Source organism: Echiichthys vipera, assembly GCF_963691815.1.
Source record: "Echiichthys vipera genome assembly, chromosome: 11".
Lineage (NCBI taxonomy): Eukaryota > Metazoa > Chordata > Actinopteri > Perciformes > Trachinidae > Echiichthys > Echiichthys vipera.
Genome location: NC_139836.1, coordinates 22,616,965 through 22,680,366, shown reverse-complemented (window position 1 = coordinate 22,680,366; position 63,402 = coordinate 22,616,965). Strand labels below are relative to the sequence as shown.

General features: G+C 41.1%; 1 protein-coding gene across 1 annotated transcript; it reads left to right on the top strand.

Annotated features, from left to right (window-relative positions):
* Positions 1 to 32,935: 32,935 nt before the first annotated feature.
* Positions 32,936 to 63,146, top strand: oprm1 (opioid receptor, mu 1; the record flags this gene model as incomplete). Its single annotated transcript, XM_083922463.1, has 5 exons — positions 32,936 to 33,222; positions 59,403 to 59,752; positions 61,611 to 61,786; positions 62,464 to 62,642; positions 62,948 to 63,146. The coding sequence occupies 5 exons, from the start codon at positions 32,936 to 32,938 to the stop codon at positions 63,144 to 63,146; spliced, it is 1,191 nt and encodes a 396-aa protein (XP_083778589.1).
* Between the last annotated feature and the right edge of the window lie 256 nt (positions 63,147 to 63,402).

The window sequence follows — 63,402 nt, the reverse complement described above, 5'->3', positions numbered from 1 at the left end:
TTCCAAACATCTTCATCATCATCTTCAGCCTCTTATCCGGGGCCCCAAACTTCCCTTTCCCGGGCCATTAACCAGCTCTAACTGGGGGATCCCGAGGCGTTCCCAGGCCAGTGTGGAGATTTAATCTCTCTTCCTGGTCCTGGGTCTTCCCCGAGGCCTCCTCCCAGCTGGACGTGCCTGGAAAACCTCCCTAGGAAGGCGCCCAGGGGGCATCCTTACTAGATGCCCGAACCACCTCAACTGGCTCCTTTCAACGCTAAGGAGCAGCGGCTCTACTCCGAGTTCCTCACGGATGGCTGAACTTCTCACCCTATCACTAAGGGAGACTCCAGCCACCCTCCTGAGAAAACCCATTTCGGCCGCTTGTACCCGCTCGTTCTTTGGGTCCTGACCCAGCTTTCATGACCATAGGTGAGGGTAGGAACGAAGATTGACCGGTAGATCGAGAGCTTTGCCTTCCGGCTCAGCTCTCTTTTCATCACAACGGTGCGGTAGAACGACTGCAACACCGCCCCCACTGCTCCGCTGCTCCGATTCTCCGGCCAAACTCACGCTCCATCGTCCCCTCACTCGTGAACATGATCCCGAGGTACTTGAACTCCTTCACTTGGGGTAAGGACTCATTCCCTACCAAACAATTGCATCTAATGATATTTTTCAAAGCTCAAACTCTCCTAACAAAACTGTTAGTTTTTTTCTTAAAAGTTGACATTTTGAAGATGGGAGATTTTTCATTTGACGTCAGTGATACAGTTCAGCTACACTGCAGAGCTGAAGGATTCAAACCCTACTGCAGAGCACACACACACACCCTTATTTATGTACTCTGTTTGTCCCTTTGCTCCGTCAAACTGCATTAAATAATTCATCTTCATCTCATCTTTTCTTCATCTTGCTGTGATGCTGTGCTTAAAATTCATCCTCTGTTGAGTCCGCCAAGACACACTCTCAGATATTCACCCTGCCGTTTTCCAAGTCAGTCAGGATTTCCATCTGCCCATGGCTGAATACCAAATTTGGAGCTAATGTTTGTAATAAATGTCACAGTTTTCTTCATTTAACTTTCCAGAGATAAAATGTCAGATATGGTCATTTCTGTCAAGTTTTACAGATGGAAACTTATTTTACTCCCAAGTAAAAACATGCAAATGTAAACATAGACACGACAGGATGGTCTGTCTGGCTTTCATTTTTTCCAACACTTGGGCAGAAATATCTCATTCAGTATCCTCAGAGATAAATAAAACATACTTTTCATACACATGTCTCTGCATGACATGCTTGGTATCCCTGGAAACTAAGCAATAGTTCGGCATCTTGTGAAATACACTTGTTTTTTGCCAAGAGTTAGATAAGAGGATTGGTACCACTCTCATATCTCTCCATTAAATACTGTATGAAGCTGAAGCACGGCTTAGCATGAAGACTGGAAACAGGGAGACAGCTAGCGGCGCAGAATATTTGACAAAATGTGAAACTATTCCTTTGAGAAAAGTTTCTCAGCCATGTTTGACAGCACAACATATTGTAAGTATGAAAAATGGACGCATCAAAGGTTTGTGGGATGGAAGAAGTTATGTCGGTAGCTCCAGAACCGTTCTTCTCTCCTATCCACTCTCCAAATACTCTTACTTGTACTTATGTCATGTTTTTCCATTTTACAGTTGATTTAGAGCTATATAGATAAAACGTATGTAACTCGACTAATTACCTTTGTAATCCGAGAAAGTTGCAATCCCTCGACTCCTGAAACACACTAGAAACTGCAAACACTTCCGCTGTTACAGTCATTTTTTTATTTTTAACTTATTGCATGGATTGGGCCATTTATCTTTTGCCTGAATTAATCATACTATATACAATATTCAGGGGGAAATTCTCCTGATATGCAGAGGAGAACATGACAGTGGATATGTTGCTCTTGTGAAAATGTGTCATAATTGAGTATCTACAACTAATTTCCTGCACATACACATAGACTTTGGAGATGTCATTTACAGTTTACTTGAAAAAGGAATTCAGAAACAAAAAGGTTTGTGAGAAAATTAGGAAGTGTAGACTGGTTGTACATTATTAATAGAAACAAAGCGTATAATTCAAATATATTAAAACGCCCTCGATGTGTCTGTGCATGCGTTGTTGTGAATCCAGGGTGCTTTAAACTGCAATTTCCATTAAGTTTCTTAAATCTCTGCTATATTACATTAAATGTCACACAATCTAATGCCGTTGTGTGACACATACTGTGCCAAGAACCAATCATATTAAACCTGGGGAAGGCAGTGTATCTTTGGCAATGTTGGGGTGGGGGTTGGGTTTTCAGGCTTTAAATAATCTAGCCTGTGACGTGAGCCTCTGGTCAATCACAGGTCATTTCAGAGAGAGAGAGAGAGAGAGAGAGAGAGAGAGAGAGAGAGAGAGAGAGAGAGAGATGGAGAGATGGAGAGAGATTGAGAGGGAGGACTGCAGGAAGCGGTTTCACTGCTTCAAATTCAGGCTTTATTTTGCTTTTAACAGCCTTCCATCTTCAACTGCTTGTCCCCATGGGGGGGGGGGGGCAAACAGAGACAGACAACCATTCACACTCACATTCACACCTACGGGCGATTTAGAGTCATCAATTAACCACTGCAGTTTTAATGACATGTAGTGGGCAGGTCACTGTGGCCGTAAGTTTTTTTAAACATCGGACACTGTGCAGAGCTTGTGGTGCTTCTGATGATCTATGACTCATTTTTTATCAATTCCTGTGAGAATGTGCACGAACGCATTAGTCCAGACCTCACAGTCTGGGTTTTGATCTAAATTGAAAGATGTTTGTCACATGTGTCTTACTTCCTGTTGCCAGTAGGTGGTGCTATGACTAGTTAATAAACTGAGTTAATATTGGTATGTAGATGCTTTAAGAACTCTTATCTAGCATGAAAAAAAATTGGATTTACAACAACTTCCTGTTTCACGGTGAAACATCAAAATTCGCTTTGCCGCCACAGCAAAACTCACAATATTCCCAATAAAGCATCATCAATGTCTTCAGGTTTTAGAGTACATCGAGTTATAAAACATGACATGTTGCATAACCTGCTGCCAGTAACTATGACTATGAACTGGACAATACACACTAATGTTACAACAACTCCTTGTTTTATAGTAAAACACGATTAATAACTTTTCATCGTGAACGTCTTAAGATGGAACTGACTGATGTTGAAGTCGACCGGGTTTCATCTCGAGAAGGAACTCATTGATGTTCAAGCCTGAAAATGTCGTAAAAGGCTCATTCAGTTTAAAATGGCCAGCCTTCTGTTGGTCTTAGGATATAGCTCTATGAGGCTTTTTTTTAAATAAATATATAAATCTGGAGATGTTACAAATGTCTGCCAATTTGATGTAGACGTCAAAGTTTCAGGAGGGGGCTTTACATTAGGGGGTGCTAGTTTCACCTATCCTGAGAAGAGTGCCATGTTTGGCGAGTTTTGAAACACGGCCAAAGATACTTTTTTGGATTTGTGGTATAATGTTGCATAAAAAATTCTGTCTATTCAACCGAACAGAGTTAGCGGGGCTTTGAAACATGTCATCAATTCAAAATCACGTTTATATGCGATTCTCATGAAATGAAGAAAAGAAGAGACTTGATCGTAATTGGCTTTCGTCACTAAAATTGATGAGAAAATTGACTCGGAAGGGTTCAGGTTGAATTTCTATTATTTTCTCTCCATTTGAAACTAATTAAGAATGTCTTCTTCTCTCTAATTCACTCAATTGATCGTCAAATAAGACAAAACGACTGCAGACTTAATTGGAGCCACATTTTGGAATATTTGTTAAGAGCTCTGAACATTTGGGAAATAAATCCTTTGCTGGTGATTCTAACTACAATAATTTCCCCCTGACTTGTTTTATGGTCCCTGAGAAAATAATTTGAGCCTCATTCATTCTCTCCCCACCCTAATGTTGCTACCAATGACTCATACACTTGTTGGTTTCCATGGTTATGTTCCTGTCTATCTCAACCGCTGGAGGGTACAAAACATCGATAAACTCACTTGCTCCATTTTCTCCATGCCATCTTTCAGCCCATTACCTTTTCACTTCCTCCCATACTCTGGTGTTGAACTCTTTCTCCCTTTCCTCTCCTCCGGTCATGTAGTCCCCATCTGAAAACTCTGACACTATAATGACTTGTTCTGGAAATGAATGTCAGCAGGTTGATGTGAACGAAAGGTCAAATAAATATTTTTTAAAAGCTGGTGATGCTGCATGAATTTGAATTTGTAACCTGCAGTCTTGCTGTAGTGTGAAACCATATTTCCTGTTACCACCAGTGACCACCAGTGTCTCACTACCAGGCCTGAAATCTTAACAATCACAACTTAAAAGATCCCCTCCACACGTTTTAACATGCTTTAACATGTATATCTTGTTTAAAAATGGCATTTCCCCTCAATGAACAAGAATCTATGAATATGCAAACATTGCACATTTCAGGCTGTTCTCATTCACTGTTTGCAGAGGCGCTGCCAACAGGCAAGCCCCCCTCCCCAACCCAACCACCCCCAAGTACAAAATTGAATAACAGTAGGAAGATTGACCTCTTTACAAGCACCTACACATGATATGCGGTAAAAACTCTTTGCGCTGAGTGAGGCGGTAGCGCCCAAAGATGAAGGAAAAACATGTTATTTGTGTGTCCGAGTTTCCTGGATTAGTGTCGTATCACGATCTCGGAAGAAAACGTAATGCTTAGAGGTTTATAAGCAGTCACACCCAATGAGCCCAATGAAAAAAGATTATCACGTGAAGCCTCCTTAAGTGGGCTGCACCTGACTCCAGCCACTCAAGTTGCAAGTTTGTCTTTTACTCCCATTGCTAGTGACGTGCATGATTCAGTTTAAACACACCTATAATGGTGATGAATACTGGTTCGAGGGGCCCCCTGTGAATCTTTGCCTAGGGCCCCAACAGACTCTAGAATCGCCTCTGTTTGCACATGTCCCTATGAAAAGTGATTGACTGCCGTACAAGTTATGTCCGGAGCAAAGAAAGAAATAAGGTGGTGTAGTAGAACACGGCTAAACTATGGAAGGAGGCAGGTCGGGCGGTGGATGGGTCCCAAAACACAGCACTTTCACTTGGAGGACTTGAAGTTTGTGTCCCAGAAATACGAAGCCAAACAACTACATTTTTTCTAATCCTAACCAAGTCATTGTGATGCCTAAACTTCACAGTCACAGTCAACTTAACAGTCACAGTTCATATTGTGAAATAGAGCATATTTCACAAGATATCAGTCAAACCTTTCGATGAGAATATGTCCCACATTTAAATAATTTGACTGCTTGCACAATACGCCTTGTTGTGGAAATGGATTTCCTCAATAAAGATCATCAAACAGGATCAGCTTTTTCTCCGTGGTTTATTTTGATAAAGTATTTTCCTCTGCAGACAAAAATACGTTCACCCCTGCCTCCTCACTCTGCCCAGAGTATAGCAGGAATGACCCCGATCCACCGCTCGGTGCTCGGTCTTTTAGAGGAAGAGCCAGAACGCGCTAAGCCTTGGTTGGGTGACAGTTCTGAATAATCTGAACTTCTCTCATCATAAGGTCTCTAACACAGAGTGTAGAGGCACAAATGTGCCATTATACCATCATGAGGCAGTTATTTGCGTTATCCATTAAGAGATTAAGAAGGTTAGACAGAGGAGACACTGAACTGTGTCTGACCTGACAAAACTATGATTATGAATTACAAATATCCAAAATTCCCACAACAGCATCTTACTTCAATGAAAAGTCTATTCACAGTGTATGTGACTGAAAGTTTCTTGCTTGTACGCGTAGATGAATGTGAAAACAGTCGTCTGTTATTCTCTCTGTTTTATTCTCTTGACAGCTGCTCCTGCTGTTTCTGAATCCAGAGTTTCTGTCAGTGTCAACGTTCTCTCTCAGGAATATGGTTTCCTCTTTAATTCCCATGTGCGCCAGTGGTGGAGAGAATAAAAGCACGGTATACAAAGCATTGATGGTATTCACATTTTTCAGTGACATTGTGTTTTAGTTGGTTTCTTCATCTTCCACCTCCTACTCATCTCCTTGCCCCTCCTGCCTTTGCCTTCACCACATACTCTACATTAGCTCCATGTTATCAACACCAATCCTGAGACCTGAAACACCCACTCTTCACCCTCCTATCCATTATACAACGTCCAACTCCGACATCATTTATCCTCCATTTCATCTGACAAACCATCATCTGCCTAAAACATTTCCTTTGACACCCACAGTATTTTACATCTCAGCCTGTTTTCAATGTTTCTACCTCACTACAAATGTATGTCGCTCTAACACACAGTATGATGCATCAAAAAGGTTGTTGAATTGTGAAAACCATGCAGGGAGCCGGAACATAAATACACAATTTCACTGTCTGACATACATGACAGGCAATTTTAAATCATGGCACACAATTACCTCAGACACCTGTGAGCAGCATACTTAACATTAAGCCCCAACTTTATAATTATTGATGATTTTATATTTCCATTTTAAACTTCTAAAACAGTTATAATTATCCTACCACATCGACCATTACATTCACGTATGGTTATGTTAAACCTGGGGGAAAATGCCGGTGGTTGCCGATCTGAATTTCACATCTGCAGAGACCAAATTACTCCATTACAGCTCCAACGTTGTAATTAGAACAAACTGAATGTCCAGGTATGAGTCATGCATAATTGAAGACCCTTGAGATTGCCAGTGTCGGATAAGGGAGGGTTAATATTTTAGTGATTGTGCTCAGGGGCTTTACTTGAATTTTCACTCTGAAACAGAAAAAGAAAGAAACAGAATAACCTTTTTCTTTTCTCTTATATCTAACTGACTAACTAACCTAACTTTCCCTAGACTGCCGTCGATGAGAGTTTCTACCTTTTCAAAAACACCCAGAGAAAATTCATTTTTTTGCAATTCAGCAGTGACACACAAGTTACAGACCCTTTGCTACCGCCTCTGCTCAACTGTTACCTCAGAGCAAGTCTCCATGAAAAGCTTCTCCGTTCCGTAATTAAAAAGCCTAATTAAAACCGAAGAGATGATCTTCCTCTGAGTCCCATCTGCCCACTCGAGGCAGACAGAGGGAGGGTGGATGCAGCCGTGAGAAATCTCTAACGGCGAAGCTGTCAGCGGCGTAACAGACTGAAGTTCCACCGGGACTCTGAGCCGAGGAGGGGCCGAGTCAATAGATGACTGCCTCTGCATTCACTGAAGCAACCGCTGTAAATGCTAACAAGCTAATTACCTACTTCATGTGGGAAACATCTCCTGCAAAGTAATGAGTAAATCATGCTTGGAAGCCGACTGCAGCACCCTGTCACAGTAACCCCTAAAGGTCCAATCAGTTAAAACCACGTTCCCCCATCAGACCCTTCACACTCCGCTCTCACCCTTCACACTCCGTTCTCACCCTTCACAATCTGCTACTTTCAAGAAGTAGTCATCCGTGTAAGGCACAACACATAAGGACGGAGTTATTACCTTACCAGAAGCAGGTGGATTTTGTTTTCTGGATTCTGACAGACAGAGCAGTTTGAGGAGAAGCACCAACACAACAGAGGCAGATTGATGCGTATATTGTTGATGTGTGTTTTTGATGGGAAGGGACAGATGGGCACAAATACTGATTTGGCAATATATCGTATAGCTTCCTCTTGCAATACTAAAGCACTATCATATGAGAGGGATTGATATCGTACTGAACATCAACACCTGCTGAAGATCATCACAGCACTGAGGATATTGTTGATTGCTCTCCAGGCTGTATTCAGCTTGGTCTTCTTAACAGACCGAATGTCGATGTTCAGCTTATATTTACGACTTCACCAAGTCTCAAGTCGCGGTTCAAAGCTCAAGTCGTTTTCCTTACAGTGTTAGCGTAAGCTTCTAATTTGTCTAGGTCGGCTGGTGTTGGCTGAAGTATCCAGGCTTCTTTCCTTCCCATCACCCTCTTCTGATGACCATTCATAATTTAACTCAAATAGTATCTGTGGAAATGTATCGTCCCAGTGAGAGTGATCTGTATATCAGCACTCATAGAATGTCTCTTGTCGAATCGATTAGTCCACACCATAGATATTAAAACAATAGCTGCAACGTCCCGTCATAACTCACGGGATAACTGCCTGTCATCTTACCTGGGCTTTGTTTTGTCACCTGGGCAGCAGCTAATGCTTCACCGAGAGGACCAAAGAGACCAAAGAAGCTGGCACACTCACATCACTATATAGTATAAAGCAACTGAATTATAAGCTGCAACTTTTCTTGCTAATGGGAACCATTTATCCATGTGCATACATTAGTGCAATGTCTGTGCTGGTTGCTCGGCAACCTGGCTGTGACGAGAAGTCTTTTGATCACTGCGCTCAGCCATGAAATAGCCTAGTTACTCAACCTGAGGTTCTCATCTGCATGTTGGAAAGGAAATGCCCGAGCATGGGTTAGGTTTGTCAAATGATGAATGTGTCCTTTGACCTTTACAATTATGGACATGTTAGATTTTTAAAATAACAGTTTATTAATGATTTATTAGCTTCTTTAATTAGCTACAGATTACTTATTTGCTTATTACGTACAGTAGGCTATTATAAGGGAAAAAGTTGGGACCCTTTATCACTTACTTTAGTAACTGCATCACTGATGTTGTTTTTCACCAACTTTTGATTATTATTATTCTAATTATTATATATTATATTGACAGTTTCAATTCTCAGCACTCCTCCCTGTCAGTTCCACAGAAGATGATGAGGACTGTGGAGCATCCTCATTCACAGAGGAAGAGAATTTACTGAACATCTTCTGTAAAATATTCATGCTGCTGGTGTTACAGTAAAACTGGTGAACCCAAGAGCAGCACACAGACAGGATCGGGAGAGAGGGAGAGAGAGAGAGAGAGAGAGAGAGAGAGAGAGAGAGAGAGAGAGAGAGAGAGAGAGAGAGAGAGAGAGAGAGAGAGAGAGGGGCTATGTGGAAGTGGGGGTTGTGATCTCTCTGTCTCTATGTATTTCTCCAGTAATTCAAAAAAAATCACCATTCATTGTTTCACTTGATGTTTTATGTGCTTCTAAAAGATAAATTGTTTTGTTGACACTGATTCTCTGATAATGCTGTCTGAAGCATAGGCTATTGTTTTATTGTTTGTTTTGTAGAAGAACTGTTATGAAAGGCATTTGTTGTATTTCCCCCTCTGTCAACTAAACCGCAATAAATCAGAGAAATAGTTTCAGAAACCCTAGACCGCAACTGAAAATCTCATCTTGTTGGTTTATTATTATTTTCCCAGTAGCTTAAGTGATCGAGCTCGATCAACATCCAATGCATACATTATTGGGAATGAAAACCAGCAGAAAAAGAGATGACATAACATAATAATTATTGCCGGATTATATAATTAGGTTACAAGAAAAGCAAACACAGGGGAGCATTCGGTGGCAAACAGTGAATAATGTGTTTACCTCTTCATTGTCACTGCATTCATGCAGTTCTTTTGTATTGTGAGCAACCACACACAGCGCTTTGCAACAACATTCACCTGCACATTCATACATTAGTCATCAGAGGTGTGGGCTTGAAGTGACTCAGGTCACTGTTTTGATGACTTGCAACTTGACTTGACAGAAAATAAAAGACTCGAGACTCGTTTTGGAAGTTAAAGACTCACGACTTGTATTCACATGACGACTCGAATAACTTGTTTGTGTTCATTTTATGTTTTCAGTTGAAAAACAAAATGCTGGTGGCTGACTTTAGCTCACATTAGCCAGATCCTTCGAGGTTGATAATGATTGATATCACCAATCAATAAAAGAATAAAATGTTGGCATTTTGATTGAGAAGAAATTAATAAATAAATAAGATTCGTGTTATATTATGCTGATGTCAGTGTTTCACTGTTAAAAGTTAGATAAATAATAATATTTTAATTACTAGACAGGTGCTAATACCGTCTCTTTTCTCCGTAAGAAGACCGGATACTGCAGGTTAGAGAGACTAGTCTGTGATTGACCGAGAAAAAATGTTCAGGTCTTACTTGGAACTTGGACCAAATGACTTGAGTCACATGTCCTCTAGTCATGCAAGGTGCCTCCTGCTCAGATACTCTGGTCGACTGCGGGAGTCAGGGGAGGAAGCCCTGCCCTTCATGTTGGTGGATGACTCTACCTCCTGAGGCACAGCCTTCCCTCCTGAGCAATGTGTGTAATGTTGGTGGCCTTTTTAGATCAGCCTTTTCTTGTGCTTCATAATCTTTTTTATTATGATTGTATTCTTGTATCTGTATGCACATCTTGTATCATTTGAAGTCATACTTTTTTACTATCATGTTTCTTTTCACTGCTATCTTTTGTTATGCACTGCCTGTCTTATCAGCTTTTGGAAATTGCCCTTGGATGACTTGCTCATAAATTAAATATTTAATTATCTCATCTCATCTTCATCCGCTTATCCGGGGTCGGGTCGCGGGGGCAGCAGCTTTAGCAGGGGACCCCAAACTTCCCTTTCCTGGGCCACATTAACCAGCTCTAACAGGGGGATCCCGCGGCGTTCCCAGGCCAGTGTGGAGATATAATCTCTCCACCTGGTCCTGGGTCTTCCCCGAGGCCTCCTCCCAGCTGGACGTGCCTGGAACCCCTCCCTAGATGCTCGAACCACCTCAACTGACTCCTTTCAACGCAAAGGAGCAGCGGCTCCACTCCGAGTGCCTCACGGATGGCTGAACTCCCCCTATCAGTAAGAGAGACTCAAGCCACCCTCCTGAGGAAACCCATTTCGGCCGCTTGTACCTGCGGCCTCGTTCTTTCGGCCATGAAAAATATATAATTATTATTATTATTATGTTTATATCTGGACATGACAACATGCTCATGTAGCTTCAGTACAGTCGACAACAGAGGTCAACACACAAATTAACTCAGACGAAACACAGGAAATAACATCACCTCTTTGACAAGTAGTCATCAGGAAAAACTGCTGCCAATAAACAAAACAAAAACAAAGAAACATTCACCAGTTTCACAACACATACAAGGCAGAGGCCGACAATAAGCAGAACAAAATGCAACTGTTAGAAGTCACGACATAAAAAATGTGTCCAGAGTACACTAAAGAGTGGTGGGTTTTGTTTTTTATACATATATACTATATATATATATATATGTGTGATGTATATATATCACAGATTTAGGAGCAGATTTATGCTTATTGTTGTGATGAGACCAATCCACAATTAACTAATGATCATATTCATGAAGGTGTGAAGTGTGGCATTAACTGCACGTTCATGCTGTGAAAAAATATTTTCTCTTCACGTAATCTTCATTTTATAAAGAAGAGTTGACAAGCTGGAATAAAGGATAATTCAACGGTCCAGTTGTCAGATGGGATTAGATTCAGACGAATGTGTTCTGCATCCTCAATGTGGACACAGACAGACTCTCGCTTCTTTACCCCGCTCCCTGAAATTACACAGTGCAACAGAGAGAGAAGTGGTTTGAATTCCCATAAATGAATCAAAAGTTTTATCTCAGATGACAGAAAACATCAGGGGAATGTCTCTCAGCAAAGACTGTGGAAGTGATCAAACTGTCTCAGTGGTACGTATCTTAATCCCCCATGATTCTAACGCGTGCTCAAAATCCCCCTCTGTCATAACGGATTCCTTGTGCACTGATGGGGAGACACTACGAGGGAATACTCATTAAAAGTTTTCTGAAATGTACTGTTTAAACATGCAAATGAGGCACTATATTATGAAATATGTGTTCATTTTTATGTATTTCCAGAACAGAAATGTGCACATTGGATAAAGGAAGGGTCAAAATTCTTGGTCCATTGTGTCTCTATAAATCAGAAAATACAACAGCCTTAAAAAAAGAAATATTCACTGATTTTCTAGGAATAAAAAAACACTATGAACGGTGTATGAACAAAGCCCTCTATCAGATAGGAAGGCATACAACTGGAAGGTTTGGTGTGTGAAGAAAGAACATTGTCACACATCATTTTGGGGAAACATCCTTTTGAGATATGTAATTCCATGCATTTTGCAAGACATAGTGAAAAGGTTAAAACATGTTAACTAATAGATCTTCCCCAGTTGATTACTTACATTAAGACAATTGTTTTTTATTACAGGTTTTCTGAAATCTTCTGTTCAAATATGTAAATTAGGCTTTATGTAATGCTACCTTTTACTCAATTTAAGCGAAATCTACAGACATAAATGAACAAAGTGTAGTAAAATAAACACCTAAATGTGTATTTTGGGTGTTTTCTGTCCACTGACATGTTAGAGAGCAGAATAGCCCAAAATCTGAAAACTGACCAGTGCATGAAAAAATAATGTTTTTGCCTGAAGCTTCTGACGCTTTCACTTCCTCCAACTCATCATTTTTGTATTTACCTCTGAAAATATGACTCCTGCTGCAAAGACCCAACTGATTCTCCATTACCAACAATATTCCTTTTCTGATCACCACCTGACTTTCATGAATGTACCATGAAAGTAAGGTAAAGTGAAAAGTTTGGTCTGAATAAGATATGATATATACCTCATATCTTTCCTGGCACAAAGCAGGTTATTTCCAGGATGGTACTGCTACCGTTAGTTTCAGAAATGACGGAGCTGTGTCGTGTTATTTTTTGTATTTACAAATAATTCTACAGGGACATTTAATGGAAATATCCTGTGTTCAACTGCTTCGGTTCGGTGAGCAGGCAGAAACATTTTGATTAAAGATCAGCAGTCACAGATGCAAGGACAGAAGCTGTCATTATTATTTGTTCGTGTGCATATGCACTCATCAAAAAATGAGTCAGCATCATTTGAAGGTTGTTACCGTTCTCTCAACAGCTTGGCTGCATAGGTGATTAGGAGAGACTCCCTGAAGCTACTTTCTGGAACACATTCTGTGTGTGTGTGTGTGTGTGTGTGCGTGTGTGCGTGTGTGCGTGTGTGCGTGTGTGCGTGTGTGCGTGTGTGTGTGTGTGTGTGTGTGTGTGTGTGTGTGTGTGTGGGTCTACGGACATGTATCCATCAAGTGTTGTTGTTCGTCCACATAGGGACGGCATTTATGCACATACCAGAAAAACACTATTAGAGCCCAGTGAAAAATCTCTGTCGTGGTATTCTCTGAGTGCTCTCTCCTTTTTTGGATTGGTCCTCTCTGCTCTAGTGTTTACACCGTATAATGTTTGTTTTGTGCCAAATGACTGCACACCTGACAACTGTAGATGGAGGCTTCAACCTGTAATGTGACTCAAAAACCAGAGAGATGAAAAGGCACTCTCCCTCTCAGCACAAACTTTGCAGCTGCACAGCCAACAAATTTTATAACTGAAGGAAAAAGACGACCCCGACTGTCTCTTTATGTTTTATTTATTTTTTAATATCATTTGTTTGTATAGGGCCGGCACAGCGGTGTGGTGGTCAGCCCATGTCTGCGTCGGTTTTCTCCGGGTTCTCCGGCTTCCTCCCACAGTCCAAATACATGCAGGTGTTAGGTTCATTGATGATTGATTTGCCCGAAGGTGTGAATGTGTCTCTGTTTGTCTCTATGTGATCTGTGATGGACTGGCGTCCTCTCCAGAGTGTACCCTCACGCCTGATGTCAGCTGGGATCGGCTCCAGCCCTCAGCGACCCCGTCGGGGACAAGCGGTTGCAGATAATGGGTGGATGGATGGTTGTTTATTAGTATGTCGATCTGTGTTAAATATTCACTCTTTTTAGCTTTGTTTTGCTCTCTACCAACTCCTGAGGGAAATATCTGTCTCTTCAGCTGCTAAGTGCTCCACTATATTCACCAGCTTGTTTCTGACTGTGTTTGTTTGCCGGCTGGTGCTGAGCAGGTAGCGTGCAGTGGGCTTATCAGAGCTTTATAATTTGATGAGTGCAGCGAAAGCGAATAAACCACTCTGTAGAGCTGAGGGGAGCTGTGGAGTCAGGTGATAATCATATGTGGGTTTGTTACTATGAGTGAGTCATGTTACCACTTCCCCAAACTGGCGGCGTGCTAACCTTCAACTTCTGTTCGTTATAAAGTGACTGTGGGTAAGCAGCTCATACAACAAAGTAAATTTTCCGAAAAATTACAACATCTTTGAATAAGAGTGTAGCAAGTGCAGGATGATGATGATGCATGAACACTTTAATGTAATGGCACAAAAAGGATAATCTTGTAAAGAGTCATATTGCCTGTGACAGTGACAGTGAGAGTGAGAACTGTTGCCGTGTTTTGGGGCTTATTTTGAGACATGTATGACATATTGTATTGTTTTCAGTGAGGTTAACTGTTTGGCCAAGATGCATGCTGGTAATGCGGACTGTATGAAGAATTTTGAAAAAGTGGCTTCAGAACTGACCGATGCCTGTAATCAAAAATAAATAAATAAATAAACTGTGGCAAAAAAAAGATCAATTTAGCTCATAAGGTTCTGGTGGAACCGGTGGCAAAGTAATAACAGTATATGGAAATAGACGAAATATAACCATGCTCTCTTTCTCTCCTCTTTGTCAGCTCCATTCAGCCACAGGACCGACTGACATGTCGATACATCTGTCAAAATGAGATGAGGGGATGGCGGGCTTCATTTCAGCTTTCTGGGATTGTGTGTAGGGACGTGCTGCTACTGCTGCTGCTGCTGCTGCTGCTGCGTGTGTGTTTGTGTGTGTGTATGTACGTGTGTGTGTGTGTGTGTGTGTGTGTGTGTGTGTGTGTGTGTGTGTGTGTGTGTGCACATGTACGTGTGCATGTGTGGAGTTTGTTAAAGAAATTGACGTCATATGAGTAAAAGACGAAAAGACCTTGGGAGATTGCGGCATGTTGTTTCCATGGATACACAAACAAAAGATTCAGAGGGATGTCGATACAGATGAGATGACCCAGGTTGACATGTCTCATTATCTGGAGGGTTTAAGTTCTCAGAGCAGTAAACAGGATTATCATTAGGGCCTGTGTCCACACAGGGGTTTTTTCTGGCAGAAAGGAGCCTGCCGGGCGCTTCAAAGCGTGGCCCGTGTATTTTGCTTTAATGGCAACGACATAAATGTTAACTAGGTAGATAACTTAATGGTATGTTAACAGAGGGTTAACTGCACAGCCAACAGAAAACACATACAGTGATAAAAGCACAACATTCACCATCAACATTCAGTGTCAAGGCTATCTGCTACTACAAATGGGCGCATTGAAAAAAGACAGGCGGCTGCATTTCTCCTAATTGGAAACAAAATGAATAAAACTGTATACAGGGACCCTTTGACTGACACTTAAGATCCCCTGAAAGCCTTAACAACAACATTTTTGGGGGGTCTCTGGAAGAATCCTTTAAAAAATTATTTGTTATTTGGAATTGTCACGAAAAAAGGTCTCTATGTCCAGCGGTATGAATTATTCAGACTATAATAAAATATCGTTGTGTGTCGTGTGAGCGGCCTTGCTGTTAACTTTATTATTCTTGTTGATGAGTGTGCAAAGGGTATAAAGCCTAGTTGATTGCCTTGGCTTGCATCCATGAAATGTTATATTTTGCCTATTAAGTAAAACTCTTTCATGAACAGCTGCAGACACCATGGAGCGTAATAGTTTTGTTTATACGATCAGCTCAGAGGACGTGCTCAGCACATGGGCAGCTGTGCGAAGTGCCCAAAGATCTATTTACTAGTTTGAAGTAAAAGTAGCAACACCATCATGTGCACAAACTCCTTTATGACCTTACTCCTTAATGTCCTACATTTACTTTAGTGCAAGTGATGAATTACATTCGGCAAAAAGTATCGAAGCACTAACACTAACAATCAAAGCAAATAAACAGAGAAACTGGGATTACAACACACACAGAGGCAGAGTGACTGCATTATCTGCACAGGATGCCATTTCTCCACTATATCTTTACAAAGCAAATATGTGATTGCCGCTATATTGATGTTGTTAATATTGAGTAAAGCTCCTTTAAACGTCGCCCTGAGAAAGATAAATTATTCTTTTCAGAGAGAGAAAGGAGCTTTTCTGAAATGAATGTGAAAATAAATACTGTTAGATTTATTATAGAATGAGGTGTTTTCCAGTGAACTGAACTAAGACAGCCGAGATTAAGTATTGCACAGTCCAGTCTCTCTTATCCATTTGCTACTGTTGCAGAATAATTTTGTTTCTTTCCTGAAGTGTTAAACACCAACTTGTCGCCTGAATCGTGTCTCTATTGCTCTCTATATCTGTTCACATTCTGTTCACATCACAAACGAACATTATGCTGGGAGCTTACAGGAAGCAATTACCTGACATTTGTCTTTGCCTTTGGAGTCAGAATGATTCATATGCACAACGTGCACAGCAGCACTGTGTACATTTGTTACTGTGGCCTGCAACATAACAGAAATTAAATTCACACAGGGGTCATCTCTGTCAGGGTTATTCCAGCATAATTGGTCACAATACATGGCTGTGAAGTGAAGGCAAAAGCAGATGCCTCATTGCAGTCTCTCGAGAGGACTGCAAATTAAATTTGAAGGCCAACCAGTCCGCGTTAACTAAAAGAAAACCTTGTCATACTGGTGAATTCATTAATTTATCTGTACCTTAATGTAAAGGCAAGAGCTGTGCCAAGACCATCTTGACCCCGGCATGCATGAGAGAACACAGTGATTTGGTACGTTATACCAACACAGGCGCCGGCACTGTTTTAATGCAGGGCTCTTTTCAGTCTGAATCGACGCTAACAGAAGGCATAACACTTCCAAATTCAAACAGCATCCATCCAGACAATGGTAAGTTAAAATTAGTCAATGTTGACCTTTGAATTGAACATCTGTCTTCCACAGAAAACCTGTTGACCTCCACGCTACGCAGACTTTGAGACTCGGCTGTGTTGAACCAGGGAATTTGTGTGTCCTCCACGACAGAGGATCCTAATGGACTTTTCATTGGCATTGTTTCTGTGGTGCCACGCGATGCGGTGTCATACAGTCGCGGTCATTTCACGTATTTCTGTGATATCAGGCGGTAATAAATGTTGTCTAGTTACTTATGATACCAATATCCTCACAATATACTGTATCACCCCATAGAAACACCCTTTGGGTTCAGCCGTCCCTGCTCTGCATCTGATTGGCCGTACCCTTCAAGGCGTCTGCTAATTGCTAACAGAGCTATGATTCTAACAGGCGTGTGGTTTAGGTAACAAAAATGTCTGTGTCTACCCTCAACAATAGGTTTCAACACTCCTAAAGTTCACTACTTAACATGTTAAATCTTTAACTCCTCTCTAACAAGTGAATACGCTATTTTTCCAAGCTTTTTAGTTGCCAACATTAGATTTATTTTTATTTTTATGTCTGCCATGTACAGATAATGCAGAAACCACAAATACTAAAAATGTTGGTATTGGCTGTTAATAAACAGTGATAAAAACATGGCATTGTTTGTTCAGTCCGTCTGCTGGTTGTGAAGGCCTTTTCATTAGGAAGGCTTCTTTAAAAATCACCACCAGACATCTGATCGGTGTTGTGGATAACCATCTGATTACCCTGTGCACACGGAAATGGCTGCCGAGCTGCTTGCCTGCCACTCAGTCCCATTATCTTATTGGCCCAGATGGATTTGCCAGTTAGCCAATGATAAATTGCCTCGGCCACATTTGAGTTTTTTTGTTCTTCTTTTGCCCGTGTCTTTCTCCTTTGTGCCACCTTGAGCTGCTGATTTCTGTTTTGGGAGTTTTTGAGTATACTGAGATGTCTTGAGTTATATATTATGTGGAATTTGAAAAGCAAGAGAGGCAGAAAATTGGGAGGACTTTGGGAATGATGTTGTGTACCAGAATATAAATGAAGGGATCCAAATCAGACCTTTGCTCATCTGGGATTTAAGTTTTCTAAAACCATTCTGAAAAGCATTTGTCAAATAAAAGCCTGTTCTGCCCAGGCGGAAGTCCCTCTGGAGTCTGTGTGGTCACTGTCCACCAATGCCTGATGACAACCTCAACATTAAACTGAATTATTTAATGAACACTAATGAACTGTTGAGTTCATATTAAGTTGATATTAATTAACAGTGTCCTTCCTGCTCTGTGGACAGCAGGTGTCACGTCTGGGAAGGAGGACACAAAATCTCTTAAAGGGTATTAATTAAAACTCATTAGGTTGCATTAAACTGTAAACACCGATGAGATACAGGATGTCTGCTGAGCCCAGTGTGTGTGTGTGTTTGTGTGTGAGTGTGTGTGTGTGTGTGTGTGTGTAAAGAGCCAAGGACAAGTGGATACTGAATACTAAGTGCTGTCTCTTGAAGTTATAAGTGTGACAAAATGGATGGATGCCAGATGTGTCAGTAACTCTGACGCTAAACAGAGATGTTCCATTTTAAAGAATAAAATAACGTATATAACGGATCATAATAACAATGTTGGGCCAAAAATAGCACGCCTGTACGTAAACTAATGAGATACAGACACCGGATGATGGTCTAGATGCATGCGTGCAAAGCCTCTACATCCTTGTTTACACTCGGTTTTAAAATGTGTTTCGGTGATCCAAACACAAACACAGCCGAGACATATCGCCGTTCACACCTGTGTCCATCATGCTGCTCCACTTACAGATTTCGTCACTGCTCCCTTCTCTTAGAAGGCCAAAGGGCCCTGTACACAATTATTACACAGTCAAACCAGTCACATTAGCGGTTATGTCTGCACAGTGGAGATCAATCAATCAATATCCTTTATTTAACCAGGTTAAAAAAATGGAGATTAAAAACCTCTTTTCAAAGAGTGGCCGAGGCGGCAGCACAAAAGCATGGTTACACACAAAACACAAATAAATTAAGATTACAAAACAAGATTACAAAGTGCAACGACAAGATCCGATTGAGTTTAATTCTCTGTTTTTAGAATTTTCTTAAAATTCCCCAGAGTTACGAGATGTGTCAATTTCAAGTCCCTCTGCACATCGCTCCAGTCAGACGGGGAAGAAGATTTAGAAGCCTTCTTGCCCCGTTCAGTTCTGACTCTCGGGACCTGCATCTGTATGATTTCCTGAGGACGCAGGCCATACCGGCTGAGGTTTCTACACATGTGTAAACACAAATATGTGGGCAGAATTCCTAGAATAAATTTAAAACTAAAAGTCAGCCAGTGAGAGAGTCTACGGACATACAAAGATGGACAATGTGTGACGGCATATAAGGAACAGTGATGCACACGATATCTGCAACCAGTAATAAAACGCAAAGCACAGTGGTATACAGCATCCAGTTTCTTTAAAAACTGATCAAGAGTGTGCATAAAAAGTCCAACAAGGGTAAAAAAGTTGTGGTGATCAAATGTTTTCTGATTTGCAATGAAAAACATGATATCGCTGTCAGCAGAATCCAACACATATCCTTCCCCCCGGGTTATTATTATTTTAATATGATTTTATTTTGTGTTCGTCCCTGTTCCCCTAGACACTAATTGGTACGTACCACAGGGCAAAATGATGGATGGACACGAAACACTTTGTACAACTCGTAAAACTTGATGGTCGTTTAAACAGATTTAGGCTTACACTATTTAGAGATGTCTACTCATGATCTAATTGCTTAAGACGCATTATAAAGCTGTGTTCATAGCAGATGTGAATGACACAAATACAATTGCTTCAGACGCTTGTATCGCGACTATTCATGTCTTTCGTGTATTTCTCAGCAAGTGCTAGCCTACTAGTCTAGTTGTGATCTAGATCTTTCTAAGGCTGCGTTCACAGCAGATGTGAATGACGCAAATACAATTGCTTCAGACGCTTTTATCGCGCCGCTTGATAATTTTTATATTACTATTCATGTCTTTTGTGTATTTCTCAGCAAGTGCTAGCTGATGCTAACATTTCATAGAGAAACACGGCCCCACCTCCTCACTGACCTTCACCCATGCCTTCTCCTCTTTTTTTAGATTTTGTTCCAGTAGAAGATGGCAGTGGTGTCGTAGAGCACCGGGTGCCCACACACAGCTACAATTAGCTTCTCATCCATGTTGGTCTGAATGTAAACAACAGTAAGTGAGGGAAGTGACGTCGTCGGCTTGAACTTGTCGCTGATCGGATGTTGCGGCGCTTGAAAGTTCAATATATTTTCAACTTTATTCGCGCCGCTTCAGCTGCGTCTCGTAACGCCACATGCTCGATCTGCGACCCCTCCGCCTGGATCTCGTGTCACTGCGCTATTTAAATTAATTTTCCATGCAGAGTTGTCTCTCAATCCCCGTCTGTTGTGAACCCAGCTTAACACCATTTGTAAAGTGATTAATTCATTAAATCCACGCCATGCTTTGTCATCTGTTGAGATTAGGGAAGATCAAGTTATTCAAAGTCCAAAGAAAGCCACAAGTCATTGGCGTGAGGCTCAAGGCTTTTTCACTGTTCCTTCCCTATGCATTTAGTCTTTGTGCTCCCCTGTCCCTGTTCATTTTAGTACTTCTGTGTCTAGTGTTTAAGCCATATTTCCTAGTGTTTAGTTCTTCCCTAAGGCCTTTAGGATTGACTTACTACCTGCCACCTGTCTGCTTTTGGTCTCTCAACCTCTAAACCATTTTTGAAATCAACCATTGAACTCTTCTTTCTGCCTCATCATCTGTTCATCTGTGTTTGGGTCCTTCCCCTGCACTCCTAACCCTGACAGATCCATTCAATACAATTAACAGTAATATCCAAACTTGTGTGTATTATTTACGATTTCAAGCGTGGGCTTAAATACATTGAGGAAAAGTTGAACTGATATTTGGAGAGCGGTGTATTCTGTTCCAGTCCGTGGCAAGCTCAATGTCAAGACTTTGGTTGTTTTAGTAATCTTTGCAGGTCCCATTAAAGGTCAGTTAGAGGGTTTATTAGAGTGTCTTTCTACTTCTGCTGAGTTCCATTGATGATTGATGTTCTCTAACAGGGAACAGTGACTCAAGTCGCCTCATAATTGCCTTTTTGCTTCTTTTACCTATAAATGGAGACATTACACATCCTCCTTATTTCTCTCCTCTTGGCTCCACAGAAGTGTCTGGACATAAAACGACGACACAGAGCTGAAGTGAGGTGACAGAGAGAATACTAAAGCACAAAAGTACTGCCTCGATGTTATGGCATGAATATGGAGGATGCAAGAGTGATGTAAAAGAGGTATGATGTTTGTGATATGGAGATAGCAGAGTGGATAATGGAGGTACAGATGGATTGTGTAAGACGGTGCAACAGTGTCTTGCTTCTTTCCGTCTAATTGGCAGTCCTTCAGCACTATTGCCTTCCTCTGCACTATTTGATATATTGATCTTGACCTTGATATATTCAGTTTGGACACAAGCGGTGGATCAATCAACCTGAAAATCTCCTTACTGAGAACAAACACACCAGTGTTAAGTCCATCAAAATGAACACACAACTCTTCTCCAGAACACGACCTTTCTCATCCATTGATCAGACATTATCACCATAGATACCAAAATAGCCTATACAAAACAACCTTATCATCATCCTTCAAAAAACAACAACAAACTAATAACATACTTACTCCTGGTCGATACACCTCTTTTCGATTGAATATAAATGACCATGAACACAATAATTACAAATATCTTTTCAGAATATTCTCTATTAAATACAACATTTATTTTTAACCCATCAATGTGTGAAAAGACAATACAAAGAACTTATTCTGTATTCTTTTCACCCAGCACACTCAAATATTCCCCATTTCTGAAAGCAGTTACAAAGAGCTTTCATTTTGTGTACATTTGGCGGCCCCTGAGGACGAAAGTGGTAGTGCTTCCATGAGCAGCACTGCACAAGCTATGGTGCTTCGTCTGCTCTGCTTGCCAAGACTTCACTCTGCTCTGAATGTGTCTGTCTCCATCTTAGGCGGCAGCTAATATGACCATGGAGTCAGGAGCCGTTCAGCTCAAACTTGTGGAGTACGCCTGGTAGTGGGGTCGGGTCTCACCACAAAATAAGCGTAACAAACACCTGCCCAGGCAAACCACACTAAGGGGGGGGGGGGGGGGGGGGGGGGCGCACCAGGGTTCAACTCAACAAGACCAAACAAAGCAGGTGTGGAAACATGGTTGTGTCTTAATTACTTTATGTCTTTGCACACCGAAAACGTGTTCAGAAAACATTCAGAAGTATACTGTCAATCCTGACAGTCTTAAAACACAAACTGCATACCAAACCAAGACAGCCGGCAGTGTAGTGGGATGTTTTATATCCTTCTTATCTGTGGACACAGGGGAGCATATGCTGTTAGAAAGGAGCTGAACCAAGAATTGATTGCTTGGTTGTTACACAGAGGAGGATGATTTGGACAGACTGACAGATGTTGGCTGTCAGCCAACAGTAGTGCTGGCGATGCTCGTCCAGTGCTTAAAACTCAATCGTTAATAACGTTAAAGCTGGCTACATTGAGAGCTCAAATCGTTAAATTGAACAATCCCCTGTAGCCATTGTCAAAATCATCACTTGTTATTTAAGAACAGACTACCTTTGTCTTATGTGGGGCTTTAAAACCAGACCGATAATTCTTGAGAAAAAGTTAAATATTGCTGTAAAAGAGACATAAGGTCACAAGATTTCTGCGCTCACAACGCCAAAGGGGCTCACAAGATGAGTCATTCTATCCTCCTGTCTTCACGCTGTCTACCTTAAGGCCACTGTACAGCAGACATGCTGGTGAAACAAAGAGATCTGGACATTATCTCTTGCAACAAAGGACACATTTGTGGAATAACACTGTGTGTGCAGAAGATTGGTGATCCAATGTTTCACACTTCACACTGTTTCAGCTTCCGTCGTGTGCCTGAATCTCTGAACGGTGGTCTTAAGTGATCCTCAGTGCTTGGTTTTTGGTCTCGACCCGGTTACCACTTGTTCCAGTTTTCTGTTGTCATGGCTACTTCCCTTTTTATGTAAATGGTGAATGTATTTATATAGTGCTTTTGTAGTCTTTCAACTTGTCAAGGATGCTTTTTACACTACTTGTCACATTCGCCCATTCACACAGACGTTCATACTAATGGCAAAGGTTAATCTTCCTGTCATCTAATCTAATCACTCAAACCAAATTCACACACACACACACACAGCAATTTGGGGTTCAGTGTTTTGCCCAAGGACACTTTAACATGCCAGGGATCAAACTGCCGATCTTTCAAATGGTGTACGACCCGCTCTTTCTCTGCGCCACAGCCACCTACTGGCTTGAAGTGTGAACAAACAAACTTATCATATCAAGGCTCTTCTTATTTAGCGTTTGTGCCGCCTTGTCTCCGTTAAAGGATGAACAAACTGTGAAAGGAAAAGAGCGGGCGTCTCCCTCTCTCTAAATTCAGTGCGGTTCAAATGGCTTTATTGGCACAACGTCACAATGTACAAAGAAGAAAAGAAAAACCATGAAAAGGCTGATTTTACCGCTACACGTTGGTTGTTATCTAGCTCTATTTTCAATGTATTAATATTTCAATATGAAATAGCCATCTCCATAAAGACTTTTTAACTTTATTCCTTTTTGTACGTATTGCAAAAGCAGATTTAAATGTTGGAAAGTTAACATTACAGTAAATCATATGCCTTAACATCATTAAAATTCACTAAGAGGCAGATGTCCACCCACCGGAGCCAGATTTTGTTGGCTGTTTCTTTCTGTAAAGGAAAGTTTCCCCTTGCCACCATCGCCAATGTGCTTGCTCACAAGGGACTGTCGGGTCTCTCTAGACAAACATTATATGAAAAGTGTCATGAAAGACCTTATGTTGTGATTTGGCACAAATTAAAAAGGACTTGTCTTGACTTTAGAGTTTTATTACGATAAACGCAAAAGACATTTTGACAAGCAACCAAAACAGAGTTCTTCTTTAATATTTACTAGTCTGGGGGTTATTCAGAGCTACAAAAGCAGTGAGATATGGACAAACAGACAGATGCTGTTCTTACGTCTTTTACCACTTGGTTTTTCTCACTTCTGGGATTTTCAAATAAAAAATTGATGGCTGTTGCAGATTCACAGAATAAAATTTAGTACATTGATCAAGGAAACAGGCTTCATCAAGGGATGTGCAGTCTAATGAGAAAGTGAACCGTAAGTCACAACGAGTGACTCCAAGGTGACCACTTGTCCCAGGGGTGTTTTTCCTAGTGAGTGATTTAGAGAAGAAGCTCTAAATCACAGTCTTGTGTCAAAACATATGTTTTGCATTTCACAACCTCTGTGTTACCGTCATGCTTCTTCATTTGTTTTGAGATGGGAACGATCCAGTGGGCTCTGACCTTGAGGTAGATTGAAAGGGAAGATGCAAAATATGTAAAACATGAAGGGTGAATAGCATCATAGAAATACATTACATTCATCTGGGAGAGGATTTTGTCCCAAGTCACTAAGGTAATGAATCCATCCAAACTATAACGGAACAAGAGTGAGAGCTATGGTGAAAGTATTTTTTTCACATGTGTTTTCATGTGTTTGCCTGTAGAGCACAAGCTAAGACAAATTGGGGACTCGCTCTTTAAAACAGTGTTAAAAAAACTACTGTGCGTCGTTCCGTTGTCTTTCCCATCCCCGCAGACGCCGGCTCGGAGCTGTTGCCGCTCTGTGACTTCCTTCGCTGCTCAGAGGTGCAACAGATCAGTCTCGAAATATCTTACAGAAGAAGTTGGGTGTAATACAGGTGCAAAAGCCCCGAAATGAACAGGCAGTGTTAACCTGTTCTTCCCTGTCTGTAGTATGTCTCTGTAATTACTAGCTTTATGTGCATTATCTTGGTATTTAAATAAAGGTAACACTTCCATCACAAGTGTAAGCAGCACTATTAATGCAACTGTGTCAGAGTAAATGCAGATGGAACACAGCATAAATGGAAAAATTTCTTCCTTGCCTAAAAGAAAATGTCATTTTACAAAAATATCCCTTAAAAAAAAACCTCAATAAAGCCATGGAACAACATCTGGACATCACCTGTGAGAAGTTTGATGCTGCTGAAATAAAGCAGAGATTTTGACCTTGACACATTGAGATTTCTTAGGTACCAAGTTGTAAAATTCATTTAATTTCATTTAAATGTCATTTTGGGTCTAAGAGAACACAATTGTTGTGGAAAAAAACCCCTCCACACACACACACACACACACACACACACACACACACACACACACACACACACACACACACACACACACACACACACACACACACACACACACACACACACACACACACACACACACACACACACACACACACTCAGAAACCCTGTGTCCCTGCCGGGAGGGAGGTTCAGGGAGGAACAGGTTAAAGGGGCTTTTGTCTGTCTTAAATTGTAAACTAAGTTTAAGTAAGCCTGTGAATGTTCTCATTTGTCCAGGTCAGCGTTATCCCCAAAGCAATTTCAGTCAAAAGCAACTTCCAGTTTATTTGTCTAGGAAGACGTTTCACCTCTCATCCAAGAGGCTTCATCAGTTCATGTACGCACCTGACCAGGCTGGGACTGGTCCAACTAACTGGTCTGCAGATCCAGGTACTTAACCTCTCACAAGGCCGATGATGTCACTGACACCCTTTGTGCTCAAAGTGCCAACGACCGATGTTAGAGTGGCAGTCGTTGGTGGGAAGTAGGTTTCGACTTTGTTAGTGCTCTATAGCGCATTAAACCGTAATAAACTGAAATTACAAAGTTTACAGTCTAACTGAACTGAGGGAAACTGTGTTGAATGCAGCTGAATGGGAATGAACAAGAGAGAAGGGAAGAATTCTCTCTCTTATTTTACTGGAAAGACTACACTGATGTAAAAGAGGAAAGGTAACATGTGGCCCCTGAGTTGCTCCTCTGGTAATCCTCGCTTTGTTTGACAATATTTATACTACAGAAAGACAAAGACTGTATACAGGCTGGCAGCTTCCTCTGGGAAACAAATAAGTACCTGCAAGTCACTTGTTTACACTTACTGCACTGGAAGCATTGCAGAGGCAGTATTCCCACATATGACATGAACATAATCCATGACCACAGGAAATTGAGGAGCATTACTTTTGTATGTGGTGCAAACTGTCTATGAGGCTGTTGAGAGTACTGATATAAACACTGGAGGTGTATAGAGTGAAAAGTAACACATGACAATGACTTCATAGCAATGTTAGCAGCATAGCTTTAGGGATGGTGAAGCCAATCCGTTGGTCAGTGGGTCCACTTCGGTCCAACCTAAAACATCTCTGCAACTGTCAGATGGATTGCCATGAAATGTTTGACTTCAGTGACACTAACAGTAAGAACATAATGTCTCTCTAAACAGTTGTCATTTAATCCCCCAGATGTTATTATCCAGAGGAGAGAAGCGAGGGACTATTAACAAAGCAAATGATCCGGATTGCCTTCTCTTTTTTAAGTTTATGGGCGGCAGAAAGCACTTTCTGACTTTTGTTTTGTTGCATATAAGTTGAATCTGTGGACACTACTCAGGCAGGCTGTCCTCATTCAACATGTGTAAATACAAACTATGAAAAGTAATGCTCTGTAATCCATACTTCGTAATTGTTACTGTTGGAATAACGTTGGAAGCATAGAAAGAAATCAGGTGATGCATATACGACGGCTAAACTCCATGTAGGGAGGTGGTTGGGTGGATGTCCTCCATTCGAGAGATTGGCAGTTCAATCCCCACCTCCCCCAGTCCACATGTCGAAGTGTCCTTGAGCAAGACACTGAACCCCGAATTGCTCCCTGTGCTGCACATGGGTGTGTAAATGTAGTGTGAATGATTACGTTAGAGTAGATGGTATGTAGGTGTCCACTGCCATCTGTGTGAATGTCTGTGTGAATGGGTGAATGTGACAAACACTGTGAAAGCGCCTTGAGTAGTCAGAAGACTTATTTTTATAAACGTAACCATCATGGTCAACTTCCGGTCACTGTTTTACTGCATAGAAAGTCATACAAAGTAATTTCATAAGACGTCACACAAATTTCGTGCAGAACTTTTCACAAGATAACATACGAACAACACTCCTGCCATATGATCTGACAGTCTAGTTAACCATATTGCTTTTGCTGAAAACATGATTTCCCTAACCATGCACAGAAATTGCAGAAATTGAGAATTGTAAAATAGTTACCAACTGAATCTAAATGGGGGTTTTGCAGAAACATCCAATATTGAAATTCTGGTGATTGTGTTGCATCTGCGTGTTTTCAGTGTGAAATATTTCTTATTTCTCTTCATGTCCAGTTCAATTTAAATCCAATATTTTCCTTAAATGATGCAAGAATGAACTGCTGAGTGAAAGATAAGGCAAAAAAACAAAAACCAGTGCTCTTCATAGTAGAGAAAAAAGGTGACATCAATTGTCAGAGCATCATATGTATCAGGTGGCATTAATAATCCAGCAGTGAACACAGCATCCCTCATCATTTAGTGAAACTACAGTACCATTAATAACCAATGCCAACATGATGTGTTAATGTTGTGTTAATTGCTTCACAGAAATGAACATCACAAACACAAATACACATTCTCACAGAGTCGGCTTTTGTTGCCTTCTACAAAAGCTGCTTATTGCCATTTAAAGTTCAGTGTTTTTGTGATTTCTTTTCTTTGTCTTCTGCATCTAAAAGGCAGATTTCCTCTCTTGTCAACCCTGTTCGTGACATGAAAGGAACATCTTCTACTGTCTAAACATAAATAGCAAAGCTTTGTTCTCGCTCGGAACAAACACACATCGATTTGAGTCTTTGTTCTGAATACAAAATACAAGTCACTTGAGATAACATTACAATAACCATGCAGGGTGCCTCATGCCTCAGACACTTGCATAAACTTCCCCAGATGAAACGTATTTAATCAAATACAATTTGACGAATAGGTAAAGCCAGCTAGATTAAATAAATATTTGTAATAGATATGAATCTGAGTACTGTGAGAAGACCTCTGATGAAACACTGTGAGGCTGGTGGAAGAATATTTCTGGCAACGTGGTGATGCATGTGTCTGTTTCTGTATTTGGTAACAGACCGCAGTCAGAATCGCAGGCTATGCATCGCTGAAGACTTTCCAATGCTGTTGCCAGTTTTAGTCGCTTGATTCTTCGAGTAAAACTTCACATTTTATACTTTACAACGCAAGAGCATATACAAAAATGTCACTGCTACAGTATTTGATTTTCTACAAAGAAAAGGATGATTAGACTTCTCAGAGAAACAAGAATGGTGGAAGAGTTTCCCAACAATTCCTGAGTCACAGTAGGCCCGGGAAGGTTGAGCTAAACAGTACGCGTATATCCAAAGAACTGGATAAACACAGGCCCAATGTCCACACTCACTGCTTTGAGGTGCATTCTCGATAAGTGCGTGAAGGCTTAGGGCTGCCCCACTGTCAAATCACCAAGTGCACGAGGGCTCTCTCAAAGACATTTTGAGCCCTTTATGAACACTTTCCATAAATCCGCATTTCTGCAGACTTTGCCTTAGAGAATAACCAACAATTCATGGCGGTGTGATGCTAAAACACACAGGGAAGCGTTTAAAAAGAACAGTAAACAGGGAGGACTGGTTGATGGGTATTCAGCTGGTATATTGGGTTTACACAGAAACACAGTTAACATTTAAGGATTTAAGACGGTTAAAAAAAAAGCTTTTTTTCTTAATGATATTGTTTGAACAAAAATGAGCAAATTGGTTATTTGACAATAAATCCACTCTGCGGCAGGAGCCTGGAACATGTTCGCATCAGCCAGTGTATTAGTCGTGAAGACAAAGGGTTAAGTAAAAAGTCTCAAAGCCACAATTGTATGTAACACAATTTGGCGTTGTCAAGGTAACGTGATAGGTGTCTGCAGTGCAGTGACATTATTCACCGTTTCGAGCCCTTGTAGCCTCTCGCACTTGAGCACTTTCCAGGTGACGTGAGATAATTCTGTAACTTTCTATAAAAAATGTTGTTTTTTTCATATTCGGAGAAAATGTCATGACATCTTGGCAGCATGAGACTGACATTCGTGAAAAACTCATATCGCTCTACCTCTACCTGCTGCTCCATGCCTGCTCCTAATGATTACTGTGTCATATTATTATACATATTGTGACTTGCTGCTACTCATGTAGGAATTGTTGGTTCTCTGTAAATCATAAATAAGTCATAGAGTGTGGTCTACTCTATATGTAAAGTGTCTCGAGATAACTTTTGCTATGATCTGGCAATAGAAATATAATCAAATCGAATTGAATTGTATTGCATCTTTCTCATTTTACAGGAAGTGGTACACTAAAATATGTTTCTGAAAACACTTTTTGTGAGGAATATGCCCAGCAATAACAGAGCAGATGGAGCAGAAGGTGGATGTCTCATTGCGCTGTCCGACAGTTTCAGCAAATATGAAAAAGACTTTGACAGAAAGTTCCCAACTTCAGCTTTAACTGACATGACCTGGAAAGTGCTTGAGTGCGAGAGGTTACAAGGGCTTGAAATGGCGGTGGTAATGGTTATGTGCTTTTTTATGGGCCATTTTAAATCGTTTAATGTTAATGTAGTGTTTCTGTGTAAATCCTATATGCCAGGCTGAATACCCACGTACCAGTGCTCCCTTTTTACTGTTCTTTTTTAATGCTTCTGTGAGGGTTTAGGGTGGGGATTAAGATTAGGCCGGTGGACATGTTCGCTAAATGCTTTATATTCATAGCTTTTGAAGTCAAGACATGGTGTTGGATTGGGTCCAATTATCCATATTTTTAAAATGCAGGTTCTGCATTAATGCAGGTTCTGGGGTGGTAGTAGCTCAGTCCATAGGTGACTGGGCTGGGAACCGGAGGGTTGCTGGTTCGAGTCCCTGTGTGGACCGTGAATGGAGTGTGGACTGGTGGCTGGGCACTGCCGAGGTGCTGTTGAGCAAGGCACCGAACCCCCAACTGGTCGGGGCGCTGGTCACTGGCAGACCCCTCGCTCTAACATCTCTCCATTGGTTGCATGTATTTAGGTCCTGTCTGAGCATGTGTGTGTATTTCGGGCCTGTGTGTGTAACATGAAAAAAATTATAGAGTGAAAATTGAATTTACCCATTCGCGGGACTAATAAAGGAATTCTTCTTCTTCTAGCCGTTATTCAGATTGCAGGCCCCTTTAGTTCACACTTAAAGTATTTGTTTACACAAGCAGCAAATGCACTGACAGCACAGATTTTCGCTCTAGAAAGCGGAAAACATGAGAGCCACAACAGAGAACATCCCCAAAGCAATTTCAGTTAAAAAGCAACTGGACTTAGTTATTTGTCTAGAAAGACTGAGAACATACTCAATATGCCTTGACTGCAGGCTTCACAACTACTCTTTAACAGATACTCACACTGCTCACCGTTCACAGCTTGTGCAGGTGTTGAAAAGCGTGGAACTTGGTGTTAATCCTCGCCATGGTAACGTGGCCCAAGCCCCTACACCTTCAACATGGTGGCTGCGCTTCAGAGGAATAACAATGACATGAGTGCTAATTTCCAGCATCGCAGCATCAATTCCTCTCTTTTCAAATTGCTTAGTCAAGTATCTCTGTGGGAATGACTGTATAGATGTATTGTAAGGTACTTATTTTTAGAAAAGACTCTCACATTCCCATATGTATATTGAACAAGTTATTGTTGCTGTAATCATTTCTCCAAAATAAAAAATATGTTCACACTGTTAGCCAGTTTGAACTGGAGGATGTTAACCCCCTCCCAGGTTGCTAAAACCTTTCAACTGCCCAGAATTATTACAGAAGACATGACCTCATGTTTCCACTAAGATAACGGCAGCCCTGCTATTAAGTTATCCCTTCCTAAGTGACTCTAATAAGCGAAGGCGGACAAAATCCACATTCCCAAAACATGAGCTACAGCTGATATGAGCCCTCAGAAGTCAGACATATTAATCAGATATATCTTCTTGGTATGACATTCCCTCTTGTGTTAAGATAGACTTGAAAAATGTAAGCCTTTCCATGAAATATAATGACCATCTGTGTCCGGCTTGTGTTAATAGGGATTGTAGCACCTCTTCTCACACCCTCGAATCACATACCTACTAGCACGCAGCACGGCTGGAAGTCGACCTTATACAAAAGAGTGCTCAGGCATGAGCTGCAGAATTAATCTACTTGATAAAATAGCAAGCTCAGAACTGAAAGACGCTACTTATTTATGCGAAAACGAACCACAGGGGCTGCAAGTTATCTCACACCCCCAACTAAATGAAACCCTGTTCTGTATTTAAAAACATGTCAGTGCGTTTAAAGCGATAAGATTTTCTCTCCTTATCAGCAGCAGGAGAGCTCCCTCCGGCCCTGCTGCTCCTCGGGTTTTATCACCAAACTCCCAATACAATTAGCTAACAAGGTTGTTTTTTTTTTATTGTGTGGATTTTTGTTGATTAAAGTGACTGTAAAAACAAACTTACAATAATGACTTTGAGTATGTATGCTCATGTTGAACACTTTACTCTCAACAGGCCCCCAACACATTTAGTAAATGATCTTTGCCCATTTCGTGCCTCTATGCGACTGTAATGAGACCAGCAAGGACATTATCCTGATTAAAATCAATCCCTATTGGATTACACCGTGCCACATTCCCTCGCTCGGCTTTGCTGATTAGAATACAGCGCAGAAAACTGAAATCAGGGAGGTAGGGCGCTCATCCAAGCGTTACACGTGCATGCAATGATAACCTATCAGATCCTCCTCTCCATCAATAATGTCCTTATTCAGAGTGCTTACGGTTGTCATGGTGTTTCATTATCCAACATGATTTGACATCCTCTTGTACTATTACTGTATTTGTTAGTTGTTTTACTTAAAAAGAAAACATAGGTAAAGTACGCTTCTAGCGCATTGCCACTTAATGGAGAAGCTGATGCTACAATTTAAAAAAAAACTTCAAATGTTTTCATCCAAACTTTCATTTTCTTAGGGTAAAGATGATGTATCTATAAGAGTGTGTGTGCGTGTGCTGCAGGGGTTGACAGGTCTGTAACTGTCCTCCAAATAACAAACAAAAAGCCTAATCATAGGAAGGATGGGAGGGGATGGAAAGGGGAAGGAAAAAAGGAAGGAAAAAGGATCATGGGATGAACAACATCGAGCGAAGTGGCTGATGGAAGTATAGAAAAGACAGGGAGACAGTAGATAAAAGGGAATAGAACAATAGGAAGAAGGGAAAGAGGGAACAAGTGAACAAAGTTAAGTGAAGTGAGGGTGGAGGTATAGGAAAGGAGGGAGAAATGAAGGGAGGAGGTATAAGAGAAAAGTAAGGAAATAATAAAGGGATGATTATAGTTTAGCAAAAGGGGGGAGAATAAGAAGGAAGGAAGGAATGAAAGACAGGAAGGAACAAGTAAGGAGAAATGACTGATGGAAGGCAGGATGGGAGCAAGGAAGGAGAAGAGAAAGGGCAAGAGTGAAGGAGGGAATGAACAAATATGAGCAAAAGTGTTAAAAGGAGCGAGGAAGGAAGAAAAGAAGCAAGAGAAAGAAGAGAAAAATGAAGTGATAAAACAAATTTGAGGGAAAGGAAGGACATGAAGTGTAGGGAAGAGGGGGGGATGAAAGAAGAGGGGAAGGAACCGAGGGAGGAAAAGAAGAAAGGGAGCGAACTAACTCATTTTCACGTCATCTCTTCTGTTCGGTGCAGGCTCGCTGTGCCGCGCGACGATCTTTAGTAGTGAGTCTCGCGCAGGCTGCATGCTGTCAACCCTCATCATCACACGCGGCCACGTTCTTCAACACGGCGAGGTCTTAACGTCACCGGCAGGTCCGTCCCGCTTCTCCGAGCGAACAACGCACAAGCACCCGGCGGGACATCACAGGGGCAGAGTCCGCAGACGGACACCCGAGGGGAGGCGAAAGACGCGCGCCGCACCTACACCGCGAGGACCATGGAGAGCGCAAGCAACGGCTCGGCGGCGAATTATCTGAGCCAGCTCCCCGTGTTTTACAACAACAACAATAACAACAACAACAACAGCTTCTGTGGGAACTTCACCGGAGACAACAACACCACGAGCTTCGCAGAGGCGCGATGCAACGGGGATCGAGGACTGGCCGGCAGCCTGGAAGACGACACCAACCCGGTTATCATAGCGATTGTTATCACCGCTCTCTACTCCATAGTGAGCGTGGTGGGGCTGGTTGGAAACGTGCTGGTCATGTACATCATCGTCAGGTAAGACAGCGAACGGAACACTGATGAGTGTGCGTGTGTTGCGCATATTTGGACTTTTTTAAGAGACCTTTAACATGACCGCGATGAAGAAAAGTGTGGCAACCTGTTGGCGTATTAACTATGTTGTACATAAAGGTGTGTCTGTGAGTGTGTTAATGAGGCCGAGTGAGACCATGCGAATGCGGTGTGTTGACAATGCTGCCTGCTCAGCCGCCGTTCATGCGTAAAATGCATCCAACCGTTGCAGCACCAGCGCGCACAGAGCGAGCTGAGCGAGGTGATGGAGAGCCCTTATCCATAACAACAGAGCTATAATATGCGACTCTCTCTCTCTCTCTCTCTCTATCTCTCTCTCTCTCTGTCTCTCTCTCTCTCGCTCTTTGCCTGTGCTTATTCTAAGTTGCATGTACATTAGATGAGGCCTAAATAGTCTAGGAAACGCTCTTTAAAAAAAAGTTTCCATACAACTGATGTGCTGAAAATGAATAACTACTTATTTTACAGAAAGATGAGTACACTGGTGTATATGACTTTGTTTCTCAAACACATCAGAACAACTTAAAAGACTTATATAGGACGTGTTCCAAGATGTCTCCCACGACTCCCCTTTCTTAAATCTAGGCCACTTTCCTGCCAAATCTGTTCACTCAGCCAATAAGCGGACATCTCATTAATTGATATTTAAAGGTATCAAACAAATGTCATACTTTTTCAAGATCTCACCACTGAAAGGGGACTTTTATTCTCTTTAATGACCTGTCACAAGGAGTATTACATAATATGTGATGGTAAAAGAAAAAATTAACCGGCCCCTTGCTCTTTTATTTTTTCTAATTTGCGGTCATTTCCCATGCTAAATTAACTTTAAAGACTCTTGCAGGGATAATGACTCAGTATTAGGAAGGTCTATTAGTTTAAAAGTCTTACACAAGCTTGATATTTCCCATTACATGCACTGATATTAATAAATCAAAAATCAGAACTCACTTATGTGCTAAAAACTGGATTTCACAGGTAGTGCCTTTAATTACACCTTAAAATCTGACATTTAGTTTCGTGAAATGCTCCCTGATGCTCATTCCAGATGAGCCTCTTTCAGGTAGATGAATAAAAGTCTCAAGATGGATGAAGCAGTTAGAGGAGAAGAATGAGGACGAAACAGGTGACACATGAACATGGAACAAAGATGGACACGTGTGGAGGTTGGAGGAGAGACGGTGAGCAATGAGAAAGCTGAGGGCGATGGAGATAAAAGTGAGTGGACCACCTTTACTTTCCCACCTGGTGATTACTCACTTTGTAAATCTGATAGATGACTGAAGAGTAGCCGAGTTGAGGATTTGCTGTGCTGAACTTGCCACACAGTAAATGGCTTTGAAATTTAAAGAAGTTGCTGGAAGACGAGAAGACTCATCTATGTTGATTTACTTCTCTATTACTGTCCTCAAAGCAATTTCAGTCAAAAACAACTGGACTGGTTGTTTGTCTAGGAAGACGTTTCACCTCTCATCCAAGAGGCTTCATCAGTTCATGTACGCATCTGACCAGGCTGGGACTGGTCCAACTAACTGGTGTGGAGATCCAGGTATTTAACCTCTCAAAAGGCCGATGATGTCACTGAAACCCTTTGTGCTCCAAATGCCAACAGTCAACAATCTAACCTCAAAGGACAACTGTTCACACATGGCCCGGGTGACCCCAACGACTGTCGTTCAGACTCAATAGAGCACTAACGACGTCGAAACCAACTGCCCACCACCGACTGTCACTCTAACGACGGGCGTGGGCACTTGGAGCACAAAGGGTTTCAGTGACATCATCGGCCTTTTGAGAGGTTAAATACCTGGATCTCCACACCAGTTAGTTGGACCAGTCCCAGCCTGGTCAGATGCGTACATGAACTGATGAAGCCTCTTGGATGAGAGGTGAAACGTCTTCCTAGACAAACAACCAGTCCAGTTGTTTTTGACTGAAATTGCTTTGAGGATAACGATGACCTGGACGAATGAGAACATTCACAGGCTTCTCTATTACTGCTATTTTACTCACTTCTCGACTGTTTCCAGGCTGACGCAGCATCAAGCGAATGCTCATTTGCCAGACTGCACACATCATCCCCTTCAGTCCGAGTGCTTCCCTAAATAGTTGTTTTGCTCAAGAACGTGCACATCTGTGACGGATGTTTTCTACCCCAAATTACTCACGCCAGGCATGCCCATTGGGCCCTAGATGGAAAGAGCACTACTCGACTATTTATCTCAAGTGAACATAAAATATAAAAAGAAGTTTGAAGCGTACTCAGATGTAAACACCATTACATTTTTAAAGGGAGGGTATGATGCTGTTATATGATATAACTATTCAATTAAAGAAGCTTTTTGGGCTACAAAACAACGTGCACTGAATTTGAACAGCACCAAAGAGCTAAAGCTAAAGAGTTAAAGGAGCACTTTTGTTTAATCAACTAATCTGATTGGCAGTTTCATGTATCAGCGTTTTATTCTGCAGAGGCACACCGCTGTGAGTCTGTGATTAGTTCAAATATCTGTAAGAACAGTAGGCAATTCTTTCTCATCAACAGGTGCGTATGATATCTTACAAAATATGGACCCATCCACCACCCTGACAAGCCTCTCTATGGAGAGGTTAGCGGTCTTACACCACCTCTTCTGGTTTCCTTCTTTGCTCCGGATGTAATAAATGCCTGGATTACATATGAATTACAGTGCATTACTTCTTGTTATATATACAAAACAGTGACTGGGAACAGCCTGCAGTGGGATTAACAGTTGAGTGTCTATAATGTAAATCGCTATAGTCAGTTGAACAGGAGAAGCGGATATAAAGTTGTCAGTACTCTACCGGTTACAAACAGAATCGGTAGTGGACATCCCATTAACGTGGTGATAGATTTGGTGTTTCGGTGTTTTGGGTGTGCTATGCCAGAGAATATTTGGTTAAAACAGATCGCTGATGCCCCAATTGTTCTCTGGGAAGTTTGCTGGAAGTGATGCAATGTAGCCCTGGTGTGTTTAATGTGGAGTGAGAGACGGAGCGCCAGAATTCGTTTAAAGGTCTCGTAGTCTTTTAAAGGTCTTGTAGTCTTTTAAACGTTTTACATGAAGCGTTTTTTTTATTGCCAATGGGCATACGGGTTGTTAAGTAACTAAAAAATTGAGACCTTCAAGGCCTTTCCCAGTTGCCAACTGTAGACGGACTTTTATCTGAAGGATTCGGGATGGATTTGCTGGGAAACTCTAAAGGATGTGAGAAGTTTGGATGTGACTGGAAACAGCAAGCTACAGCACTCTGCCAAATCTATCTATCTATCTATCTATGTATCTATCTATCTATCTATCTATCTATCTATCTATCTATCTATCTATCTATCTATCTATCTATCTATCTATCTATCTATCTATCTATCTATCTATCTATCTATCTATCTCTCTATCTATCTATCTATCTATCTATCTATCTATCTATCTATCTATCTATCTATATATCCTTCTATCCTTCTATCCATCTATCTATCTATCTACCTATCTATCTATCTATCTATCTATCTATCTATCTATCTATCTATCTATCTATCTATCTATCTATCTATCTAACTATCTATCTATCTATCTATCTATCTATCTATCTATCCATCTATCTATCTATCTATCTATCTATCTATCTATCTATCTAACTATCTATCTATCTATCTATCTATCTATCTATCTATCAATCTATCTATCTATCTATCTATCTATCTATCTATCTATCTTTCTTTCTATCTATTTATCTATCTAGGATGATCCAGAATATTGGACATTACTTTATTAACTATAAATAACAGAAAATTGACCCACAATTAATAAAAAAGAATGATGGACACTATGGCAGATGTAACCAGCATTATTAAGCTACATAAATGAAATAACCTGAAACCTTAACAGCAGAATAAAGCATCAAGCCTAAAGTGTAAACAACATAAAATCTACCGACTGCAAACACTGAGGGAAAAAGAGAACCTGCACAGGTTTTGCACATTGCCAGGCAACACACATTCTCATCTGTACAGTGACTAACAACAATCAGTGAGTTTGTTGTTGTGCTCTGTTGTCTGATGTTGTGCCTGTTCTCTCTGCTCCTTCATTCTCAAAGCACAAAATAACCAGTCCACTCGGCCTCTCTGTCCCATTATAACCAGTCCACTCAGCCTCTGTCCTTTCATAATTAGCCAGGCTGTTCTAATGCATTCTTCGTACGTGGAACGGAAAGTAATATGCAGTTATTTCTGCACTTTCCAAGTATTTATTTCGTGTGTGCATTTCCAGGTATTAAAAGGAGATGATGTAGAATAGGAGAGTGAATGGTAGTATTGGTGCCTAAACCTAACATACATCAAAAGCAACCCCCACGGGTCCCTTCCAGTCTGTCACTGTCATGTGGTTCACTTCGGTTGTTAAACAGTTTTGTAAGATAACATCACTTTTGTCTGAACTTTTCCTGTGATAACCTAAAAACCTGTTGATGAGAATGTGTTGAACCAGTCCACTCAGCCTTTCTGTCCCAGTATAACCAGCCCCCTCAGCCTCTCTGTCCCAGTATAACCAGTCCACTCAGCCTCTCTGTCCCAGTATAACCAGTCCACTCAGCCTCTCTTTCCCAGTATAACCAGTTCACTCAGCCTCTCTGTCCCAGTATAACCAGTCCATTCAGCCTCTCTGTCCCAGTATAACCAGTTCACTCAGCCTCTCTGTCCCAGTATAACCAGTCCACTCAGCCTCTCTGTCCCAGTATAACCAGTCCACTCAGCCTCTCTGTCCCAGTATAACCAGTCCACTCAGCCTCTCTTTCCCAGTATAACCAGTCCACTCAGCCTCTATATCCCAGTATAACAAGTCCACTCAGCCTCCATATCCCAGTATAACCAGCCCACTCAGCCTCTCTGTCCCAGTATAACCAGCCCACTCAGCCTCTCTGTCCCAGTATAACCAGTCCACTCAGCCTCTCTGTCCCAGTATAACCAGTCCACTCAGCCTCTCTGTCCCAGTATAACCAGTCCACTCAGCCTCTCTGTCCCAGTATAACCAGTCCACTCAGCCTCTCTTTCCCAGTATAACCAGTACACTCAGCCTCTATATCCCAGTATAACCAGTCCACTCAGCCTCTATATCCCAGTATAACCAGCCCACTCAGCCTCTCTGTCCCAGTATAACCAGTCCACTCAGCCTCTCTGTCCCAGTATAACCAGTCCACTCAGCCTCTCTTTCCCAGTATAACCAGTCCACTCAGCCTCTATATCCCAGTATAACCAGTCCACTCAGCCGCTATATCCCAGTATAACCAGTCCACTCAGCCTCTCTGTCCCAGTATAACCAGTCCACTCAGCCTCTATATCCCAGTATAACCAGTCCACTCAGCCTCTATATCCCAGTATAACCAGCCCACTCAGCCGTTCTCTCTCAGTTTAACCAGCCCACTCAGCCTCTCTCTCCCAGTATAACCAGTAATTTCTTTCTTCCGCCTCTTCCATAGTAACAAAACTGAATGGAAAACAAAGGGAGAGCAACGGAAGTGAAATTGCTTATTGAAGTATGAGTTATGCACATCATTTAAAGGATGGGATCTTTGTCTGCAGCTGTCTGGCAGGGATACAAGAGTGTTTATGATGTATGGGTTGGTACACAAGCTTGCATTATGTATTCTAAAATAGTTTGTCTAGAAAGCAGATGACAGATGTGAAGGGCATTACTTGAGCTTTAGCTCTCTCATCCGTGGCTGTTGTGAGAACAGATTTAGGATGACATACCCTGCCTTCTCTAATGAAATGGCACTGACTCAACCAGCAGAGTGTGTACGGAGGCTAAAAGTGTGTTTGTGACTGAAAAAAGTTTTGTGGATTTCAACAGAATGAGACTTTAAGGGAATTGGAAAGAAGGTAAAGGATGTGTCTCATTCCTCTGAAAACCACAGTCCATCAGGGTCATTAACATTCATCAACCCTTCTGTCTTTCTCCTTTTTCTCTGCCTGTCTTTTAGTCTTTTCTCTCTTTGTCGACAGACCGAGAGTGAACAGCCATTTAGCTAATGACACAGTGGATATTTACTGTTTAATGGAAATGTAGTCTTGAACTCTCCGTCCCCACTTTACAGACACTGCCTTGAATGCATTATTGCCAGATTAAACAGAGACAGGCGTCGACGAGAGATGTTTTTCCCCTTATCGTCCGAGTACTGATAACCTCTAAGCCATAAAGCATGTCTCCGTCATCCTTTATCTCCCTGTCCTTTTGCTGTCTCTCTGTCCCTCATCTGTTCACTCCACACTTACATCTGCAAATTTGTGAGCAAACAAACAAAACCAGAGGTCTGCACGCTCAATTGGAAAAATCGATTGCGGTTGACCATCAAACCGCTGGGTTTCACAAGGAATATGCTGCCAGTGTAGAGTGCTTCCTGTTACCATGGAAACACACGTTTTGAGCATGAGTGCCAAATGACTTCACCACCCCCCTTAAACCCTTGTCTCCATCTACCATCCAGCTACATGAGCAGCTGGTTGGTCACATCCAGCAGCACTTTGGATGTTTACGAGGCGTTTGACCAAGGGACTTGGATGAAGTAAGCTGCTGTGCGTAAAAGCATGTAGCAGCACAACAAAAGCGTCCGTGTATAATTCCTTTACTACTTCACACATTTTCCATGACCCTGCTCTCTGACGCCAAAGTAACTTTTAAACATCTGTTCCTGTTCGAACCCAGTCACATGAAATACGATGTTATGATGAGAGTCAATGCAATGTACTTCACAAGACAAATGTCATAGATCCTCACTAATGTTTCTCTCTAATGGGTTTCTCGTGGCTCCCGCTGTCTGACAAGACAAATAGTCTCAGGCAGTTGCTAACGTGTAGTCTTGTGATGAGCTGCCAACAGACATAATTACAATTTCTATTGTTTGTATTGATTGTAAGCAAACAAAAGAGTCAAGAATCTTTGTACATTTAAAGGACCACACTCAGCGTTGGTCTGCCAAGTGTGAAGGTGACTGGATTAAAGTTTCTTGAGATATGCGAAGGACAGTCATACATTCGTATGTAGATGGACACATTTCCTTTATCATAAGATGATGCGTCTACACTATTTTCCAATGGCAACAAATTGATCATGGTCACTCAAATATCATATCTACATGTCCACAAAGCATTCAGGAGGTATGATCTTTTGTAATAGAAGCCCTACCCACAGCATTTAATGAAACTTTTAGGGGCAACTATAGCAAAACAATGGAAAAGGAACTTTTTCTGGATAGGTCCAGAGATGTTTTGTATGATATTTGGTAAAGGTTGCCCCAAATTTTTAAGGAGTGGTAGCGAAAAAACTGGACACAATTAAAAATGGCAGAAAAACACAAATGGGCATGGTTTATATGGTATGATTTTTCTGCACCAGGGGTGCCCCATTCTGGTCCTGAAGGGCCACTATCCTGCATGTTTTAGGTTTCTCCCTGAATCAGGTGTGTATCTAATGATGTGCTCATTATCAAGCAGCTGAAGCTTGTCACGGGTTTGAAGAATCAGGTGTGTAAGACCAGGAAGAGACCTAAAACATGCAGAAGAGTGGTCCTCCAGGACCAGAATTGGGCACCCCTGGTCCGTCAGAATCCAGGGGAAAAAAATCTGTTTGTTTCTGAGCCAGAGGCCAAAATATAAAGTTTGTTGTTATAGCGCTTCACACACTGCACTCCCTTGGGAAACCCAGAAATACATCCGCCAAGTGTGAAGTAGATGGCATTATAGGTTCTTGAGATATACGCCTGCCACACACACACACATACACCCCTTTCTTTATAGTTAGACAGGCTCATATTTTTTCCATTGTCTATCTTAAAACAATACTGACACAACCGTATATACATTGGATGGGTTTTGGTTGCTGTAATTGTTTTTCCAGTTCATTCTGGCCGCTTCCTAAAGCAATTTCAATTTAAGTGATGGTGAGAAAAAAACGTTGCATGCATAAATGAGACAAATAAATCAGGCGTTGTTTTTAATAAAAACTTTCTTTTAACCCCTCTTTAGGAAGTACATGCTGTCCATAGAAGCACAAAGAGGGAAATGCCTATTAAAAGAGACAAACTAAGATAACCATTAGAAGAAGGCTGAAGCTTTATCTACAAGGCCGCTATGAACAGGAGGAATGATTACAAAGCCTGTCCTTTCAATGCGTATATGGGCATGTCAGTATTATTTTGAACCCATCCTTTAAACACTTTACGCAAAACAAAAGATCTGGTTTTCAGGGGTACTGCAAATCTTTTTCTATAAAGGTTTACACACTATAAATGAACAGGAGGTGAGTGGGATTAAAGAGAATGGCTTCCTTGTCATTAACACAGATTAGTCACCAGGTATGGTAGTATTTTTCTTTTTTTTGAACCAAGAATAAATGCATACAAATCAACCCTTTGGGATCACTGACTTCATTTTAAAGCATCTCTTTGATGACAGGCTTGTGAATAGTTCAAAAAATACCTTTCATGTGTATTCATGCATGGCGGATGTGAGTTCTTCTGACCGTGAACACAGTGGCTGACACAATGCTGGAGCAACCAGCCCGCGGATTTATATTAGCTGTGAAGGTAACCTGACTGAACTGACAGCAGATATCCGTGACTAAAAGCAACCTCGAATCACCTGCCAACCTAGAGTAACATCTGTCTTTAAGTCCCATTAACACTGGAATAAAAAAACAATACAAACAATCTGGATGTTGTCTTCAGTGGGGAAGGTTACAACAGGTATTCATTCCCAGGACAAAGGATTGCAGTAGTGAGAGGTATTTATCAGTTCAAGCTCCAATCAACAGTGATGGCAACCACTTTCATAGCAGCGCTGAACATGCAGCCACTGTGTACTATGGCTCTAACTGACGAATTACAAGCAGACAGATCGATAACTGCTGTTCACCTGTGGATGTTAAGCTGCAATTACTGGGATTGCTTTGGAGTACAGAGAATCTCACCTGGCACAGAGCACGTCAAGAAGGCCTGTACTCTCCGCCCAGCAACAACAACAAGTATCAGATAATGAAGATTAAATGATTGACCCTGTTTACCAATTTGACAAACCAATTTATTTCAGTAGTCATTATTATTATTATCAGCGTGAAAGAGTTTGACAGCACATTGTGAGACAAGAGAGAGGAGGGAACTCTACGTGCTGCTCTTTCTAAATTTGTGTATCTGTACACAACAAGGCGGTACCAGGACTCATTTTCTTTTTTTTTTTTGGGGGGGGGGGGGGGGGGGGGGGGGTAATTAGTTGACAGTGCAGAGAAGTAATTAGGCTGTACTTCCTGTGTGTGTGTGTGTCTCTGAGTAATGAGTTTTTTAACTCCACCGGACACTGCTGGAGAATTAGAGCGCTGTGAGTCTGGATTCAACAGGTGTTCTGTTGGAGTCAAAAAATAAATAAAAAAGGAATGAGACGGAAATTCATTCATCCATGACTAGTTACATGAGGTTGTTGTTGTTAAACTCTGAATGTCTTATACATTCTGAGTTTGACACTAAAGAGATCACAGGGAAAATAAAGGAAGTACTTATTCGAAGAATGTCGCAATGAAGAAACAGTTAAGTGAAAGAGGAGGGAACAAAAGATTTTGTCTCTTTCTCTGCTTGATGATTGATGGGTGCCCCTCGGCTCTTTTGTCAATCCGTCAGTTTCACAGTGACTCACTCATAAACACCGATTTGGCTCTTTATGCTCTCTGACGGGTACGGTTACACATGTCCTTCTTCATCAAAGCTAGCATTTAAAATCAAAAGAGGGTATTACAGATTTGTTCTTCAAAACCAATTTTCACAATGTTGTTAAATACACCCCTGCTTGTAACCATCGGAGGCTTTCCATGCATCTTTGTTTGTTTTCAAAAACATGGTTTCCCACAAGAATGGGTCACTGTTGCAAAAGTGCCACGGTTGAGCAAACAAACCTAACCAAGGAGGTGAACTGATGACCTCGCCCAGAGTCTTCACAGTTAAAGTGCTGCTTAACCTCTTCATTGCTGTAGAACGGTTGCATGTATTTAATGTGCATTTAAGAGGCCAAGGGCACAGAGAGACCCTATGTTGAAGATCTTTAGTACATTAACAATAGCGTTCCTTAGCAACAGGCCGATAAACTCATCTTGAGGTCCAGGGCCAATCCCAGATGCGCTGTAAAGATCTGGCCTAAATTGATAAGCTATTTCTTCTTGTCCTATTTCCGGGGATGGAAATCCATTATACTGTAAGAGTGAATCACATTGAAGTTGGCAATGATTATCAAACCCTCGAGCAGAACACAATGCAGTGGTTGTTGAATAGATGTGTGTGTTGTTTATTTCATTGTGTTTGAAATAATCCCATTTAGAGGATGTTTGAAGTGTTTTGCAAATTTAATTCAAGTATCTTCTAATGAGGCCAAGTTTGGATTGTTGTGGTTTTCACTGTTAGCACCTCACATGTCGCCTCACAGCAAGAGGGCTCCTGGTTCGAATCCCGGCTAGGGCCCTTCTGTGTGGAGTTTGCATGTTCTCCCCGTGTCTGCGTGGGTTTTCTCCGGGTTCTCCGGCTTTCTCCCACAGTCCAAGTGCTAGGTTAGGTTAATTGATGACTCTAAATTGCCCGTAGGTGTGAATGGTTGTCTGTCTCTGTTTGTCTCTATGTGCCCTGTGATAGACATGCGTCCTGTCCAGGGTGGACCCAACCTCACGCCCGATGTCAGCCTGGACTAGCTCCAGCCCCCCGCGACGATAGATGGTTTTACTGCAAGTTAAAAAGCTCTGTCCTAAAACATTACAGGTGTTGGTAGTTCCTTCAAAACAGCTTTGTTTTGATAAAAAATGACTGCTGTCTTATCCGGTTGTTTTGAATGTTTTAACCTGTTATACAAATTCACACATTTCACATTACAACCACCAATTTTTTACAGATGTATTTAATTGATTTGTTACCTGGTTTCATTTCACTACAACATTATAACAGTGACTATGGATCAATTGTACATCTGTGTGTGTCCATGGATATTCATCTCCTTGCATCTATGTCACCTGCTGATTGCTGATGAATGTTTTTAATTCAATGCTTCTGTCAGTAAACACAAAGTGGAGTGAGAGGAGAGGAGTGGCAATTCTCACCTCTCACTTCCTTGGTATGTGTTTTCAATGGTAAGGCAACGTGTTGGGATGTAAACAGGTGGGATGCAAGGTTGCAAAAAGAAGTCCAATTGTATAGAAGTCTATGGGAAAATGACCCTACTTCTCACTTGATTTATCTCATAACATTCATGATGCTTATTTTGAAAATAATGGTCCCATTTAAAATGACATAGACGATAAAGTAGGGTATGCTTTGGGGCGTGGTTACATTGTGATTGACAGACCACCGTGCTGGTGACAGAATAGAAGTTTATAGAAATATGTCCATGCCACTTTGTCTTTGTTAAAGTCTCAGGACTTTGACCCTCTCACAGTTTTCACTTCATCGAAATTAACTGTAACATTGTGGTCGCCTAAAAATGTCTTGATCAGCGTTCTGTTACACCATTCTAACATATGTAACCTTAGCTAGCTAGCGTTAGCTTGTAACGTAAGGGAAAATTTCAACTGGCTCTATGTCACTGCAGCAAACAGCGCCAGCATCCGGAGCTCCCCACCCACCTGACGCAATAATCTGCCGAATGACAAATGAAGAAATGAAGAATGAAAAATCTGCAGTTTTACTCTTTAGCATGTAGACTAGCCCAGCACCATATAAGAAGCCTGAAGCTCCTCAGTGCTTGTCCCTAACTCCACTATCTTGTCCAAATATGGTCACGTCCAGTTTCAAAACGGCCAAAATGCCAATCCCCTGGCTTCAAAACAGCAGTCCTCAAAGAAACAGGTGATGTCACAGTAGCTATGTCCAGCTCTTATATACAGTCTATGATAGATGGCCTTGTACAACGTGCACATATACACACTCTGCACAGCTGAAGGTTATGGGTGTAAAAAAGAGGGTAGTTTTGTACGTGTACCAGACAAAGGCTTTAGTCATTGAGTCAACCCCGAGTCATTAAAAACAGGGCAATGCAGAATAACAGCAAGTTAGGCTTTAAATGTTTACAAAACTTAATTCTGTCTTAAAGTAATGTAACAAAAAAAACTGTAAATAAACTGTAAACTGTAAAGAAAAAGAGAATGTTATGGAAAACAGGGCAGCACAATTAATACAACAATACAACTGCTCAGTGGAATTAGAATTATGAAATGTATGTGATATATCTGTGAGTTGTTTGTGTGCATGTGACTGTTTGTGTGTATTTGCCTATATGGACTAAATGCATGATTCTGTGTGTAATTCTTCTCAACGATGTGTGTTGGAGTGTGTGAGTTTGCATGAATGCATCACATTGAGCCACCCTCAGCTTATACAGCAGCACATCTGTCACAACAGTTTCCATTCGTCATTGTCTGACGGCCCGAAACACGCTCAGCCAAGCAGTTTGTCCCTCTAACTTTTTGACGCGTAGCTTACTTTTCTATTTATTTGCCCGTTTCTGTGTTTGTGTGGGAGTGTCTGCCATTTACAGCTCAGGAAATGTGCACACGCAATTGTCACACACGAATGCATAAAGTTGCTATGCAAACACACTCCTCTGCTCTTTTTATCAGTCTGACGTATGTTTTGATTTCAGTTCGTCCACCTGCTCTAAAGATTAAGGCTGAAGTAAATCAAAGCAGTGGAGATAGGAAAGTTTAAACCGAGGATAAGGCAAACCTGAAAATAGAAAGACAGGATGTAATAGAGAGAAGGAACTCATGCAGGGCTCACCCTGCTTACTAATGCAAAGTCTGCTGCAACCAGTGCAACATGTTGCCACTTTCCCAATCCATAAAAGACACTTCGCCTGTCACTTCAGTATATTTGGCTGAGAGGATAATAATCACCAAAGCATCCCGTTATTATTTCACTTCAGCCAATACCCTTTTGCACATGCCACTGAATGAAAGTAGCAGGTGTGCTTGGTTACACTCATGCAGCTCGCACATATGTCCTTTTGCTTTGGGGTTGTCTCTTAATTGCTCTGCTAAAGTAGAGCCAGAAGTGATAAAGTACAATTAAAAAGTGCAGTTTTCTCTTCCTTGACATGCACAAAAACCTCATCTCAAACCAAGGGTTCAGGGTAATAATCATGCATCACCCATTGAGAGTTTCTATGACAACACACAGGTTTTGTAATGATGAAAAGCGTATTAATGTGGTGAAGTGGCCGGCGCAGAAGTGGAAGTGCTGTTTGATGACTAAAACGCCATGAATCTCTGCATGTTTGTGCTGAATCATTTCTCTAAAGCTTGATGAGAACCCATTACCAGTCACTCAACGTGTTGTCTCAGTTATCCCAGCTCTTTTCTGTTTTCATTCAAGAAGCCACTAATGTCAATTACTTAAAGTCAATTTTATTAGCATTGCCTTTAATAAGAAAACTCATCCCATCGTCGACGTACCTGAAACTCCACTAAGTAACATATTAAGCCATAGTTAAGATAAGATACTTCATTCTCCCTAAGTGGAAATTTAACTGAACAATAGTGCTACACACAGCTGCAATCCAGAATATTAAAATATTGCACAAACCCTATGGGAAAAGATACAAATACGAAAGCATTATACAATGAGGAAGGGGAAACATAAAAACCCTGACACCACAGTACACAGTGCCTTTCTACCTATGAACCACAAGTATTCACAAGTACTGGGATTTGCCTGTTTTCTTGTTAAGTGTGTTATAGACTCTGGAAGGAAAGAAAGCTTGAAACGGTTGTTTTTACATTTACATGTACAGTAGTTTCGAAACAGGTGTGTACAGATGGAGAGCAGCCAAGTAAATTATGCTGCAGGAGAGTAAGTTTATTTGGATGTGTTGATACATTTTCCTGATACATTGGGGTGACAGATGGGCATTTCTTGTTGTTTATTAAAGCTGCAGTAGGCAAAAAGCAAACACAAAAAAACGACAGAATCTGAAGCGGAGTGAGACCTCTTTCTGCAGCTGTCCCTCTCCCCTCTCTGCCCTTAGCCTATATCCGGTCTTTAAGACTGACGTAACACCCTTTCAAAGTACTATGTCCGGGTCCAAACACTCCGTCGAACCAAAACAAACAACAATGGCCGAACTTGTGAACCTTTTACGATCAATGCTGTCTTCAGAGAGACACCTTGTCATCAATAACAGAGATATACTCTTATCTGTTCAAACAACTAGGAACACAGCATTACAGGATTGCAGAAATATGAGGCTTGAAGCCAGGAATAGTCATTTGAAAGGGTCTTACGCCACAAATTAAATACCAGATAGAAACACACACTCTCTCTCTCTCTCTCTCTCTCTCTGAAATGACCTGTGATTGGCCGAAGTCCTCTGTCACAGGCCAATTTTCCAAATTCTGAAAAAAGAGCAGAGTGCATAACTCTAGTTTTCTCTCAGAGTACTTGAATTACAATATGACAAAAGCTTATTATAGATTTTTTTGCCCAACATCTACAAAAATAAACTGCCTTCCACAAGTTCAAGGCTAAAAATGAAGTCATGTGGCCGACTTCAGGACTAGTTTAATAAGTGGAAGAGGAGGTTGAAAGAGCAAGAACAAGAAAGATCAACCTTTATTTGTTGATACCTTTATGGCAGCCAAAACAAATAACCATCAAACTCTTTGCAGGTTTCACTCTTCCTCTCTAACTCTGCACGTTTAAACACAAAGGGGAATAAACAAGGGGGAGTTTTAGTTTCTAATTTAAAAATGTCTATACCTCTAGTATTCATTTGCCTTTTCTGACAACTGGAAGCTGAAAAGAGCTGCAAAGAGATGAACTTATGCTGGCAGGCCTTCCACATAACCATGTATCATTTGATTCAGGGTTCATTAAAAATATATTGCTTTTTAATATTAATTGGTTTTTCTCTTATGAGCTGAGTACTATTCAGGTATTAGCCTTTTATTGCTTCGAGCGTTCCTCGAGCAGTTGATGTGTTATCATTATAAGTTTAAAACATCTCTAAGAGAGCGTCAGAATAAGGAACTACATCTCAATCCGTCATGGCCACTGACGGCATTCTGATCCGCTGCAGCGTTCCCAGCGGTGCCCGTCTAATGACTTCCATTCACTGAGATGAGAGTTTAGAAAAAACAATAATTGTGGCTTCAATTCAGTCTTGTAACCCTAAGGGAAATATTGTTTGCAAACGTATTAACACTATTAAAGCAATAAGTATCCACGTTTGTGTAGACAGAAGAGAGAAGTTATTATTTATTGTCTCTAATGGATAATGCCTCCTGGTATTTATTTCTGGCACTGGTTGCCCGAGGCTGAGAAATACAGTGTATAATATAATGCTACATGACTTCCTGGATGTTCCACTTATCTGTATATATCTGACCTAAACACTCTGATGTTGTTTGTCACCTTTTTTTCACCTTCTGAATGTCTCTGAAGATAAATCATTCGATGGTATGATACAGTAAATGTCAAGGGCTGTAATGCAAATTTTAGCAAGCCTTTTATTACCAAAGATAACCTACTTTAGTTTAAACTATGGGCCCTGTAAGTCGTCTGTACCTTTTTATAATCCCATTAAATTAAACTTGAACGATCCTCTCAGGAGCCAAATTTAAAAAAGAATACATCACCGAAAACGAATGGTGCGAGTTTTAGACACTCGTCGCCTGTAGCTGCGGAAGGTAGCTCTGAAAAGTTTGTAGCTTGCTGCTTCACAGAGGCTGGAGTCAGCTTGAATTCGCAGCAGATACAACAGATACCAAAGGTGACTTAGATTTATGGTGAAGTCTATAAAAAACTGTAGAAATGTTCCTGCGGCACAATAGATTTCTCCGCTATCCATGCATATACTTTGTATGTGTTGGGCACTGATTTTGGGGGGATTCTCAGCATGTACTTAGACTTGCATGGCTTAATCTTTGAGACAAGCATATGCTACTGGCAGGATCAACCAGGTCCATGGCTCTATGGGAATGTCGGTCAGTCAGTTGGTCCACCTCTTTGACTACCATAACGTAAGTATCACAATTACACATAAATATACATTGAACAATACAGCAATATAAACATTAAGACAATATAAACTTGCCAACCGTCTTGAGATTTGGCCCTAGGTGCTGTTACATTGACAACATTTCTTTAACCTCATTAGAAATAATTCGGATTAGATTTCCCAATTAACTGTTAACAAGGACGCTAAATGAAGTGATCCGGTACGATGTGAGTCTTTGCTAAGTCTATCGATCAGGAATTAAAGCAGAATTTCTGAATGACATGACGGTCATTCAGAGGAAGTGACCTTCTTCTATTTCTTCTTGTTCTTGTTCTTGTTCTTGTTCTTCTTCTTTTTCTTCTGTGCGTTCTCATGCACAGAAAGAGTATATTTATTCCAACGATATAAAAATTAGCTGTTTGGGCGTTTACATGGTTACTAGGCACAAATATTTTCTGGTTGAGCGGATTATCAAAGGTTTGCATTACCGCTCTCAATCCGACTTAAAATTCCTTCTGATTGAGTCAATCTCTTCTGATTGGGGTGTTTACATGAGGCATTTTTATTCTGATTTTGCTGTTATTCTGATAATAAGTGCAATATTAGGGTCAATGTAAACACACCAAATGTTTATATCACAGTGTCTATCCCTTTACAGTTATATCTCGGGCTGAATGAGGTCATTGTGCGTAATGTTGCAAATTGAGCAGGACTTTGTTGGCAATATTGGATTTTACCTGACCATGTACCATTTGTACAATAACATGATATTTTATTAAATATCAATATCTAGATGTGAAATCCGTATACCATGATTGAGAATTGAATCCATATCACACACCCCTAACATGAATACTACATACACAAAGTAAAAGTCCAAATCTCAGAAACACATGCCTAGCAGTCAGACATGTACACAGTCACACCGTGTGCTCTCATCTGTCATGCTCCTCACAGCGTGCATGGAAAGTGTTATTTGCTGGAGCCAGAGGCATACAGATGTCTGTTCACATGAGCAGCCTCTGTTCCTGCAGCCAGGCCTTCACCCAGCAGCAGCCCATGAATCACACGCAAGGCTACACATTCACCGGCCAGCATCGCCGAAAACTGATGAATTATGTTTATCTTTGCAGTGTAACAAGAGCCATGAAAATCAATCTGCTTCTTTTCCAAACTGTTGACCACACGTGTGTAGGTTTCATCTTGACATTTGTTGAAATATGGGGACAAGACTGTGATTCACTCCAGACGTGTTCAACATACAGTAAAGCTCACACTGTTGTTTATAGGGTAGCTGTGAATGTCCAGCCATGTTATTAGTCTCTTTATAATCTGTTAGCATTCCAAAATTATCAATCTGACACATTAATCCCCCCACCAGGCAACAAAAACCCGGGGAGAAAGATTATTTAAGACTAACAATGAGCTGTAAACTATAATAAATCTTAGTCCAGTATTGTTTTTTATAAACCCTTGTGTTTTTTCTGTATCACGTCACTCAAATCAATAACCTCTTTTTTTTCCAGTAAATGTGCTTTAATTTTTTATTACTGTGCCGTTAATTAATTAGGTTTCTATAAAGATTTAACATTCTCCTTTAGGGGCCGTGGCACCTGAGTTATACATGAGTGCAGGTAACATTCAGTGGCTTACATTGAACAAATTAGACAGCATCAGTTAGTGCGAGTGAAGGCACATATGGACGCAGAAAATCATTCTAATACTCGAGCAAACATTCAAAACAACATTATATTTGGCGGCCACAACGACATAAAATCTCTGTCTCGCTGCTGCCTCATTAAATCTGAGCTTTTATTGATAGACCGACATCTAATCCAACAAATATTCATTTGCAGAGATGTTTCAGCATCATTACGTTCTTATTATGCCTGGTCACTGTTTTGCCCCATGGTGAGGCCTGATCCTCACATAAACAGACATCAATTTTTTTAACATTCAGGCCCTTTGAATGGCTCCACGCAGCGTCCCATATTCATGACCCGTGGACATGCTGCGTGGGCAGAACATCATTTCTCTCCTGCCTGGTTGTCCCACGTGTGTTCCCACATCAGCCCCAGTGTTTTTCGTAATCAAAGTCAAGGGTCGGACATTATTGGCAGCTAGAAATAATTGAGCTAATGTCCATCATGTTGGTTTGAAGCCTGGTTCACCGCATTTAGAACAAAATAGAATTCATGTAATTTACTACAGAACGTAATAGCGCCCGGCCCCTCACAGCTGAGAGGACGTAATTATGCAAAAGTCTTTTCTCTCTCGCTGATTGAGCAGTTGATCTAACAACACACACAATAGGGTGAACCCCTTTCAACAGATCGTAATTGACACGAAACAACAATAAAACAAAACAAATTAAACAAGTGTGTGCGGTTTATATAAGATGACTAATAATTAATCTGATAAAATTAAACATAAGACTGAAATTAATAATGAAAACAGACAGAAAGCTGTGGATGTTGGAAAAAAGAGCCTAGTGAAAAGGGAGAAAGTCAATATTTTATCATATTTGTAAAAAGTAATGACATGACCCAGCTAATGTTTGCGTTCTGATTAGCATAATTAGCATGGCAACAGGCCAAACTGACCATGGTTACCATTATGTCTGTTATTTTGAGCATGTTAACATTCTGACGTCAGCATTTAGCTCAAAGCGCTGCTGTGCCGAAAAAACAGTGAGGGGCAGAGACACTGGCATGGAGACGTTATCGTTCTTTCTTTATTCGTACGTTCTTCAGAAAACAAACACGTTATCAACTTCCCCAACTTCCGCCATTTAAATTTTCATTCAGACCAACATCACGGGGGCCCAAAACAGGAAAGAAATTCTCATTAAAAAGAATAATGACCAACTCAATAGCTGTTTCCCCATTACAGTTTCAGTAACAGATGAGGCTCATTAGGGAGCCAGGCTAGAGGTGATTTTAATATTCTTTTTAATACAGTATACATAGAATATTATTTGAGGTCCTCAGTCAGAGCAAGGGCAAAACCAATTACACTTTTGCCTAAATGGCCGCATTAAGCTCTGTTGAATGTGTGCACATTAAAACAACCAATTCTCATCTGCCCCATTTATTATGTAAATGTATTTGAATTAGAAAATGAACACTGTTCTACTGACACAAGTGTGTATTTGCATATGTGCCAAATTATTTGAATGTTTTGAATAATGCATCCTAGAGAACAACCTGTGAGATTTGACTGAAGTTTATCTTTGTTTCCGACGGGGAGCACATGTGATGACTTTGTAAAATAAGTTCCTCGTCCGTATCGCCTCAGGGATAATTTACCATCATTATCGGATCTGTTTTTTCTCATCTAAGGAGAAATAAAGACGGATGAAAGACAGGAGGAATGAGAAGGCGTCTCACTCCCTCAGGTGGGAACCACAGCTAATGGGTTGATGGAAGGCTATGAATTATACATGATTTCACTGAGAGGACTGTTTTGGATGATTTTAAGATCCATTACGCCACATCTATCTGCCGCCTCTGTGCTCCGGTTGTCCAGGAAAACACCAAGTCAAGGTAGTTTTGCGGTAGATAGAGCAATTGTCTGTCGTCAAGTGTTGTTTACTCACAGAAGCAGTGTAATAAAGCAGATGGTTTCTTCTGTCTGCTCTCTCTGTGGCTCTCTCCTACTGTCAATAACAATCCTCACCTCAAACATTTTCATTTGATGTCTGAAATATAATGCTTCCTATATCCTGTTTATGTGGAAGGTGGAATGAACTTTTTCTTATCAGCAAGAAACCACCATATCCTCTTTTTGAGTAATAATTATCAAATGATTGCTGCTGGCAGGGAAATGAAAAACTATTGTGTTTACTGCGTTTCTGCAGTAAAAATACATTTTGTAACTATGTTGCCAATGACTATAATTCAATTGTCATTAAAGCTTGGCACAGCTGATAAAAGTGTTCAGAATTGAAGAAAATATCTGCTGGGTCTGAGAAATTACCTTTATGTACTTTATAATTTGCAACAGCAGATATGTTTTAATTCAAATGTAAATGCCACCTGAATATTTCATCATCATAATGGGGATTTTTTTAATAAACGTATCTACCGTCAGAACATATTGCAAACCATTCAATCATTCACCACCAACATATCTTTAATTGGTTTCCTTCAATATCCGTTCATTTCAGCATGATATTGTATTGTTATATATGTTTAGGCCTGAGGTTAGGTAATGATCATGATATGGGAGGGAGAGTGATTCAGGGAGAGATAATTGCACAAATTACCTTTCAGTTTTTAGACTATATTGCCATGATCCATGAAGTGAATAGCATCGTAGAGGAGCCATTCAGCGCTGCATGTGTCGCATAAACTGTCTATCCTCAATCACATGTGACTCCACCAGACATTTCGCCATTCTTGGCTGAGATAGATGATACAGCGCTGCAGTGTATCGGTGAAATCAAAACATTAGCAGCTAGCGGACTTCCTCTGCTCAGAACATCGTGGTGAATTTCAACCTGCATTCACATTTTTTAACCCTAACATTGATGAAACAGAGCAGCTAATGTTAGCAGAGCATCAAGTTTGACTGCTGAGCCACTCCTGCAGCTCCTGCAGCATGAGGAGATAAAAATACTTTTTTTTTAAAAGGATTATGATTGTGTTCTACAGTTTGGAAGATATAAAAAACGAATATACAAATCCCAAAATTGAAAACTAAAGAGCTATCCAACGAACAAATATCCGGATAGTCGAATATTCGGGTTCAGCCCATCACAAATACAGTACAAATGAAAGAAGGCTCCAAAACAACAGTTTAATTCCAAAATGAGAAACCAGGCGATAAACAGGGAGATATGTATCCTCTTGATGAATGATGCTTATCAAATGATTGCTGTAGGCGGGAAAAATAATATCAATTTTGTGACTTACATCTATGTTGCCAGTAAATAAAACAATATAGTCAATCAAGCAGTGCACAGCTCATTAAAAGGTTTGAATTTGATACAATACCTGCTGGTGTGCAGCTTTTCCCTGCCCGCCTTCTAGAAATTACCTTCATGTACTGCTGATCTGCAAATATGTCTTAACTGAAATGTAATGCCAACTGAATTGAATTTCTTTCTCTCACAGCATCTTATCAGATTGCGGTGTTGTGGTGGTAGAGGGTTGACTAGATAATGACATGATAACATGATGGTCGACATGGCGTCTTCTATCACAAACAGTGGTCAAATGAAAAAGACACGTTTTTTTTATTACTGACCTGCTGCATGTAGACCCACAATTGCAGTTTACTACAATGCATGTAAGCACACTCTACTTACCTCTTATGAGCAACCTGGTTTCTTAAGTGCATGTAAATGACCTACCTGGAACACTGACTGTCCCTATTGCATCTGCCACTTATAACCAGGAGGTGTGGTGGTCAGCACTGTCATCTCACAACAAGAGGGTTACTGGTTCGAATCCTGGCTGGGGCCCTTCCGTGTGGAGTTTGCATGTTCTCCCAGTCTGTGTGGGTTTTCTCCGGGTTCTCCGGTTGCCTCCCAAAGACGTGTATGTGTTAGGTTCATTGATGACTCTAAAATGCCCGTAGGTGTGAATGGTTGTCTGTCTCTGTTCGTCTCTATGTGCCCTGCGATAGACTGGCGTCCTGTCCAGGGTGTACCCCGCCTCACGCCCGATGTCAGCTGGGATCGGCTCCAGCCCCCCGCGACCCCGACAGGGACAAGCGGTTGAAGATGAATGAATGAACAAAGTGCACAGTCCCCTGCTGGAATTTAGGCTGCGGGTGGAGATGTTTGCAGCGAGTCTAAGGGTGAAGATCCAAGAGAAGGCAGAGACAGATACAAAGCTACACAGCGTTTGGTCTCCTTATAGGTGATGATTGCGTAAATACAAATTTCAAACGACTGTCAATATGAAAACGAAATGAAATACATCTCAGACACTTGGTTATAACTGACTCCAAGAAAATGCAACATAGAGCGTACTGAAGAAACTGCCTTTATTAACATTATACGCCAACAAGGATCCATTTAAATTGTTGATTCCACTGTACAAAATTCAAAAATACATCAGGTGTCATCAATCTAAATGTTAAAGACTACAAAGATATCTTGCAATATTATATAATCAAAATAAATGCCGACAATAAGTGACAAAAACTCAAGGGCGAAGAACAAATCGAAACTGAAAACCCATTAATACAACACGCGATTCACTTAATTTAGATGAGATGAGGCCATTGACCCCCACACGGTGTGCTGGACATGTGTAAGCCTCAGACATACAACGCACAGGCGAAACAGAAGCTATCATCTGCAGCCGTGTTACAAACTGTCTGAAAGTCAATAAGCGGATTTTGGATATTACCACCAGCACACTACTCAAGAGTGCGGTGGCAGCTTTTACTGCATCTCAAGGTCCCTGTTCAAATAAAGCTCCGAATAACAAACATGTCGAGCTGTCAGTGTTAAAGTTAATCAGAATTTAATGAACTCACTGTCACCTCAGGTTGTTAAGAGGATTATTGAGGAGCGTCCTGCAGCAAAACTGAAGTAAATTACGTCGCAGAATGACAGTTTGGGTTTAATAAAATGAAGGCCAGGGGGTGTAATGTATCATTGTCACTTTGTGTATCCAGATTGATTCAATAACACCACGGCAGGGATGTGTTTAAGTTGTTGGAAGAGACGATTTATTACACAGAACCATCTGAGAAAGCATCATTAGAAACTGATTGGTAAAGGGTAGGCGCTTTCAAAACACACCCGGCAGGTGATTGGATGAACCATCCATCAATCAAACTCTTCTCAAAAAGGAGAAAACGTCTTTGCCATCAAGAAAAGCCTTCTGTGCCGTTCTCTTGTCTCAATGTTACGATAAAACTATGTATGCATAGGTATATGTATATTCTAAGAATGTAGGCCTATAAATTATATTGTATTACTTTATATATATTATATGTTATTTATAAAATGTTATAATATTGATTACTGTCTAGTTAGATTTACAAATTGTACATATAGTGGATAAAAGATACAGATTACAGCAATCACTCAAATGTTAAGAAGGGGTAGGATTAAGTAAGTGAGAACTTCTTCCTACTCACACCGGGTGATAAAAAGTTTAAATGAAATAAAATAAAGCTGTGAAAGAAATATATAATAACAAACTGACAATCACATGCAGACGAGCTTCTAGTGCTTGGCACGAAGGCCGACCAAAGACAAACTGAGTTCTCATAACAGTGTGAGCAGGCACAGAAACAGGATGAAGAAACAGAAATCTGTTAAAGCATCAGAAAACACCGAACCTTGAGTCAACATGTCCACAGTGCGTTAGAATGACCACTTAGCGAGTCCTGTTCAAAACTTTAACAGCCTGTCAGAACTTTCACAGTTAACGAGGCAGTCTAAAAATAATATAAAATATATAAACTCCGGTCAGTCCGGGGCTGTTATAGCACAGCTACACAGTCAGCACCATGCACGGTTATCCAGACAACATGACAGCGGCTCGTCTGCAGGGAAATCAACAGCTCTCCTGTGATCATCAGGGCTCATCTGTGTGAGTGGATGTTATGAAGGCTTTCACCTCGGTGACCGTAGAGAGCCTTTTCCTGCCTCCGTCCTTCATCGTGATGACCAGCCTCGCGGGAAACAGAAGCGCGGGTCTGAAGCCCCGGTTGTAAAGCTATGACATCACCTCTCTGTATTTCTAGCGCTGCTCCACTACCTCCGGAGAGTAGTCCTCGTAGATGGAGATGGGAGACCCTCTCTATTGTAGCTGGCCTCTCCTGGCGTGGGCTTCGCGTATGATTTTCCCCTTCATCTGGTAGCTGTGCAGCCTAATGATGACTTCCCGTGGTCTCTGCCCCGACTTCGGTTTCTCAGCTAGTGTGCGGTGAGCCCTGTCGCACTCCGGCGGTGATTCAAGGAAGCCTTCCCTGAAAACCTCCATGAGCAGCTCTGCAAAGAAGGCTGTGGGCCGCGGAAACCTTCAACGGATTCTGGTAATCCAATCACTCTGATGTTGTTGCGCTGGCTCCGGGACTCCAGGTCGCTGACTTTAGCCAGCAGTGAAGTGTTGCTCTCTGTTAGCGCGGCACAGGAGGCCTCCAGCATTAGCAGACGCTCGTCAGGTAAATTTGCATTTACCTCGAGGGAGCCTATCTTCTGCGCGTGGTCAGGCACTGTGGCGTGGACGTGATCTAGCTTTGCTTCGAGCGTTGAAATGAAGGCTTTGAACTCAGCAGAGAGGGCTTGATCTCGGCGGAGAGGGCTGCACGGTGATGCTCCAAGAGGTTAGTAATGGCCGCCATGCTAATCTCGCTACCTGCCTCCTCTGCGGGGCTAGCCTTCGCCCCCTGGTCTTTTGCAGTCTGTCTGGTTGAATGTGTTGGCATATTTAGGTAGTGTATCCGTTAAACAAGACAAATATTAATATTGTTGTGACTTTCGGGGTCCTCAAACGCAAAAAAGTTGCGGGAGCAACACTCAACCCATGTCTACTCCATCTCAGCCAAACAGGAAGTCCCCATTTTCACGTTTGTGACTTCATCGAAATCACGTCCATACACCTGACGACCAATCGCGAGTCGAACACGGCTGTCAGACATAACGTCTCTCCCCGTTTTGATAGCATCAAATAACTAATTAAAACCAAATGCATTAAGATAAATTAATACTGCATCAGTGTGATAAGAACAACCTAAAATGAGCCCCCCATCTTTATCTTCAGTCTATGGTTTTATCACATCTGTTTTATTTGTACAAAAAAACAACTTGCTTCACGGGGGGTTATGTGTCTGTGTGGCTGGTTTGCTGGTAGCACTAACTTCTTGGAGTCTCTGCTGGTTGCCTGGCAACTGCTCAGAGACAAGAAATAGCCTGACACACTGACCTGACACACACTCTCACACTTTTTTGGGCCATTTTGCACTTCTTTTTTTAAAAAACAAACAAACTATGATGTTGTAATTTGTGAACTTTAGGGGCGTTGGTAGGTGAACTTTTATTTAGCATTTATAAGAATTAGGTTAACCGTTCCCCCCGTTTCTAGTCCCTATGCTAAGCTAAGCAGCTGCTTGTTTAAGCTTCATATTTAATTTACCTTTACTGTCAATGTATTATTTTGTTATCTTTAACTATTTCCACATTTACCTTATTTTTTACATTTTTATCTAAATCTTGTTGTACAATTACAAAAGAGATTCTTCTACTCTAATGAACATAGAAGAGAGAAGAGTTGGTCACAATTGGTTATCAATCTTCTCATCTACTGTATCCCCTTAATGGGAAAATCACATGCAAATGAATGTGCAAAATTAATAAGTAAAGTGTCTGTGAAGTGCCTTTCACAGGCAGAATCTTCTTATTCCTGGATAGCTTCATTATAGCCTTGCTGTGAGTTGATTAGCTCTCCGTGGAGCTCTGTGATAGCTCGCGGGCAAATTGACCTCATTGTTGAACCCAGCGGTAGAAATCCTCAACACATTGAACATTATGAAAAACTCACGCAGCTTGATTAAAAGGCCATACTGCAGGCGGTGGATAAACTTTTCACTCCATTTTAATTCATTACTATAAATTTACTACATTTTCACATTTTTCTGGACGTTAAAATTAAATAATAAATAAATTAGTGTTATTTCTTAGAATAGCTGGATTGTGATTGTTATGACATACAGATAGATCCTTTAAGATCAAAATCCAGATCCAGCTTCACCCCTGCCTCACCCTTGTCTCACCCTTGCCTCACCCTTGCCTCACCCTTGCCTCATGTGGACACAAACGGTGAACACAGTATATGTCTGAGCTCTAAACTGTTGAGCCATTTCAATCGTCTGTTCCATCCTGTGCTAATGGATCTGCGCTCTTCCTTCTGTTTTCTCTAAATTCACCACAATCTTCTGACCTCTTTGAACTACCTCTCCTTGTTGTTTTGTTGTCTCCTTGCCCAATGTTCCACCAGAATGATTAAAACAACCTCTTACTATGTAAGAGGGTCCGGCCTTGAAATCATTTGACCATTCTTCATTCAGGCAATAAAAGCCAGGCTTTTATCTGTTTGTGTAAATTCAAGACCTGTTGTCTCATAATAAATCCATGCTTTCTCTGCAGATACACTAAAATGAAAACAGCCACCAACATCTACATCTTCAACCTCGCTCTGGCTGATGCCTTGGTCACCAGCACGCTACCATTCCAGAGCGTCAACTACCTGATGGGGACCTGGCCGTTTGGAGACATACTCTGCAAGATGGTGATGTCCATCGACTACTACAACATGTTCACCTCTATCTTCACGCTCACCACCATGAGCATTGACCGCTACATCGCTGTATGCCACCCAGTTAAAGCGTTGGACTTCAGGACACCGCGAAACGCCAAGATAGTCAACGTCTGCAACTGGATTCTCTCCTCGGCCATCGGGCTGCCTGTCATGTTCATGGCCTCCACCGCTGTCGATCGTAAGCATGTGCACACACAAGCACCGTTACACCTACACTGCAGGAGAAATTGTGTTTGGAATTTACATGTAAGACCCTGAAACATTCGGTCTGTGATGAATATTTAGAAATACTGTAAGTCTTAATACCCACAATTAATAGATCAAATAAGCTCTCATGGAACTTTCCTTGAAATCAATCACATTTTAATGGCAAATAAAGTATATTTCATACTACAGAAACTAATTGAAAAGAAAAAAATGACAAGCGAGACCATTAATCATTTCTTCTAGACCTTTATAGATGATGAGTTCAACAAGGTCTCACAAACAAACACAAGAAGAAAACAGGACGAAAAGACATTCTCCTCATTCCAGCTTTAAAAAACAATTAAGTACTGCAGCAGGATGTATAAAAGGAGACAACAAAGAATAATTGCTTAGGTTTTTCTGTGTAATTGCACAAAAGGATCATTAAATGCCGTATGCCTGGCTGGTGACTAATATAACTGTGTGCGTAGTCAAGAGGCTACCTGCAAAGCAAGACTTGTCTGGTGGTGTCTCTGAGAAATTGCGGGGGGTAGTAGAGAGAAAACTGCCGCTGTAATTGCTAAAGTGTGATTCCACTCTGTTTGAAGAAGAGAGCTTAACAAGAGGTTTACTGACTCAGTGGAGTTGTAACTCTGCATGGGGCTTAAAGATGTTGTTGCCTTAACGCCACAAAACATAGCTTTCAGACATGAAAGTGGTATTTCTATAGGCATTTTTATGCATTTTAATTTTGGACAGTTGAGGGAAAATGAGGAGAGAGAGATGGGGAATGAAATGCAACAAATGGTCGGACTCGAACCAGGGATTTTGAACTTAATGGTAAAGGTATTAACCCCTAGACAACCAGGGTGCAATATACAGTTTCATTTAAATGACTGGAGGAGATGAGAGAATCAATAGAATTGAATTTGGCATTAACCCCTTAAGATAGGCCGACAAAACAAAGGGCTGCATATAGGAAAATCATTAGTGCTGAAACGATTAGTTGATTAACTGATGTGTCGATCAACAGGAAAATAAAACAAAGAACAATTTAGACTAGAGACCATTTTGCAATCGGATCACACCACCATTTTGGGCCAGAGGTGTTCCCTACTTCCTACTCCCCTACTTCCTGCATGTTTGCCGTCTTTGAACTCGGCCTTCATTTTTATCTCAGCCACACACCTGTAAAGTTTTGTGACTGCATCTTGCACGGTTGTGGTGCCATCGCCAAAGAGGTGGATATTGTTCCAGGTGTTGGTGGAGCCCGAACACTGAGTTAACGCAGAGAAAATACTGAATTACCATTATCCAGGTAATACAAATGTAAATACATGCTAATGTTTCTCTATTTCTTCTAAATCTGTAGTTTGTCAATTACTGTAAAAGGTGATAATATTTAAATTTCTTTTTTTACAGCTTGTTACCACTGTCCCAAAATGGCCATATCATTTATTGGAAGTTGTAAATTCCAGCTTCTTAAATGTAAAAATGGACAGCTTTTCCTTTTTTTCTATCATTTATTTAAAATCTTATTAAATTATAAGTGGCAAAAAAGCAAGCTACACTCGTCATCTTGGTATTTTTTTCACTATTTACTGACATTTTATAGATTGATCACTCAGTCACAGAAATAGAGCCCTAATTAAAAAAATAAAATAATATACGTTGCAACCCTAAATACCTTTACATTTGTACAACACTGTATTGGTTTGCATTGTGTACACCCAGGAGAAAGGACGCACAGTGGATACAAATAGCTACTTGTGAATTGCTCATGCAGAAGTAATGACTATGTGTTTACCTGTGTACATATGTGTGTGGATGTGTCTCCTCACCTTGCACAGCCTCCAGCATTGTTGACTGCAAGCTGATATTCCCCCACCCGTCCTGGTACTGGGAAACCCTGCTGAAGATCTGCGTGTTCATCTTTGCCTTCATCATGCCCGTCCTCATCATCACCGTCTGCTACGGCCTCATGATCCTCCGGCTGAAGAGTGTGCGCATGCTGTCGGGCTCACAGGTTAAGAAAAATCGGTTTTCTTTTACAAACATGAGCCAAAATTAGTGCATTATTTTGTAGATTTCGTGCCAAAGGCTTCTGATTAGAAGCAAATGGAATTTTAAGAGCTTGGGTCCACCAACTACATGGCCTATGTTGTTTGCATGGTAACTAATTGATTTTATCTTTCCGAGCAAGGAAGCAAATTACAAAGCTGCCCGGAGCTTGCATGCAAATACAGCATAGTCATTGCTCTCGAGAGAAAGCAATTAGGGAAAAACAACTTAAGCCTGAGGTTATGGTTCAGTTTTAATTCATGGCAGTAGAAGCCAAAGTTACTCAACAACAGTAATTTTGAGAAAATGTACCAAACGCCGGCATGTCTTCATTCTAATGAAGATGCATTTAAAGTGCATAGAAATGGAAAAACTAAGTGGTGGTAGATATGATTTGTTCATACTCGTAACACTTAAACCGCCACTGCACTTTTCCTTCCTTTCCATCATCCTTTTTCATCTCTCTCTGACTTTGATCCTCTCCCATTTTACCGCTCTGTCCTTCCTCCATCATCATGTTCCCTACCTCGCCGTTTCTCCTGCTTTCCTCTTTGTACTTTTTCCTCTTTCATGCATGACTCATCTTGTACTATAGCGTACACTCCCAATACTTAACCTTCTAGCTCCTTTCCACCCACACAGGAGAAGGACAGGAACCTGCGACGGATCACCCGCATGGTCCTGGTGGTGGTTGCAGTCTTCATCGTATGCTGGACACCTATTCACATCTATGTCATCATCACAGCTCTGATCAATATCCCTAGCTCCACGCTGCAGACTATCACCTGGCACTTCTGCATTGCCCTGGGATACACCAACAGGTACGCACCCCACATTAGCCTTAGACAAACATCCTCGCTGATAATTTGAATTATTAGCCGTAAAAATCCAGGTGTAATAAATGGAGATAAATCAATAAAGCCTAGTTAAGAAAACATATTTTACAGATAAGAACAAATGGAAGTGACTTTTTGATAATGATTTGTTGGTACATGGTTTTATCCAACTGGACGAGGTTTTCACACCCCATGTTATATTGTATAAGAAGGTAAAAACTATGTTGGTGAGTTGAGGGGGAAGCTGATTTTCTACTGTTCAACTGTGACCTTGTGTTTGTCTCCTGCAGTAGTCTGAACCCGGTTCTTTACGGCTACCTGGATGAGAACTTTAAGCGTTGTTTCCGTGAGTTCTGCACCCCGAGTCCCTCTGTGCTGGAGATGCAGAACTCGTCCCGGACCGGAGTCACTAGCCGCAAGCTCCCACAGCGCGAACACAACAGTGCAAACACAGGGGACAGGTCCAATCAACAGGTAGACCCCGTCTGAAGTACATGTACCTGGGAATGAATGGTTCAACATTTTTGGAAATACACTTAGTGTTCATTTAAAACTGAAATTGTTTTTTTAGGAGTGCCTTTTTTAAGGTGGCTAAAATATGTTTAGCTGCTGCCAATGTATATTGATTAGCTTTTGTGTCAGTACTCCTGTCAGTTCTACAAACTGGAATGCTAAAATTTGCTGACGTGCTAACTGTTACCTACCATAGGTAACAAACTGACTATGGACTATGTATAAGTACCTC